The 70,308-nt window shown below is 50.7% G+C and overlaps 1 protein-coding gene across 2 annotated transcripts; it reads left to right on the plus strand.

The window, feature by feature from the left end:
* The first annotated feature begins 523 nt into the window (after nt 1-523).
* Nucleotides 524-52,151, plus strand: Kcnq4 (potassium voltage-gated channel subfamily Q member 4). Of its 2 annotated transcripts, XM_042675909.1 has the most exons (14): nt 524-1,068; nt 31,284-31,374; nt 32,361-32,487; nt 32,717-32,892; nt 33,877-34,002; nt 34,347-34,457; nt 34,587-34,682; nt 36,902-36,990; nt 38,586-38,747; nt 45,863-46,083; nt 47,248-47,347; nt 50,069-50,200; nt 50,664-50,793; nt 51,255-52,151. In XM_042675909.1, exons 1-14 carry the CDS (start codon nt 755-757, stop codon nt 51,468-51,470), a joined length of 2,091 nt encoding a protein of 696 aa, XP_042531843.1. In that variant the 5' UTR covers nt 524-754; the 3' UTR covers nt 51,471-52,151. The 2 variants fall into 2 exon arrangements, with proteins under 2 accessions (XP_042531843.1, XP_042531852.1); XM_042675918.1 differs by lacking the exon at nt 38,586-38,747 and having other exon boundaries at nt 755-1,068; nt 51,255-52,094.
* Nucleotides 52,152-70,308: the final 18,157 nt, after the last annotated feature.

Below are 70,308 nucleotides of genomic sequence, written 5' to 3' on the forward strand. Positions count from 1 at the left end.
ACGGCCACCACCAGCCCGCAGCGCAGCCCCGACTTCTCACACCTGGCTTCCCACGCGCGCGCGCGCCATCCCCACCCACGCCGGCGCTGCACACGCAGTAGCCACTCGTGCACCACGCACACCTGAACCCCACCGGACACCGTGTCCCGTGCACGGTGGCGGCCACCACCACCCACGACACGCGGTCCCACCCCTGAGGCCGACGTTCAAGGCCACGGGGCGCCCCCTCCCGCAGTCGTGCACACCGCTTGCACACGCCCAGCCTCGCGGTCCCACGCGCTGTCCCTGCCACGCGGTCCGGCCCGGGCGCTCCCAGCTCCGCCGCCCCGGCGCGCGTCCCCTCCCTCCGCTCGCTCGCTCGCTCGCTCCCTCCCGATTTGGGAAGGCGGCCGCGGGGCGGGCGGGGGCGGGCGGGGGAGGGGCGGGGCGGGGGAGGGTGACATGTGAGCGGCGCGCCGGCGGCAGGTGGAAAGGCGAGCGGCATGGAGCGCGTAATAAGAGAGTTGGAGTCGGAAAGAGCCGCCCCAGTCGCCGGGGAAGCGGGCGGTCAGTACGGGCTCCGGCCGTTCCAAGGCTCCGAGCGCCCGCCCCCGGCCCCGGCGCGGCCCCAGCCCGGCCCCTAGCCCCCGCTGCCCACGAGCGCCCCGGATCGCCCCCACCGATCCCGGGTCCGAGCCATGTGCCGCTGAGCGCCCCGAGCGCGCCCCCGCCCCGGATCCGAGCGGCTTCGCCCCCCCTCCCACCGGCGCCGCCCATGGCCGAGGCCCCCCCGCGCCGCCTCGGCTTGGGCCCCCCGCCCGGGGACGCCCCTCGCGCCGAGCTGGTGGCGCTCACGGCCGTGCAGAGCGAGCAGGGCGAGGCGGGCGGGGGCGGCTCCCCGCGCCGCCACGGCCTCCTGGGCAGCCCCCTGCCGCCGGGCGCGCCCCTCCCTGGGCCGGGCTCCGGCTCGGGCTCCGCCTGCGGCCAGCGCTCGTCCACGGCGCACAAGCGCTACCGCCGCCTGCAGAACTGGGTCTACAACGTGCTGGAGCGGCCCCGCGGCTGGGCCTTCGTCTACCACGTCTTCATGTGAGTTCGCGACCCCGCGCCCCTCCGGGCGCCTCCTGGCGGCCCCAGCGCCTACCGGCCCCCGGGGGATCGCCGCCCCGCCCCGACTCCACCCCCGTCCCCGACCCCACGCACCCCCCCCCCCAGCCCCGCGGCCGACCCTCACCGCCCTCCTGATCGGGCCTCAGGTATCATCCCCTTCCCGACCCTAGCGCCTGGCCTCCCGGTCCTGACCCCACTCCCTTTGCTCTGACCTCCTCCTTCACCGCTTCTACCTAGCTCCCTCCGCGTCCCCAGCCCCTGCGCCTCTCTCCCAGGTACTTGTTCCCTCCACTTGGCAAAGTCTGCGGCCACCGCGTGCGGCTCCCTTTTCCTCTTCCCGACTGTCTCCCTGGGCCCCAGACCCAAAGATGATCTTTTGGGCCTCACACTCTCTGCCACCGTCTTCCCAGCTCTGTAGCTAGGATGGAATCCTGCCTGGACTCCCCTGAGAGTTGCCCCTATCCAGAGACACGCTAAACCCCAGCTCACGACTCTCTTCTGGTTGGAGATGTTTAGGAGTCCTGTTTAGGGACAGTGTGCTGTTTCCAAATTTACAAGTGTCTTTATTAGCCTTGCCTTTTTACCTCCAACTTTTCGGCAAGCAGAAGCAGTGGGCTGCCTTGCCTGTGTTGCCCAGCTCTGCCCTGCAGGCAGGACCCAGTTTGCCTGTCTTTGCTGGCTGGCTATACTAGGCCTGGCTCTGGACATGGGGAAAAAGAAAGAGGAGAGGGGTATGTCTGGAAACATTGACACTGCCAGCCCCTCCTTTCCCTCACCAGGCTTCTACAACTTTCAAAAACACTGACCCCTCTTGGATGTAAAGAGCGAATTTTGGCAGCTAAGAGCTCAGTCTTGAGGGACAGCCTGGCCAGGCCAGGAACATGAGAGGCCCCGTCGATATCAGTTAAAAGGCTGGGCCTGGTGCTGGGACACTGGGAGATGCCTTAGAGACACAATGCGTGACTACTACTCCCTTCTTGTCACCATCAGAGTGGGGTCCTCTGATATTAGGCTCCCTGGGAGACCACCTTGACTGTCCACCTGACTGTCCCCCAGCTCTGACTGGCTGACCCTCTGCCAGGCTGCGTTTCCACCTGTACATGAGTTAGCCTGTCCATGTGCACCTAACTGTTCTTTCTACCGGCCTGTTTCATTCTTTCATGGGCTGGGCTGGTAAGCTGTGTGTCTCTGTGTCCATCTGTCTATCCACCTGTCCATCTAATGGCTAGTCTTCTACCTGTCTTTTGCCACCTGCTTTTAGTCTAGCTGTTTCTCTTTCTGTTGCCTGCTTATTTGCCTCTACCCCCAACCAGGCTCATAGAACTTCAGAGGTGAAGGGAGAAAGATAGTACCTGGAAGGGCAAAGAAAGAGAACTCTCTTGGCCATTGAGTGCCTAGGGGTGGCAGCCTTGACTTTGTTCAGACAGCCAGCAGACTTGGACATGTACAGGATATGAAGTCTGGCTTTGGGTCCAGGTCAACAGTGAGCAGTAGTCCATCTACCAGAGCCCCTTGGAGGCCTGAGATGACCATCTGAATAGTGAAATTCAGTGTTAGGGGTCTAAGGGAGAGGCAAGGGCTGCTCAATGAGAATGGCTGTAAGAGGGCTGGAGGCCCAGCACTTGCTTTGTGTGCTTGAGGCCTTGGGTTCCAGACCCAGCACTCTGCCAAACAAAGAAAAAGAATGATTACATGGCAGCCCCCCTGCTGTCCATGGAGGCTGAGACTTTGACAGGGCATACCTGTGCCCTCCATGAGCTTGGAGGTGATTTTTTTCCCCCCAAGGCATGTCTGGGTCCAGGGAAGAGAAGTCAATCCAGCTGGCTTCCTTAGTCCCCAGATCTGGTCTCCTAGTCCCTTAACAGTTAACTGGAGGTGAAGGACCCAATTCCTAACCCCAACTAGCTCCCGTTGCCACCTTCTAGGGGATGGCCTCTTCTTCCTCTCTAGGAGCTAAATCTGCTGACACCTTTGCCCCACATCCTGCTCTCTCCGGATGCCAGGAATGCCCTGGCCAGGGGCACGGTTGTCCTGACCACTTGTCAGCAGGAACCCAGGGCTAAAGTATCTCTTAGAGCTTTATGGGAGGAAATATGGTGTGAAAATGTCCAGATATTTGGGAATCTCAGGAAACTGCTCATCCATCTCAGAGGTCAAGGGGGCCAAGGAGCTAAGAGCCCCACCAATTGAGTGCTCTGTGATCATGTGTTGCTAGCTGGGCCTCTCTGAGCCTTGCATCTATAGGTGGCCAAAGTGGGCAGGCCTCCATTGTGAGCTGGCTCAGACCAAGGGGGATGGATCTTATTATTGGAGCTGTTGTTGTACCTGTTCTTTTTTTTGGGGGGGGGTCTGGTCATGGGACCTGAACTCTGGGCCTGGGCACTGTCCCCCAGCTCTTCAGCTCAAGGCTAGCACTCTACCACTTGAGCCACAGCGCCACTTCCGGCTTTTTTCTTTTTGCTTATGTGGTGCTGAGGAATCAAACCCAGGGCCTCAGGCATGCAAGGCAAGCGCTCTACCACTGAGCCACCTTCCCAGCCCCTGTACCTATTCTTTTCTTTCTTTCTTTCTTTTTTTGTCAGTCGTGGGACCTGAACTCTGGGGCTGGGCACTGTCTCTCAGCTCTTCATCTCACAGCTAGCACTCTACCACTTGAGCCACAGAACCACTTCTGACTTTTTCTGCTTATGTGGTGCTGAGGAATGGAACCCAGGGCCTCATGCATGCTAGGCAAGCACTCTACCACTGAGCACCTTCCCAGCCCTGGACCTGTTCTTGAGGAGCTCCAGATGTGGGGCTTCTCAGCCATTCACTGCAGCTGCAAGAAGTGCTTCTTGAGCTCCATACATCTCCCTCAAAGGCAAATCAAATGAGGGACATCCAGTGTTAGGACCCCCTTCCCAGAGATGTAGCTTGTGCCAGGAGGGCCCCTAAAGAAGGATCTTTAAGAGAAAATTTAGGAGAGTGGTGGGACACTTCTCTCACACCTGTCAGTTGTACCTATGGGCCCTTCACAGAATCTGCATCTTTTCCAGGCACCTAGGGCTGCGGGAGGGGGGGAAGTGGGGGGGGGGGGAGTGGGCAGAGATAATCCCCAAGTCATCCTCTCCTGCCAGCAGCTGCGCCTCCAGGAAATGAGTAGTGCCAACTCCTGTCTTCTCCTTTTGAACTGTAGATCAAGGGGCCTCTCGATCTCTTCCTGCCTCTTTAGGCCCTTGGTCCTCCTTCCAAGTCCTTTTCCACCCTACCCCACCCCCACCTCTGTGCCCCAGGCCCTGGTGTTTGGCATCCTTCAACCCTTTCCAGATCCTGCCTCTCTGAGTTGTGCTAAGTACCCATCACTACCCATTCTGCTTCCTGAGTCCTTTCAGGGAAGGCTCACCCCCATGTTGCTCCTTCTCGAAGGCCACACTAGCCTCCCTGGAGGCCCAGGGCTGGAAGGGGGTAGTACAGAGTGAAGCCCTTTGGCTCTCTCTGCTTCCCAAACCACTGTGATATGGCTTGCCTGCTGCTCCCAGCCCCCCACCCCCCTCACTGCCCAGCAGACTTTCTCTATGTGAAGGTTTAAGACTCTGTAAACATCCTCTCTCAGCCTTGTCCCTGGGGTCAGAAGCTGTGGGAATGAGGAGGAGAGGAGGTGGCAGCCATTCCTGGGGCCTTCAGACTCCTAATCCCAGACCCCTCTCCTGGAGCCTCCTACCCTGATGACCAACTGGGTTGGAAATCATTCAGGCAAAAGGAACCTGGAATGTTCAGGGGTCTCCACTTGGTTGGTCCTCACCATTTGACAGTTCCATTTGGAGAAAACTAAGGCCCTGGAGACCAAAGTCACGTGGTAAATTGGTGCACGTGGAAAGGACCAGACTGCAAGACTTCTGACTGTCCAGGATCATTCTCTTTGCTCCTTGTGGCCACCCAGCGTGGCCCTGAGAGTTTGATTTGGAATTCCTGACTGCATGCAGCTGTGTGCCAGGCACCATGCTAGTGCTCTTAGCCGCTCTCACGTTCTGCAGCAGCCTCCCCAGCCTCCTCTCTGTCTTACAGATAAGGAAACTGAGTCTGACTTAAAACTGTTCTGAGACTGTCAGGGCTGAAGGTCAAATTCAGCCACAGCTGGTACTCCAACCCCAGGCCCCTAGAGCAGCATCCTAGTGTCATTCATCCCCAGCACCCATGAACTTACTTTTTTTGTTTTTTGTTTTTTTGGTATTTTTTGTTGTTGTTGTTATGGGGCTTGAACTCAGGGCCTGGGCACTATCCCTGAGCTCTTTTGCTCAAGACTAGTGTTCTAACACTTTGAGCCACAGTGCCACTTCTGATTTACTGGTGGTTAAATTGGAGTTAATAGTCTCATGGATTTTCCTGCCCCGGCTGGCTTTGAACTATGATCCTCAGATCTCAGCCTCCTGAGTAGCTGGGATTACAGGTGTGACCCACTGACACCCAGCTTGTACTCACACTTTCTTTTCTTTTCCTGGTACATGCCCTCCTAAACATCCCTTGAACACACCATGGCCTCATGTACATACAGTATCCATCCAAGGAGAAGAAACTAATGCACAGCTTCTCCCACTTTTCCATTCGCTTCATGGCAATCTTGGCCTAGGGCTCCAAGGCAGACCCGAGCACAGATCCAAGCTGGCTCCCGTCCTCCAGTTTTTTCCCTTACCTATCCATGGCTGCAGGCTGACCTGAGACTGTTGTGTGTAGAGGAGGGTTGCAGGGAGGGAGACCTCCTTGCAGCATTACAACTATGGAAGAGCAGGATGGCTGGCCTTCTATAAGCTTGCACCCCTTTCCTTTCAGCTTTTTGTGGTCTTCCTTGTAGTGATGGCTATCTAGAAAGGGGTCCAGCTCCTCAAAGCTCACACGTAGCCAGGTAGTAACCAAGACCTCTGCCTCCCAGACCAGGCCTTCCCTCCTGCAGCCTTCTTCATCCTAACCATCAGGGAAGACTGAACTTTGTGTTGGGCTTGGGCAGCTGTCTGAGTGTGACCCACATTCCTTGTCTGCTGTTTTTGAGCCCCCGACCTTTCATTTGTTCTTTGTAAAGAGTGGAAGCGTAGAGAAACCATCTCGTTTCTAAATCACCTGCCTCCCTCTCCTTCTGCTCGCTCAGCTCCCCTTTTCTTCTTCCTTCTTGTGGTCCCCTTTGGGGTCAGGTTAGACCTCTCATCGTCTGCCTACCCCTCCCCAGTTCTATAGTGAATTCCTTCTACTCATTGAGGAAGCCCTGCTGGAAGTCTGACTTCAATCCCAGGCGAAATATGGGAGCCAGGAGTGCTTCAGGAGGTGATTATTCTTGGGCAGATGGCAGCACTTTGAGCGGGTGATTAATTTAAGGTTCTCTGAGCCATCAAAGTTGCTCGAGCTGCCTGGGAACAGGCTGGGGAGGCATTACAGCCTGGGCCTGGCCCGAAGAAGTGGGCAGTGGCCTGAGATTTTTCTCACCCCTCATCCTTTGGCCCATCCACCCCCTCCCCAGCCTCCTCTTTGCATCTAGTGGCTGGGGCTCAGCAGGGAATTCTGTCTGAGTGTCATTCCCAGGAGCAGTACCCTGTGCTGGAATTGAGGGGCCTAGGGAGATTAAGGGGGGCTTTGTATATCCTCAGAGCTGTTCCACAGGAAGTGGGGACCACAGGTACATGACTCCCCACCTCCACTGAGCCTCTTGCATTCTCTCACTTTACCCTCACAGCCATTGTGTCTGTGAGTCCATCATCATCCTCATTTCATCCCAGAGGAGAGGGAGGCTGGGAGAGCGGATGGCACCCAGGGCCTTGGGATGTGCATGGACTAGGGTCTTCCTTCACTCTACAATTGTAGTCAATGAACAGCAACACTGGGCCAGGCTTGAGGTGTCGGAGTCCTTTCGAGGAGGCTGGCCAGCCTGTAGGCCCGCCGGGCTCCATTGTCTCCCACAACCGTGGCTCCCAATGTCTGTGTGGACTTAAGTGTGCTGTGTGCCACAGGGAGCAGCTATTTGGCTCTAGGGTTGTGGTGCTCAGAGCGGTAGCTGGAGTCCGTGGGAGGGGAGGGAAATGCCCTTCTCTTCCAAGCAGGTCTCTGGAATGAGGGAAGAGTCCAAATGTGTTTTTACTCTTTCTGAAGGTAGCATCCCCCATTCCATCTTTATCCTGAGCCTCAGCATCCTCCTCTGTAAAATGGGTTGAAGACACTCAGTGTTGCCTACACAGAGAAGAATGGAGGAGGGAGAGGAGCTTCCGTCTTAGGACCTAGGATTTGAAGGGGGGAGGTGCTTATGTTCTAGAAGAGAAGGGAGCCTAGGAGCCCGCTTGCCCAAAGGGAAGTTGCAGGCTGGAGGAGGGTACTGATTGGGGCTCAAGTCTCCATAGAGACTCTCAGGACTCCTGGTTCTCTGGGTAACTATGGCCAGGGCAAGATCTTTGTGCCCTGGGGATTGGCACCTGGAAGGTGTTGGTAGGAGAGGCAGCCCCGGACAAGAGACTGGGAATCTGTGGGCAGTGCCCAAGGGAGGAAGGAAAAGGAGCAGGGAGATCAGGGGTTCCACTCCCTTCTCTCCCACCTAGAGTAGGTAGAGCAGGGAGCTGGAGGGAAATCTTGGGGTCCACTCTTCTGGTTTCTCAAACACCTAAGCCAAGTGAGTAGGACTGGGGGAGGCTTGCTAAAGGTTAATGGAGCAGAGGAGCTGGAGGTCAAACAGCAGGAGGAACTGCCCGATAAATAGGAGGGAGTCTCTGAAGTACTCTTTTTTTTTTTCTTTTCTCTTTCATTCTTTTTTTCTTTTGCTATTCTTGGGGCTTGAACTCAGGGCCTCGGTACTGTCCCTGAGCTTTGGTTGCTCAGCGCTAGCACTCTACCACTTGAGCTACAGTGGCACTTCTGGTTTTTCCTGTTTATGTGGTACTGAGGAATCTAACACAGCTCCCAGCCCTGAGGTACTCTTTTTAAGACTGTATACCCCCATCCAGAAAGACTAGACAAGGTTTAATTGTCCTCATCAAGCCCAAGATTGGAATTCTTCTACAGCACGGGAAAAATTGAGGACAACGTTGGAAAGGGGATCAGATGGGGACCTGCTGGGAATTGGGGTCACAGGCTGCATCTTCACCCTTCTGGGGAGCCTCAGGCTTGTCCTGGTCACCGTCTTTGGGTTTATTTTTTGCTGGGCTCTGGCTGTCGGCGGAGGGGAGGGGTGAAAAGTGAGCAGAGGGTTAGGTAGTGATGGTGGGAGAAGGATCAGCCTTGTCAGCACAATCTGGATACCTCTGCTCCTGCCTCAAGACTAGCATCCTCCGCGGAGGGACCAGCCCCGGTACAATGGGAATCTGGTCCCTGGGAACTGCCTCCCCTGCGGATAGGACCAACAGGTCAGATCCAGAACAGGCCTTGCTACCCTTGCCCATCTTGTTACCCACCAGCAGAGCTGGAGCCCACAGAGCTCCAACAGATCCACAACTTTGTTGTATAGATGGGGAAACTGAGGCTAGGAGAAGGGACCTAATTGCCTGAGGATACAGCTCAGTGGAAGGGAATTGTTGGAAAGTAGTGCGGGAAGAAGGCTGCCTCCCAGGAGCTCCCATCCTCAGGGAAGGGAGAAGCCTCTGAGTCCATTCCCCTTGTCTCCTTCCAACCTTGGGATTGGTGGCAGCTTGGTGGGAGACACTGGGATGGGGAACAGAGGGTGGAGTCATGTCCAGCAGGGGACCGAGGTACAACCTGGGGTAGGAGAAGGCTGAGCCCCTCCCATGCCTTTTATGTTGTGTTTTGTTTTTCCCAGTGATGGAGGTGGAGCCCAGGGTTTTACACGTGCTAGGCAAATGTGTTACCACCAAGCCACACCCTCAGCCTCTCCCCTGGGTTTCTTTTTTTAAAAGTGAGACAAGGTAGCTCAGGATGTGAGGGTAGCTCAGGATGACCTCCATCTCTCCATCTCAATCCTCCAGCCTTAGCCGCCTCAAGTGCTGCAACTACAGGCATGCACCACCAAGCCCACTGCTTTTTATCTTGACACATAGGCTTCCTCCTTGCCTCTTGAGTTCCTCCAGTCCCTCTGCTTCTTCACTCTGCCTTTGAGTATTGCAGTCTTGTTTGGGGTCCTCCCCCCTGTATAGCTTCATGGGTGATCTCCCGTGACGTCAAGGGATACCTCCTTGGGAATGGCCTTTCCCTCTTTCCCCAGTTTCATCCCTGACCTTCCTGCGAGGTACACATCCCCTGCGCATCTCACTCGCAGCTCGTCCCACCAAACCCCCCACCCTACTCCCAGTGTCCAAATCATAAAGCCCTCCTCCCAGGCACTCTCTGCTTCTTCCCCCGGAAATGACCTGCAGAACCCCCAACTGTTCTGTTTATTGCTCCCTGGGCTTTTTTTTTTTCCCCTTGCTTTATTTCCCTCCCCTATTCTGTCTACCATGGCCTCTGACTAACTCCTATACATCCTTCAAAGCCCAGTTCTTCAAAGGACCATTGCTTCTTTGACCCACCCTGGGAGTCAGCTGGGGGAGTCATTCAATACCCTCAGAGCTCAGTTTCTCTCACCCTCAGGTACTCTTGGTTCTTGCCAATTGGGTGATGAGATCAGAGTGTGTAGGCTGTGAGCCCTGAGCAGGGCATGGGGTTAGAAATGAGTGGATGTAGATGGGCGAGGAAATAAAGGTGGTCTTGGGGCCTGGTCATGAGGAGGAGAAAGGTTTTGCCAACTGGAGACAAGTAGAGAAAGCACTCAGTCCTGTCTTCAGTAAGCCTTGGTGGTTCTTTTCCTTGTGCATGTCCCAGATGGCTGGAACAGCTAGAGTGAAGGCTTGGAGGTGGGGCTCTTGAGTTCTGCTGTCTGCAGTCTGAGATGCCAAGGACCCGAGGGCCAGGTCTTGATCACTGAGCTATAGAGACGGCCTTATCCTAAGGACCGTGTGGAGCTAGAGGCCCAGGAGAGGAACCACTGATCTGTTCCTGAGTGAGCACTGGCAAACCCCAGGCCAGCTGATTCTTCTCATCCCTGTTACATGGCTGACCCTGCTATTGTTCTAGTTCTATAGACAAGAGAAGGGAAATCAGGCACACCAAATTGCACAGCTTATTTGTGGCAGAGGCAGGATTTGAAACTATGACGCTGACTTCCAAGGCCAGATTTTCAAATGGTTTGTTTAACACATCAGCAGACCCAAGGTGGTTTTCCGTGGCCTAAGGCAAAATCCAAGGAAATAAGGACAACTTGGTGACTTTTTCATGAAGCTAAATTTATTCCATTTAAAGGAGTGAGATTATGTCCTTTCTTTTATAAAAACGATGGACTGAGAATTTTTTTAAATGCCCTTACTTGGCAAAATAAAAACTTGACAACCTTATGAAGTTCCCAAAGTGTTTTGGGCAGCATCCTACCTCCTCCAGCTGATCGGTGGGGCCAGCAAAGGAGGAGTCTGGGGAGCAGATGGAGAGAGGAATTAGGGGAACAGAGGAGCCTCAGGCCCTGCTCTCCAGGACCAGCCCAGGGCTCTTGCCCAAAATTGGACTGGGCCAGCCAGACTCAGTAGCAGTGTACTCAGAGTTGCCAGGTTGGATTTGGCTCCTGCCTTTGTTTTCTAGAGACTGTGTGATACCAGGCAGGTGACTGAACCTCTCTGAGGCACCAGCTTCCTTCCACATAGTATGACAATACCATCTCCAGCTCCCCACCTCACAGAGCTCACAAAGTAATCTGAAGAATGGCGTGTTGCGTTTAAAAAATATTTTTATCTTCCCATCCCGGGCATTCACTTTCCTTGGGGGGCTGGGCTCCTGTCCTCCCTCACCTGCACTGAGTTGAGCCCTGTGGAAAAGACAGTGAAGAGGCAGGTGGGTCCTATAATAGCAGGTTGGCCCGACTGGCAGTTCTTTCCCTCAGGATCCCCGGATGGCAGCTCAGAGATGTACCAGCTGAGGCCCAGGGAACCATGGGAAAATAATGTCCTCACACGAGCCAGGCTCAGAGTCCTCAACATAGCGCTTGGCATAAGATGCTTGGTCTGACTGGTAGCACGTATGTTAAGTGCTTTTCACAGAGAACTGAGTCCCGCAGGAACCCTAAGAGGTAGGGATTGGTGTTGACTAGAAAAATACACAGTGACGATGGCCTCAAGCTAAGCACACACCCTTTCCACCCAGGCATAAGTGGCAGCAGGTGCTCAGGGCCTGAGCTCTCTGGGCTCAGTGCACACAGCAGAGTGCCAGCAGAGCCTGCGTGTGCAGGGTCCCTGGCTGTGCTCAGCGACTGCAGGGCTACAGTGGACCTGGGCGCCCACAGTGCACTGCAGGCCAGGCCTTGCTGGACAGTGGCCAGCAGTCATTCCTTGCCCTAAGGCTCAGCTTCCCCAGTGCTCTGGCTCCCAGTAACAATAAAGATACTAATAGTGGGTGTTTATTGAGCATGCATGGCCTGCCGGGTGCTGCTCCGAGAACTTTTCTCTGTCTCATGTGGTCCCCTCCACAGTTCTGTGATGCAGGCCCATTTTTTGGATGAGGAGGCTGAGGCACAAAGAGGTTAGATAAGCAACCCACCTGGATTCAAACCCCAGAGATCTGGCTCTAGAGGCAAGGATCTTTTTTAAGTCCAAGATCCTGCTCTTACCCACCTCCACATGGGGACTCACTCCCTCTCCTTTGGAAAGCTTCCCTTGCAGTCCCTCAGGGGAGGTGGGTGCTGGGGACAGAGCAGTGAATCAGACCCTCCCCCCGTCCCTGGGGGGCTGGGCTCCCAGGATAACAGTTATTAAGTGCCATTGTTCCTGAGCTGTACAATTCTGCAGGAGCACAGATTGGCCAAGACCAGCCATCAATGAAGGTTTCTCAGAGGAAGAGGCTTACATTGAGATACACAAGGCAAATGGGAGTGAGAGCCAGCGAGGAAAAGAGGAGCAAGAAACAAGGTTCCCCGGGAGAGGGACTAGCGCAGGTGAAGATTCAGAAGGCCCAGGGTGGCATTCTCAAGGGACAGCAAGAAAAGAGTGGGAGCCCTGAAGAGGCCAGAGGTGACCAAAGAAGAGGCTGGATCTGCTAAGGGGCAGGCTGGGGAGAGCACCAGGCTGATGAGTAGCAACTTCCTGGAGAAGGTGACAGGAACTGAACATGGCCATGACAAGCAGGTTCCTGTTTAAAACCTCCTTTCTGGGACTGGCTAGGATAAAAGTAAAGGGAGACTTCTGACAGGGACCCCTTGAGTGTGCCAATTCACATGGCCTCCTCATTTTCTGCCTCCTTGCAGGGCCCAAGACTCCTGAGTGCCTGCTCCACAGCTACCCACGAACCCTGCCCAGGTCCTGCCTGCCCCAAGCTGGCCTAGAGCCCTAGGACTTTGCCTGTAGGGAAAATTACACAGTGTATGCAAACCTTGGCCTGGGGCAGGCATATGCTGAGCTGGGGGTGCTGTGGAAGCAAGGAGGGTGAGGGAAGCCCCAAGTGTGTCTGATCAGGTCCTGAGAATATGAGGTGTGTGGTTGGGGGGGGTATCTCTAGAACAGTGGCTTAGAAGAGGACTGGCTGAGATGATGGTGGGGAGTCTGGAGAGGGGAACCCAGGCAGCTCTGCTCTTCCAACAGGACCCAGCTCTTGTATTTTCCTGATGGGAAAACTGAGGCTCCAAACTGGGCAGGGACTACACTCAGATCAGATGGAGTCCAGGCTCAGTCCAAGAGGCTTACTTGTCCACAAGTGATAGAAAACAACCACCTTTCTGTGGAGTCTCACTGAGACTGGCCTGGGCTCAAATGCCTTCTGGGTGGTCCCCAGCAGGTTCCTTAACCTCCTGGAGCCTTAGACTCTGAGTCTAAAATGCTATCTTTTACTGGGAAGGAGGTCCCATCTCTTACTTGCTGCTCTACAAATCACTTTAAAGTATACCTGGCCCCTTGTAAGCATTCATCTTTCATGCTTAACAAGTCCTACTGAGTTCTCCAGTCAGCCCTGGAGGAGATAGTATTGTATTGAGGCTCAGAGAAGAATGACTTGCCCAAGGTCATTGGGCTGAGATGGGGCTAGAGCCCAAGGCTCTGTCTGCCCAGGACCTCTGATAGACACAGCACATAGAGCCAATCAGCTGGCATCCCAAGAAAGACCCATGAAGTAGGTAGGCAGAGCCGTGGGTATGAATGGTAGACTTGGCTGGCCCCCACTGGCTGGCACTCAGCTTGTACGAATCCTGTGTCCCATGCTTGGAGCCTGGTATAGCTGCTACCCTTGGTTTGCCTTGCCTGTGGCATGAAGGCATTTGCTAGACTTTCCCATGATTGGGTCTCGCCATCTAATGCCCAGTACATGACAGGCATGAGATGGGCCTGGTCTGGGGAGAGGTATTTGTATTCTCTTGTTCTAGGGGCTACAGCCCTCCCTCTGTCTTGGCCAGGGCCGTGGGAGAGGTTTGTCCCTGCCCCATGCCCAGTGGCCCAAGCTCAGATGCTGGCACACATCCAAATTTCTGCTTGGGGCCTTCTCTTCCCTTCTCATACTCCCCATCCTCCCACCATTTGGGCAGATCTAGGACTTGTGGGGCAAATGGCTGGGCATTTAGGACTGAAAGAGTTTCAGTGCTGGCCAGCCTTTGAGGCTGAAGGATTTGGGAAATGCCTAGGGTTGTGTTTAGGGCAGACAATTGTAGGGCCTATGTTGGGGCAGACAATTGGTTAGGGTACAGAGTTGGAGTGTTTGGGGCTAATCCTGGGCCACCCTTTCCTGGAGAAATTTGGCTACAAGTCAGGGAGGCAAATGTGTGGGCCATGCCCCCCCCTTGCTGGGGCAGTAAACACAGCTGTCGCCTGGGAGATAGGCCCAAACATCCCGGCCCCCCACTGTTATTTATACCAGGACTCTCTCTCTCTCCTTCTCTGGCCTGGGCTGGCTGTTCAATCCACCCTGAGCTGGGTGATCTGAGTTGAGGGTCCAGCTCCACTGTCAAACCTATGGTGACTGGGCATTACCACCTTGGAGGAACTGTCGCATTGGAGACCCTGTGTAGCTCCTGGAAGCTAAAGTCCAGAAGGGAGACAAGAGTGTCAGGGATCATACCCTGGGTTTGCTGAAGCTCGCTGCATGATTGTGGTCACAGCAGCCTGGTAACCTTGGCTTCCCCACGTTTGGCCAGACAAGGGAATGGTTTGTCCAGACTACAGCATTTTGACCTGTTTTAAGCAGAAGATATAGTTGTCAAAAATGAAACCTGACATAAAACCATGGACACATTACAGAATGGATCAAAACAGTGCTCTTCTCCCATCTAGAGTGGGGGTCCAGAATTCTGGCCACTCAGCCTATTTGTCCTTGCATACCTGGAGCCTATAGGTCGTCCTCAGTTCTTGCTCTTGAACACATTCCAAGTAATCCTGGATTTCAGAGCCACTGGTATGTGAACCCAAGGAGAGGCAGCTGATTTACAGTGTAGAAGGAACCTGGCCCAGCTCCACAGGAACCTGCCCATGCTCGCTCTCAGTGAGATAGGCTCAATGTGGGAAGAGAATGGAGGTATACTGTGGGCTGAAGATCAGAGGGCATCAGGACCTGGCTGTCCTCTCTCTGCCAGATTCCAGCATAGGACTCCAAGGAGCCCCCAAACTTAAATTCAAACATGGTTTTCCAGATCATTATGAAGGTGTATGTGTCAGGATGGATAGAATGTGTTTTATTTAATAGCAGGTTAGCTTGGTTTAAACCTTACAGTATATAGATTTCCATTTGTACTTTCTCCTCCCCCCCAGCATTAGGTGAGTGCTTGCATCAGCCCTCTCTCTCCCTTTCCCTCAGGCTTCACAGGACCCAGCAGAAGTCACAGGTCACTGAGGCTCAAGTGCTTGGCAACCTGGGTCTTCCTGTTCGCTTTCTGGGCATTCCTGGTCAGTCTGAGCATCCACTTGGGCCAGTCAGACTGGCCCTGCTGTAGAGGAAGGGTCTCCAGGAAGAGGTAGCATGGAAGCAGGCAGAGGAAGGAACAGCCCCCAGCACAGACTGTCAGAAAAGAAAGTGACAAAGGCCAGGGGCTAGAGCAAGTCTTTCCAAAACAGAACAGGGTTCTTGTTGTGGAAGAGGGTTTCAAGGAGAGGAGAGAGCACAAAAGTCTTCATGGTGCAATGGGTGCCAGAGGCTTATGCCCGTAATCTAAGGTACTCAGGAGGCTGAGATCTGAGGATCACAGTTCCAAGCCAGCCCAGGCAGGAAAGTCTGTGAAGTTAACCATCAAAAGCTGGAAGTGGAGCTGTGGTTCAAGTGGTAGAGTGTTGGCCTTGATCAAAAAAGCTAAAGGACAGTGTCTAGGCCCTGAATTCAAGCCTGTAATAGTACCAGCACACACATACACTCACAAAAAGTCTCTAAGGTGGAAATGGGCCAGCCACAGGGAAGTAGAGTGTGTCTGATGTTTGGTTTGTGGACAGCCTCTGTCACTGTCTAAGGAGCTTGGTTTTCATTGCTGAACTGAAGCCGTAATAGGATTGTCAGTGAGGGAGGGGCACTAGACTGGAGTGGGGCTGAGGGCTGGACTACTGGTGGTCGCTGGGGCAGGAGAATGGGGCTGAGTTCTAGAGAGGTCAGGATTCCTAAGCTGGAAAGCTGGGTGGGGGTGGGGGTGGCTAGGAAAAAGGAGTGATCTTTACTCTGCCTTCTGGGACCATGCTGAAGTTCTCCTCTGTCTCTCTACTTGTCTCCTCCTACTTGTCTCCTCCTCCAACTACCTTGGGCACCTCATGTTAACCCCTACCCCCAAAGTCAACCCTTTCACACAAGGGAATGACACACTGCTCCTGCTCTTTTTTTTTTTTTTTTTTTTTTGGCCAGTCCTGGGGCTTGAACTCAGGGTCCAAGCACTGTCCCTGAGCTTCTTTTACTCAAGGCTAGCCCTCTACCACTTGAGCCACAGTGCTACTTCTGGCTTTTTTTGTGTGTATGTGGTACTGATGAATTGAACCCAGGGCTTCATGCATGCGAGACAAGCACTCTACCACTGAGCCACCTTCCAGCCCCCAGTCGTGCTCTTTCATACATTTATTCACTCAGTAAGCACTCACTTAGAACCTCCATCCTTGCCAGTTTGTTTCAGGTTGGAGAAAGAACACTGAGCAACCAAAAGTCTCTGTATCCACAGAGCTTGTGTTATGTGGAAAGGACCTGAAACTATCTTGTGTCCAGCCCCTGGCTCTCTCTGTCTGTTCCTGGGACCTTGGGTGCCTGGAAGCAGGGACCCTGCTCATTACTACTTACTGGCACCTGCCTCTCAGGACATAGAGCAAACAACTAAGACAGGACCATGCTTTCTATACCAGGGACCTGGTTCAAGGGGTCAGGACCCAGTTCTTTGCACTCATTGTTGTGGAACTTTGAGCTCCTTACAAGGACCTTTCCGGTCTCAGTTTCTTTTATCCATCAATCAGGGCCTGCTTTAGGAGGGGAATGCAAAGCATGAACCCCATTAGTGGGCAGCTCACTTGGCTATGGTAATAGGTAGTGGAATGCCAAGGATTCAGCATCATTAACAACACAATTAATAGTTACTATTGTGTTGGGCCACCAGCCAACTTCATGTATTTTCGGTTTCTTCCTCTCATGCCTGCTCAGCTTGGTGGGTGTATGGGAAGGTTGTGTGTGTGTGTGTGTGTGTGTGTGTGTGTGTGTGTGTCTTTTTCTCCCCATTTTCCAGATGAGGATACTGAGTCCCAGTACAGTGAAATGACTTCATTTCTTAAGGTCACACGGGAAACGATCTGACACTGGGAGCCCTCAAGGATGGTGCTCTGAGGTGCTGCCTGGCACCTGCCCCTCCTGGGCGCTCGGCCCGGGAGTGGAAACCCAGCCCTGGCACCCCTCCCCCACTTCGTCCCCTCGGGAACTGGCACCACCCGGAGCCTGGCACTGGGTCCTGGGACTCTAGCCTGGGTAGTGCCAGGGACCGGATCCGGTCAGGACTCGACTCAGGAGCTTGGAGCTGTGGGGTACTGGGGTGCCCAGCGCGCCCCCCCCCATCCGGCCTTGTACGGTGGACGGTCCGGGTGTTTCGTTCTCCCTCTTCGTCCCAGGTCTCGGGGACGCCACGGCACCTTCACACTTTCCGCTTGGCCCGCTGCTCGCCTTTCAGGCCGCCGTGTTTTCAATTGTTAATTTGGAAACGGAAAAAGAAGCCGGTGGGGCGGGGAGGAAACCCGAGACCTCGCCGTCCTCGCCCCTCGCGCGCCTGGGCCTGGCGTCCCCGAAGCCCCGCCCACGCCCCGCCCACAGCAGTGGCCACGCCCCCTACAGCTCTCACGCCCACGCCCTGACCGCGGGGGGCCGGAAGCTGGACTCAACCTCTGCGGTAGAGAAAGGGTCTCCTGTAACCGACAGGGGCAGAGGACCCCTGGAGGGGGGGAGGAGTCCCCAGGAGCCCCTCCCTCTTCCCCCGCCTGCTGTCAGCCTCCTTGTCCCGGGGTGAACCCAAGCTTGTCAGACCCCTGCCTCCACAGAGCCTTGATCCCAGAGAGCATTGATCCCGTCAGACAGACTAAGGAACTGAGTCTCGAGAGGAATAGTTGACTCGGCCAAGGTCCCACAGCCAAGGCAGAGTTGCGTCAAGCCTTGCTCTGACGGTGATCCGTTCAGGGTATACCTTCCTCAGAAAAAGAGGGAGCATCAGGACCAGATACTGTAGGATTTGTCCCCTTCTCGTGATCTGCACGGTTTCTGTGGTTAATGGGCTATTGCAAGTTCTGTTTTGGTCTAGCCTACCTCCTTTTTTCCGTATCATTCTTCAACTGTGGGAGAGTTCTGTAGACAGAAGAAAGTCCCATCTAGACTTCCCATGCAAATGAAATGTAAAAGGCCCTCTCCAGAGACTCCACAACATTCAAGTACTCCCCCCTCCCCGGACTAACAGCTTCAGAAGTTACCCAGGATGTCACTTCCCATTCGGGAAGCCTGAGTGAGACCCCATTCTCAGCGGAACCAGCCAGAAGTAGGTCCCTCCGACCCCCTTCCTCCACCCTTCTGCAGAGAAGTACACCAAGACTGCTTCCCAACTCTTCGGTAGACTGGCAACAGAGCTGGGTCCTCTAGGGCTAGAGGACCTGTCGCCCTAGATTCCCAGCTCTTTTCTATTCCCTAATACTTACTTCTCTCTCAGAGCCACCAGGCAGGCTTCTGCCTTTTAGAGGACTTGGTCTGCTGGGACTGCAAGCTGGGCAACTTGAAGGGCTGTTTCCTAACCCAAGGCTGCAGCCAGCCTTTCTCAGCTTGCAGGGCTCCATTGGGTTTAGTCTGGCTGGTTCTGGGTTTGAGATTCTCACCAGGTGCCTGGCCCTCAGCAGCTGTAACCAACTACCCTAGGTGTGACCTGTATGTTTGCATGCTGCTTTGCTTATTGGTAGCAAAGGCATTGCAACTCTCCTCCCCCACCCCCTTATGCCCGCAAACCTCCCACTGGGTGGGGTTCTCAGTGGCTGAGTGTGCAGAACTCCTTGGCTGGGCTCAGTCTTGGCGCCTGAGCTCCCTTGGGGGCTCTGCCCTCCCCAAAGCTCCTGTTCCACCCTGTCAGCTCTTGGGGCTCTCTGTTCTGGGAGTACTGAAAACCAAGTGGCAGGACTAAGCTCTCCCTCCTTCCCCTCTCCCCCTGGCACAAGTCTGCTGATTCAGAGAACAGAAACCTCCTTAGAGGTGACTCTGACCCCCACCAGGCTCAAGTAGCTAGGGAACTAGGAAATACTCAGAGCCAGTGCCACCCTGGCACATGCAGGAAGGGCAGGAATAGGGCCATTCTTGGTCCCAGGATAAGATTTTTGGAAGTAAGGGTAGACACCATAAAAGAGGAGAAATCAAAAGAATAGCTATTATCAACTGCATGAGCCAGGCCCCTCTCTGGGACTCAGTTTTCCTATCTATAAGCCAGAGGATTAATGGATCTCTGAAGGATCTTTCAGTGCCAAAATATAGCCAGTATCTGATCACATCTTGCCACCTCCACTTCCCCTTGAAGCAAGTTGCAGGCATATCTTGCAAGGATTATACCATTAGCTTCCCAACTAGAGGTGTGGCAAATTCCCCCCTCCCCAAGTTGGTCCTCTCCCTGCAGCCTGGGGATCTTTTGCGTGCATAAATGAGATCCTGCTGTTCCTGCTCACAGTTCCTTAGCTTGTCTTACCTGGAGTACAAGCCCAAATCCACTGCCGTCAGCAGAGGTCTACTTCTGCTGGCACTGTCTCTGCCCTCCTTTCCTCCCAGGCTCCCCTTGTCTGCTCTGCTTGGGAACTATTCCTTCCTAGTGGTGGAGTTTGAATGGAGGGTCTCATGTGATACACTGCTGAGCCATGCCTACAGCCAAGGGACAACTCCTTTCTTGAGTGTTCTGAAACACACTAGGCACCCTCTCAGTTTTGTTTTGTTTTTTTCTTTCTTTCTGGTCCTGGGGCTTGAACTCAGGGCTTGGGCACTGTCCCTAAGCTTCTTTTGCTCAAGGCTAGCGCTCTACCACTTAAACCACAGTGCCACTTTGGCTTTTCCTGTTTTATGTGGTACTGAGGAATCAAACCCAGGGCTTCATGCATGCTAGGCAAGCACTCTACCACTGAGCCACCTTCCCAGCCCATTCTTCCAGCTTTCTTGCATAGTTTATTGGAGATAAGAGTCTCACTGACTTTCCTGCCCCAGCTGGCTTCAAATCATGATCTTAAGATCCCAGCCTCCTGATAAAGATGACAGACGTGTGTCCAGCTCACTCAGTTCTTTTGTTCTGGCTTTTCCTTCTCAAAGCTGCTTCCTTGGCCCACTTGTTCCTGCACCAGTATTCCATGTCTCCCTTTCCCAGTTAATTTTTTTTTTCCTATCAGCATCTGACAACTTGAACCTTTACTCCTTTATTATTGATCCCACCCCCTAAGAATGTAAGCTTCCTGAAGGCAGGGTCTCCTGTATCTTTTTTTTTTTGGTCCGGTCGTGGGGCCTGAACTCTGGGCCTGGGCGCTGTCCCTCAGCTCTTCAGCTCAAGGCTAGCGCTCTACCACTTGAGCCACAGCGCCACTTCCGGCTTTTTTCTTTTTGCTTATGTGGTGCTAAAGAATCGAACCCAGGGCCTTGAGCATGCAAGGCAAGCGCTCTACCACTGAGCCACCTTCCCAGCCCCTCCTGTATCTTTATTCCTGGCCCACAATGAGTGCTCAGTCAGTGGTTAATGATGATTGAATAAATGAATGAATGAGTACTCCGGGGCTATGGGCTGTGTGGAGTCCTCAGAATCTTTCCTATATCAGGAAAGTTTGAGGTATGGAAGTAAGAGGGGGGCAGTACGGCATTCTGAAGAAGGGGTGATACCAAGTGTGGGGTATGTTCTCTCTCAATAAACACCCAGCATCCATGCGTGCCAGACACAGGGTGTGCAGCGTGAAAGGACATGACCTCCGGGTCTTTGGAAGGCAGTAACCGAAATTACTCCATCTGGAGGTGAGTAAGTGGAGTTTTGGGAAAGTAACAGCAGAAGGTGAAGCCTAACAGAGAAGACAAAGATAGGACCAGGAACAAAAGGTAAGGAAGGAAAATAAAAGCTCTGTCGGTTGTGGTGGGGGCAGAATTATGCTAATGGAGTATCCAGTGCCAGCTAGTCACTTGGGAGCAGAGAATAAAGTGGCCTGGTGGGTAGGGTCTTCCTTGTAACCATGCTAAGGAGCTTGGATCTGAGTTTGCAAGTTGATGATTTCATGCTTGATGAAAAAAGCAAAGCTCTTCATTCAAACAAAATCTTAGGCCAAACCCAGCATGTAGAATTAGGCCGCCTGACTGTAGGTGGAGTTGCTTTACGGAACCAGTAGAAGGTTTCCGCTGACCATCGTCTTTCAGTTTCATAAATCATGACTGCCTATATTCTAGTCCTTAGTTCCCCTTCATTTTGATCATCTTTGTCTTAGGAGGATCACAGCTCCCCAGTAGAGAAGTCAGTGCTGCCTGGCCAGCCCCCAATGAATGGACATCTGTGCGTCCTCCTTCTTCTATCCCTAGCTTGTGTAGACATCTCCCTCAGCTCACTTAGCTGGTGCGGTAGGTAATGTGGCTGGCCTGGCAGAAGGAAGCAGAGAGGACAATTCAGAGGCTTTGGGGATGGTTCAGGTGGGAGAGGATAAGGCTACTTACCATATTAGTCTGTTTTCTGTTACCTGAGATCAAGTATTTTATAAAGTGGAGTTTTGTTTTTTGTTTTTTTTTTTTGTGGCAGAGGAGAGGAACAAACTCAGGGCCTTGCACTTGCTATGCAAGTGCTCTTCCACTTAGCTAAATCCTCATCCCCCCTCGTGTGTGTGTGTGTTCATAGTTCTAGAGGCTCATAGGCTGTTACCAGCATTGACTCAGCTTTGGTGAAGGCCTCAATCCTGGCAGCCTGTGAGACCTGAAGCCAAAGACTGGAGCTAAAGCCTTCTGAGATCACACCTGAAATGACCCCCTACTCCCCCAGGCTGTACCTCTTAAAGATCCTGTCACTTCCTAATGGCCCTTCACTAAGGACCAAGCTCCCAACCCACAGAATCTTGGAGGATAAATCACATTCAAACGATAGTACTCATCAAATGTCATGTCTAGAAAACTCTGCCTCTCATGTCCTGTGGGTATCAGGCCATTTGAACTAACTCTAGAAAGACTGGTATGTGGAGGTGTAGAGGAAAGTAGATTCTGTCACAGAGGTTTTGTATCAAGAGATAAGCACATTTGGGGGTCACAGAATAGAGACCAGGAGATGATCTCCTGCCAACTTATTTTGTATGGCTCCTAGTTCCATCCCAAGAAAGAATCTGATTGGCTCAGCAGAACCTGAAGGCGGATCCTTCTTGCCTCAAACTCCCACCCTGGATTGACCAGTAGCAGATAGAAGAGGGGTATGGAGCCATTCACAGGCTACTACTCTGGGCTGTACAGCTTGTATACCACAAAGGAGATCCAGTGGCACTAAAATCTAGCCTTTGCTCAGAGGTGGGACAGTCCCCAGCAAGGAATGCTGTTTCTTTTTTTGTTGTTTTATTTTTGAGCCAGTGCTGGGGCTTGACCTCAGGGCCTAAGTGCTAACCCTTAGCTTGTTCTCTCAAGGCCAGTGCTCTGCCACTTGACCCACAGCTCCACTTCCATATTTTTTGGTGGTTAATTGGAGTTAAGAGTCTCATAGACTTAACTGCCTGAGCTGGCTTCAATCCGCAATCCTCAAATCTGAATCTCCTGAGTAGTTATGATTACAGGTACTGAACCATTGGCCCAGGTTAAGGGATGCTGTTTCTAGTAGGGCCAGCTAGAGGGGTCAAGCTTCTGCAACTTGTCCAGCTAAAGAAATGTGTTTTCTAATTGTTCCTCCAAGAAGGGATGTTTTTCTCATCGTTCGCACTATGTGCTGGCTGCTGTTGTTCCTCTAGGGACATCCTCAGAGAACATAGAACTGAATTGAGGGCCAACTCTGCCTCCCAGCCCTGCAGCTGGTGTTAAGGCTGAAAGGACCTTAGCTGTCGTGAGGTGTCCCCTACCTTCATGTTGAGGGCAGAGAAACTGAAGTTCCATCTAGATCTCATCCCAGCCCTGAGCCCCAACACAGGCCTCTGCCCAGAGAGGCGGCCACACAGCAGCGGCCCTGGTGTGGGGCCCTGGATCACGTGCTCCTGCTGCCTTTGCCATATTTAGAATCGCTGGATCAGGGGAAATTTCTCCTCCCAGCCCCTGAGGATTCTTGGAAAGAGCCTCACTCTGAAGCCTGCTTACTGCCCCTCCCCTCATCCCCCCTGCAAGAGTAAGTGCCATTCCCCCTAGAGAACCATGGGATCCTCTAGACCAGGCTGTGTGTACCCTTTTGTCAGGAAGTTCCTGTCAAGTCTAGCTAAAGTTCTTTTTTCGGTATCAGCTCTGGTTTGTGGTTTAAGAAGTCCCTTTCTAGCCAGGCACTGATGGCTCACGCCTGTAATCCTAGCTACTCAGGAGGCTGAGATCTGAGGGTCACGGTTCAAAGCCAGCCTAGGCAGGAAAGTCCCTGAGACTCTTATCTCCAGTAAACCACCAGAAAACGGGAAGTGGTGCTGTGGCTCAAGTGGTAGAGCACTAGCTTTGAGCTGAAGAGCTGAGGGGCAGCACCCAGGCTCAGAGTTCAAGCCCCATGACCAAAAAAAGAAAAAAAAAAAAAAGAAGCCCCTTTTCAACAAGCCAGATGTGGTGGTACACACCTGTAGTCTCAGCACTCAGAAGGCTGAGGCAGGCTGATCTTGAGTTTGAGCCCGGTTTAGAAATACATAATCTCTCACCCTAAACAAATAACCCCCCAAAGTGCTTTCTTGCCTGCAAGTGGGGGGCGGGGTTATGACCTCAGTCCTATAGGACCCATGGCTGAGTAGGACAGACTGGCCCTAAGGTCCCTGAAAGCTGAGGGAAGATAAGGCCCTGCCTCTGGGACCCTGGTCTGGAGAGCGAGGAAGGAATCAGACTCTCCAGTCCAGTGACAGAAATCAGGCCAGCTGGAGCCAGGGCAGGCTCCAGACACTGGCAAGGCTCAGTCTTGGGGGGGAGGGGCCCTGGTGAGTGGGAGGCAAGAAGGTCCTAGAGGAAGGAAGGGCCAGAGCTTTAGTGTACCTAAACTGACCTTGAGATGGGGGCTTGTATCCCCTTTCCCCCATATATCCGCTTTCTCATTAGAGAATCATGCCTTAAAACCATAAGAACTAAAAAAAAATCCCCAAATGCTTGCATTGAGTTCGTGGAATGTTCTAGGGCTTAACCCCCATTCTTGCTGGTAGGGATAATGGCCCTGGGTTCCCATGGGGGCCCTCTCCAGGGCTGCCTCAGCTCTGGCATCCTGCCTTGCTCCACCTGAGACAGCTTTGCCTCCTCACAGAACCCTCTACCCCACGCACCCCCATGCAAGAGCTTATCCTCCAGCCCCAGCCCAGTCTCCTACCTACCTCTCTCCTCCATCTCACCTACCTGATTGATGGCAGTGGGTGGGACTTCCTGCTCAGCATTAGCCCTGGCTGCCCTGGATCCCAGCCTCCCAGTTTCCCTGGGGACTTCATACCATTGCTCACTCCTTTCCCTCCATCCTCAGCTTTCCAGCAATATACACTCATGCTTTCATCTTGTGTGTATTTTTTTTTTTTTATATTGGAGCTTGAACTCAGGGCCTCACACTTGCTAAGCAGGCACCATTCTACCACTTGAAGCACTCCCTCCATCTTTTTTGCTTTAGTTATTTTGGGGATAAGGTCTTATGCCTCTGCCTGGACCAGCCTGGACTGTGATCCTCCTATTTTATACTTCCTGTGTAAATAGGAAGATGGGTGTCATCTTTTATTGATTGAGATGGGGGTCTCACTCACTTTTTCCCCAGGCTGGCCTTGAACCACAACTTTTCCAATTTCTGCCTGCTGAGTGGCTGGGATTATAGGCACGAGCTGCCATATCTGACTTATGACTCATCTTAAAAAGAATACTCCTTTCCAACTCACCTGCCTCTGTCCTTTGTAGTTTCTTGCTTCATTTGGGCCTATTCTGGTCCCTAATCCCGCTAAGGCTTCCTTGGCCAAGGTCCCCAGTGACAAAGCTCACTGGACAGCCTCCGCTGCCCCCAGGCTTTAATCTCCACACTGGCTCTCCCCACTTACCTCTGTTCTTCCCTAGTATCCTCTCCCCCGAATGTCCACAGCGCATCTCCCTCATCGTTTGCACCTCTTCCCAGGTCTCCCATGAGCTCATTCCTCTTGCTTTATCAATTCAATGTCCTAACCAGAAATAAAGGAGTTTCTTATTTTTTCTTTCTTTTCTTTTTTTTTTTTTTTGCCGGTCTTGAGGCTTGAACTCAAGGCCTGAACTCTGGGCCTGGGTGCTGTCCCTGAGCTTCTTTTGCTCAAGGCTAGCACTCTACCACGTGAGCCACAATGCCACTTCCAGATTTTTCTGAGTGGTTTATTGGAGATAGGAGTCTCACAGACTTTCCTGCCCAGGCTAGCTTTGAACTTTGATTCTCAGATCTCAGCCTCCTGAGTATCCAGGACTATAGGCATGAGCCACTAGCACCCAGCAGGAGTTTCTAATTAATCACTAAGTCCTACTTCACATAGCGTCCTGAAAGCCATTTACTTCTTCTCTCTGTTCCTGCTGGTACCCTGTCCCCTGTTAGGAAACTGAGTCATGAAGGTATTAGAACAAAGAAAGAGCAGAAAATGCTTCAACAGACTAGATCAACTTTATGAAGAGTTGAATAGAAACACCGTGATGACCTGAGGAGAGTCAGGAGACATTAGGTGGGCACGGGAGCGGGGGTGGAAGGGACTTAAGTGGGTGGGGTCCTGGGTAAAGGTGGTTGGAGTACAAAAAGTTTCGGGAGGGGACTTTGCAAGTTTGTGGTTTCAGCCTGAAGTAATTAATGTGGCCTGGTTCCGGGAGCCTGTTGTGCAAACCCACTGAGAAGGTCCAGGTTCAGCCAGAAGTGGCCTGCTTTGGGAAATTCAGGCACCTGTTACCTGGGGAGGGTGTGTGTGTTGGGATGATGGACTTTCTCATTTTGGGGATTGCAGATTCCCATCATCCCCTGTCCAGGCCACCATCACCTCTCAGCAGAATTACTGTGGAGCCTCTTTCTGTCTTCCTAATCAGTCTCTCCACTCTAGTTCATGTTCCATACTACCCCAGTGGTAGTCCTGAAACACAAACACAAACAAATGTTATTCTCTGTCTTCAAACTCTTCCATGGCTCCCATTGCCTTTGGGATAATGTTCAAGTGCCTGAAGGTACCACTCAAGGATCTGTCCCTCCAGGTTTCTCTGTTGTCCCCTTCGCTTTAGGCCCCCACCATGCAGAACTGCCAGCCATTCTTGGCTCCTTCCCTACACACCTGCGTCACTGCTGCTTGCATATCCTGCTGCCTCTGCCCGGGGAATCCCAACTCTGTCTAGACACCTCCTCCAAGAAGTTTCCCTGTGGCTACCGAGAGTTACTGAGGTGACTGCCTTCGTACACTGTACCATCTTGTCTATTATGTCACTGCTGCGATGTTAATTTCTTGGGACTGTTTATCTCTGGCTTCACACAATAAGCCTGGATGATTGTAGCTAAACGAGGTTTCCTAGGTGGCTGTAGCTCATAAAAGAGGTGACAGCTTCTTTTCTGCTCTGATATTCCCTGCCAGACCCACCCATCACATCCCTATCTCTCTAGCATCCCAGTATCTGTCCTAGGGACATACTCTCTGAGCTTCCACTTCTCTGCTGAGACTTTAGTCATCATTGAATCATCCACCCTTATGTTGTGGACAGAGAAACAGAGACCTAGTGATCCAGATGGTCTTGAGTTCAGATTTTGCCTTACTACGTTGAAGAAGTAAGGTTGATATAGCTCCTTCTGTTTCATTTCTTTCCTTCTTTCTTTCCTTCCTAATTTTTTTGGTAGTATTGGGGATTGAACTCAAGACCTTAGGCTTGCTAGATAGCAACTCAATCACCCGAGCCACTCCTCTAGCTTTTTCTTTTAAGTAACAACTTCATTGAGATATATAATTTATAAGCCATAAAGTCCCTTCCTTGCTATGTACATATGCTCTTTTGTGTAGATGTCACACTGAGCCCTCTGACCCCTACCTGTATACTCATAGTCCTGGCCTTGCTGCCATGGGGGCTCAAGAAGTGGACACATGTGTGTGGAGTATCCAGCCAATGGGAAGTCCTTGGTCAGCAGGAGCAGCTACTGTGATGACTTCAGGTCCCTCAGTGAATTCAGGGTGAAGCCAATATTGGCATAATACCTCCCCAGCATCCCCATCTCCCACTTCCTGAAGGCCATGTCTGGGCAGTAATATGAACTAGGTGTGGATGGGATGATGGCAGTAACTATAGTTGTTTAAAAAGCTCTGAACTGGATAGTAACTGACTCCGTGAGCCAGTTGGTCTTAGCTCCCACACAGAACAGCAGCACTGTTCATTGGAGCACTTTGTAGAAATGCAAGTAGCTAAGCATTGTAATCTCAGCACTGGGTAGGCTGAGGAGAAAAGGGTGGAGTGGGGGATAAGCACCTTGAGTAACCAGGAAAACAAACCTTTAAGTCTCCTTTGGACTCTGCCCTCATTCCAGAGATCTGCTCAGGAGAGAAGGGCATTTCCCCCCTCTCCCAGGGTCTCCCCTCTCTGGAGCACCACCACCCTGGAGCCAGCTCACAGGATCCTTCTGCCTGTCTCCTTTATCCTTAGACCCCAGACATTGACCTTCTATCTGCTGCCCCAAGAGATTGTATGTGTGTGAGGGCAAAGACCAAGGCCAAGGTCAGCACCGCTGAGCCTCAAGTTAGTTTTGGGACATCCCTAGCTTTGCTGTTGAGTCATTGTGTGATCCTGAGCAGGTCTCTGGGTCCTGGGTCTCCTATTCTCATCTGGAAGATGAGAATCATTCATCAGGAATGCAGGATGTCCTTTCAAATGAGTTGCGCAGTAGAGGGTAACAATACTCCCTGCCAGCCAGGCACCAATGGCTTACACCTATATTCGTAGATACTTCAGAAGTTGAGGACTGAGAATAATGGTTTGGAGCTAGCCCAGGCAAAGAAATCTGAAAGATTCTGATCTTCAATTAACCAGCAAAAAAAAAAGCTGGAACTAGAGGTATGCCTCAAGTGGTAAGGTGCTATTCTTGGGGGGTGGGGGGGGAACTGAATGAAAAAGAAAGAAAAAAATATTGACACTATTAATTCAAGCTCTGGTACTGGGAAAAACAAACCTAAAAACCTCAACCCTGGGCTGGGAATGTGGCCTAGTGGTAGAGTGCTTGCCTAGCATGCATGAAGCCTGGGTTCGATTCCTCAGTACCGCATACACAGAAAAAAGCCAGAGGTAGTGGTGTAGCTCAAGTGGTAGAGCGCTAGCCTTGAGCTGAAGAGCTCAGGGACAGTGCCTAGGCCCAGAGTTCAAGCCCTACAACTGACCAAGGGGGAAAAAAAATAACTTCAACCCCCCTTAAAGTTCATGTTTTCTTAGGAAGGATGCTGGGGACCCCAAATCAGCAATGGATATTCTTAGAGCTCTAAGAACTTCCACAGTGGGTCCTAGTTTGGTGACTTTGATGTTTATTTATGTGAATTCCTGCTGGTCGTTTTCTCAGCCTTTTTAGCCTTGCTGTGAAGTCAGTCAATCAATCAATCAGGGTGAGGAGAGTGAGAGGAGATGAGGCCCTTTTGTTAAAGAGGATGGCTGAGGAAGGCCTCTACAAGGAAGTGATATTTGAGCAGTGACCTGGATTAGTAAGGAGCAACAGGTAGAAGAAGCAGCAAAGCAAGATGAAGCCTGGAGATGGAAATATGTTAGATGTGTCTCAGGAATGTTCAGGAAGCCAGAAGGATGGAAGTGAGGTAACAGGGACTAGGGAAAGGTGGGCTGGAGGCCAGACCTTGCAGGGCCTTGCTGGCTGTGCTCAGGAGCTTGACCTTCACTCTCCATGTGTGATGGAAAGTCAGTGGAGCGTTCCAAGCAGAGTGATATTTTTCAGCTTTACATGGTAGGAAGATCACCCTGGCTGCTTTGAAGAGTAGGTAGTGTGAAGTGAGAGGAAAGGCAGGAAGATCCATCAGGGGCCAGATGATGGGGGCTTGTTTATGGACAATGAGAACTGGTCCGTGAGAACTGGTCCGTTCATGGGTATGTTCTGCAAAATTTCCTTCCTTCCTTCCTTTTCTTTTTTTTCTTTCCTCAGAACTCAAGGCCTGGGCACTGTCCCCGAGCTTCTTTTGCTCAGGGCTAGCACTTTACCACTAAGCCACATTCCCAGTCCCTGCAGAATATTCTATAGAGCAAGATGTGGAGGACAAAGACAAGAAGAGCCACGGGTGGCTTGGTTATCCTGGATGTCTGTAACCAGCTGGTAGGCTAGAGAGGGGACAAGTTCAGTTTGGAAGGCTACCAGACATCCAAGAAGAGATGCTGATAGGCAGATGGACATGTGAGCTGGTCTTCTAGGAGGAGTTGTTACCACCCCTCACACCTGCTAATGGTAAAACCTGTCTGTGTTGTTAAGAAAATGCATTTAAAACAAAAAGAAGGGGCTGGGAAGGTGGCTCAGTGGTAGAGCGCTTGCCTTGCATGCATGAGGCCCTGGGTTCGATTACTCAGTACCACATAGGCAAAAAAGAAAAAAGCCAGAAGTGGCGCTATGGCTCAAGTGGTAGAGTGCTAGCCTTGAGCTGAAGATCTGAGGGACAGCGCCCAGGTCCAGAGTTCAAGGCCCCACGACCAGACCCAAAATAAATAAATAAATAAATAAAACAAAAAGAAAAAGAAGAAAAAGAAAATTCATTTATGTATTAGAGGCATGGCTCAGTTGGTTGAGTGCTAGTCAGTGAGCAAAATGTCAAGTGCTGAGTTCGAGTCCTGGTGTTGGACCTAAAAAGAAAATGCATTATATACATACATACATATATACATTTATATATATATATATATATATATATATATATATATATATATATATATATATATATATATATATATATATATATTGGGGGGGGGGGAGGCTGGGCGCCAGTGGCTCATGCTAAAAATCCTAGCTACTCAGGAAGCTGAGATCTGAGGGTCCCAGTTTGAAGCCAGTTTGGGCAGTAAAATCTGTGAGACTCTAATCTCCAATTAACCACAAAAAAAAAAAAAAAAAGAAAGAAAGAAATGGAGTTGTGGCTCAAGTGGTTGAGCTTTATCTAGCTTTGAGCAAAAATGCTCAGGGACAGTGACCAGGCCCTGAGTTTAAGCCCTACCACCCACACCAAAAGGGGAAAAACAAAGACACGGGAGTGGGTGAGGAGTGGAACAGCTCCTCCACTCCTCAGATTCAGTCCTAAAATACAGTAGTAGCAGCAGCAGCCGGGCCACTGAGGAGAGGGCTATGCATGGGGTTGTGGTGTGAAGAGACCTCCTTGAAGCCATTTCATCCAGTGCCCTCCTGTGGGAAGGCCTGTGCTGAGCTTTCGTGGTCCTTTTTCCAGGCCCTTGGCAGAAATTCTTCATCGCCTTTGTCAGCTGTCCATAGACCTTAGGCAGCAGTGGGCACATGGATCTCTTTGTTGGGAATTATTTTCCTCAGTATTTTTCTTGCCACATCAGAAGTTAGCACATCTATTAAATGCCTGCTTCATAACCAGTTAAGTGAAAACAGCAGATTATAAAACCTCAGGGGCAACATGACCTCAGTGTTTAAAATGCAGGAGCTTCTTACATATGTACCAAGAGTCATCAGGGTGCAGAATTAAGGGTTTTGACTTTTCTTTTGCTCTTTTGCTTATAATTTCTAATATTTCTTGAATATGGTTTGCTTGGATAATAACAAACCAACATATGTAGTGCCAGTCCTAAGCCAGGGTGCTGTCCCTGAACTTTTTTTTTATTGTTTTTTTTTATTGTGAAAATACTGTACAGAGGGGTTACAATTACATGTGCAAGGTAATGAGTACATTTCTTATCAAGCATTGTTGCCTCCTCCTTTGTTTCCCCTTACCATCCCTGCCCTCCCATCTCCCCCCTCTCCCTCCCCCCTCCCTGAGACTTCTTGCTTAAGGCTAGAGCTCAGCCACTTGAGCCACAACTCCACTTCTGGCTTTTTTGGTGGCTAATTGGAGGTATGAGTTTCACAAATGTTTCTTTTCCTCTCTTGATGAAGTTTCTTCCTGTGTGTTGAGGATGAGGGAAGTGTTGGATGAGTTAAGTTCTGAAGTTTCTTCCTGAACGCCTGGTTCTGAGCTACTTGCTAGCCCCCAGCTGCCCAGAGGGGACTTCTTGGTCTCAATGGCCCAGCTCTGCCTGATCTCTCTCCTCTGTTCCCTTCCATTCCCTGATTCCCCTGTCACTGGGTCACTGTCTCATGGTGAATTCCAAGAGATCCCACAAAGGCAGTGCAGCCATCCTCACTCTGCAGAGGGGATGCACAGGAGTGATGGCCCCTCCCTCAGTCAATGAGCTTCCTCAAGCCCTGGCTGACCTCTGGGATACTTCTCTCAGACAACCTTGGAGTGGCTGGGACAGAAATGCCCCTCACAGCAAGTAACTTCCTCTCTGAGCCACAGCTGTGTCAGGGTGTGATGGAAGAGGGTTGGGAGCTTGGAGGCTGCTGCTTTTTGTACCCACCTCAGAGCCATGACTCCATGGAACTCTGATGCCAATTCCCATTTCTAAAGTCTTCCCAAATTGTGCTTCCTTCCCTACCAGGGAACCTATCCCATCCTCCCAGCCATCTAACCACTTCCTTCATGCTGCAATTGTAGATTTTTGCTGGTCTTCAGCTGCCTGGTGCTGTCCGTGTTGTCCACTATCCAGGAGCATCAGGAATTTGCCAACGAGTGTCTCCTCATCTTGGTGAGCACAGGGGTCCTTGCCACTCTTTCTGAGAGAGGCTGTGTGAGGCAGTCCATTGGGACCAAGGGCCAAAGGTAGAGAGAGACTCTCACTCTGTGGGTCAGAGAACAGATTGCTGTGCTGTATTTCCTGTGCTGGTGGCTGACCCTTTCTGGGCATCATTTCCAACTTTATAGTTAGTGTAGAAGGCTCTACCTCAGTGTGAGGCCTTAGGATGGGCCACGTATAATGGGGGGGGGGGGATATTAGCAAAGTCTATTATATACATCATGGAAATATCACAATAAACCTTCACATTGTATAATTAATAAGTGCTCATAAAACCGTGGAAAAGGCTGAGCATAGGGGCCCACACTTATCCCAGCTCCTTCAGAAGCAGAGACCGAAAGGAGTGCAGTTAGCCCAAGAAAATGTTAGCAAGACCCCATCTCAACCAATAAAGCTGGTTGAGGTGGTGTGCACATGATACCCCAGCCAAGCAGAAGGCTTCTGACCCAGGCCTGAGCAAAAACTCTAAATATAACAAAAGGGAATGGAGGTACAGCTCAGGTGGAAAAAACATGGGGAAAAAAAAAAGAAATATATGCAACATAAAAAAATTGATGGGCCCAGCAAACAGGATGAATAGGCACCACCCTGTCCCAAGAAAAAAATGTCTCCACCCCTGACTAAACAGAACACCAAAACAGAAGCTCCTTGGAGACAGCCACCTCTTTATGTCACCCAGTCAGAGCTGGGGAGCCTCACATGGCTGTGGGTAAAGGCCAGGTTGAGGAAAAACCCAGGCAGCCAACCGGGAGGACAGATGTGCAAGGCATCACTTCCTTTCTGGAATCCTAATCCTTCTAGGAGTAGAACCCCCCAGAGACCAATCCGAGGGTTGCTGGTCCCCCTAACCCAGTGTTCTGGCTGCGCCAGGTTCTGTCTGCCCTGGGCCCTGGCCCCTGAGAGTGGGGACCAGAGCTCACCCCACCCCGTCCCCACAGGAATTCGTTATGATCGTGGTGTTTGGCCTGGAGTACATCATCCGCGTGTGGTCCGCTGGCTGCTGCTGCCGCTACCGAGGATGGCAGGGCCGCTTCCGCTTCGCCAGGAAACCCTTCTGTGTCATCGGTACAGGGCCTTTCCCACTGGGCCTGGCTCCTGACTCCAAACCCCAGGGTTGGCCCCCTGACCCTCTCCTGGACTCCCCACCCTGACTTCTGACAAACTCAGTGGATACTCCCAATCCTTCCCTCCACTCCACCCCAGGAACCCTCTCCCCCAATTCTCCTCCCCCGCACCCCTGCCCGGTGTCCAGAGGCAGGGGTGCGCCTGTGACCTGGTCCCCCGTGCCTTGCAGACTTCATTGTGTTCGTGGCCTCGGTGGCCGTCATCGCCGCGGGCACACAGGGCAACATCTTTGCCACATCTGCGTTGCGCAGCATGCGCTTCCTGCAGATCCTGCGCATGGTGCGCATGGACCGGCGCGGAGGCACCTGGAAGCTGCTGGGCTCCGTGGTCTATGCGCACAGCAAGGTGAGCTCCGCTAGGGAGGCGACTGAGTGGGGAGGGGCGAGGAGGCTGGATGGACAAGCCGGGGCCCCCAGGGCTACAGGCAGCTGTCTTGGATATCAGAAAGGAGCGGGTTGGGAAAGAGCATAGAACCAGGGCCCACCGCCTGTACAAGAGGTGGAATCAACACCTAGCATGCATGAAGCCCTGGGTTTGCTTCCTCATAAAAAGCAGCAGGTGATGCTGTGGCTCATGTGGTAGAGTGCTAGCCTTGAGCAAAGGAAGCTCAGGGACAGTGCCCAGGCCCTGAGTTCAAGCCCAAGGACCGGCACAAAAGAAAAAATAAAAAAGTTTTTAAAAAGAGTTGGGGGGGGGGGGAAGCTGGGAAGGGATGTGAATGGTAAACAAAGGAGGAGGCTGCAATGCTTGATAAGAAATGTACTCATTATCTTGCCCATGTAATTGTAACCCCTCTGTACAGTATGTTCACAAAAAATAAAAATTAAAATTAAAAAAAAATAAAAAGGAGTTCCACATTAAAAAAAAAAAAAGAGGTGGTGGATACTATGGGTGGGCAGGGACCCCGGCAACCAGGCTGGCTTTGAGCAGGAGGCTTGGACTGAGGTGTCTTGCTCATGGAAACTTCTAGATTTTCAGGGACTTCTCTCATACTGCCAAATGGGAAGCTGGCAGTTTCTGGGGAGGGCCTGATTGAAGTCTAAAAGTTAGACCAGGAGACATGGCAAGGCAGACATGGGGTGAAGGCCTGAGCCTGGAACCTGATGGGTCATGGACAGGCGGGGACCCCTGCTGGTATTTCTGTGTGTGTGTGTGTGTGTGTGTGTGTGTGTGTGTGTGTGTGTGTGTGTCACTCTGCTTTGTCACTGCTCTCTATCACTTGAACCACACATACCAAGTTCTCTTCCAGACCTTGGCCCAGAGGCCATCTTGGGAGGTGCCCACCTCGCCAGGGGGCCTGGCTCCTCACACTCCTCAACTTGTCCCCAGGAACTGATCACCGCCTGGTACATTGGGTTCCTGGTGCTCATCTTCGCCTCCTTCCTCGTGTATCTGGCTGAGAAGGATGCCAACTCGGACTTCTCCTCCTACGCTGACTCGCTCTGGTGGGGGACGGTGCGTGAGGGTCTGTAACGGGCCGCCCTTCCCCCTGGGACCCTCCCTGGAAACTTCCTGAGGTCTGTCCCTTATGACCTTCCAACTCAGAGCTGGTCTGTTACTATCCTGGACCCCCAGCTCACCCCCCTCCCCCGGCCCATCTAGCCCCTTAATGAAACCTTGTGACCTATCCTGCTTTTCCCTGACCAGCCTGGTGACAAGTTGTGACCATCCCCTATGAGGGATCAAGGGGAGGGGGGTGAGGGGAAGCCCTCCCCTTGTGATCAATCTCCCACCTACCTGTGTACCCAGTAAACTCTTAGATGTGTCCAGTGCTGTGGGTAACCTGCTTGTATCCCCAGATTACACTGACCACCATCGGCTATGGTGACAAGACACCACATACCTGGCTGGGCAGGGTCCTGGCTGCTGGCTTCGCCTTACTGGGCATCTCCTTCTTTGCCCTGCCTGCTGTGAGTTTCCCTCTGCTGGGTTGGTGAGGAAGGCTGGGCAGACTGGGGTGGGGAGGGTGGGGGGCCACCATCACAGCCTCTTGCAGTCCCCCTTTCCATGTTCCCCCCACCAATGCAACGTTTTCCTAGGGCATCCTCGGCTCTGGCTTCGCCCTGAAAGTACAGGAGCAACATCGGCAGAAGCACTTTGAAAAGAGGAGGATGCCAGCAGCCAACCTCATCCAGGTACACAACCCCCAGCAGGCCCTGTGGCAGCGAAACCCACCTGCTGAGTCAGCACCCAGACACACAACTAGGACTTTGTTTTGAAGTTGAGAGGGATGAGCTGGGATGCTGACTGAGATTTCAGAAATGGTCCCCTGCAGCAAATGTCTACTTTGGAGGTTGCTAAAGCTGCTGCATAGCTAACTCTGCCCCCGACTTTCCATGGTCTGGGGTAGGGTGGAGTCTGGGAAGAGGCTGGATGTGGAGATGATTCAGGTCTGCCAGCCTCCCACTGGACAGCTGTCTGTCATCCCACTGGACAGCTGTCTGTCATCCCAGTCCACTCCCAGCACCTGGATTCATGAATGCTTCAAGCATTTGCACAAACAAAGAGAAAATAGCCCAGAAATAGACTTTTAGGAACTCCAACACTTGGTGGCCATGTGGGAATTAGCCGAAGAGACAGTAAGGAGCAGCCAGAGGAGTAGATGGAAGGCCAGGAACACATGGCCTCAGTGTCCCTTGGATTGATGGCTGATCTGAGTGGGCATTGGATGAGGCTAGAGCCCTGATTTTCTGTGACCCTCTCTCTAGGTCTTGGACAAGAGACCTCCCTGCAGGAAGTGCTTTGAGGGCTACTGTCACAGCCCACCTCTGCCTGCCCTCCAGCGTGCCTCCCTTTGATCCTTAAACCCAAGCCTGACTCAGCCCCTCTTACTTTCTCTCCCCAGGGTGGACCCTCCTTCCCCTCCCTGCTATCTCCAGCCACCAGCCCAGCCTTTTCTTCTTAACGTCCCTTGGGGCACAATGGCCACTGTCCTTTGGGAGTTAGCTTTTCAAGGGGCATTGTAGGGCCAGGCGGCTGGCACTGTCCATGCTGAGAGACAGCTGGTATTGTGGTACTCATAATTAATGAGACAGCTCTGGCAGCTGCTCCCCAGCCCATGCCAGGGGCCTAGGCAAGCAGGAAGTAAAAATATTTCTGTCTTAGGAAGATGCCTGGTTGGTGAGGTCAGCAATGGCAGCCCCTTGAGGACAAGAGTCACCCAAAGAAGTGGGGGAGGGGCCATCGAGAGCCCAGTTCTGCTTTGTCCTGCCCAGCAGCTACCACATCTCTCTGCCCTGGATGAATCACCCACTCACACTGGCACCTGGAGAGAAAAGGATAGTCCTTCCTTATCTGACTTTTATTCTCCCTACTGCTAAAGCCCTGCAAGTCCACGGATACTGAGGGATTGGAGCGTGATGGTCTTCCCTCTCCTCCTCAGTCTCTAGTATTCCCAAATAGTCTTTGACTGACAGCTGGGAAGGATGGAAGGGAGTTTAGCGATAGAGTGCTTGCCTACCGAGTAGGGGGCCTTGGGTTTAATTCCAGGTAACACACACACACACACATATGCACAGGCACGGACACACATATACACACACACACAGACAAGCACATACACACACAGAGTTGGATACACACAGTCACATTCAGATACTAATAAGTTAGTTACCCAGTCACATTCACTCTTCAAACCACTACAGAGAACTGTAACTGGCCCACTGAGGGTACAGTAGTGACTAAGATGTTGCTTATGGGCTAGGAGAAGGACTTTAACCAGATGCCCAGTGAATGGATATTTATTGGATGTGATAAGAGAGTCAATGGAAGTGTATGCTAGGGGCATCTGACATTAAATGCTGACTGTATACCAGGCACCAAGCTTTGCATTGCACAGACATCAGTTCATTTGATCATCACAACATCCCACTAGGTAAAAAGGGCCCAATCCACTCTGTAGGTGAAGAAACTAAGGTTCTGGCCAGGTATGGTGCTGCATGGCAGTAATCCCAGCAGTTAGGAGGCTGTGACAGAAGTATACAGAGTTCAGGGCCAGCCTGGGCAATAAAATGAGACACTATCTAAACAACCAAAAGTCTGTCAAGGCTTCCTTAGTCTAACCAATTTGTAAGGACAGAGCTGGGACTGGAAATCCACACCCATCTAACAACAAAACCCTCAGCAGTACCCCTTGTGCTCTGAGGGATTTGGCTCTCGTTATGGTCTTCTGTGTCACCTTGGGAAAGTCATACTTCTTTAGGTCTTGGCTGGCCCCTCAGTGGCTATGGAGCCAGAACTGGCTGCTGGCTCTACATAATCCTCCTCTGGCTAAGTCCTAAGTTCCTTCAGGGGTAGAGGACTGGAGGAGGGGTGAGAAACTGATGTCCATTGCTCTGTATCTCCATACCTCTAGGCTGCATGGCGCCTGTATTCCACTGATACCAGCCGGGCCTACTTGACAGCTACCTGGTACTATTATGACAGCATCCTCCCATCCTTCAGGTAGGTCCTACTGGAGTGGGTGTGGGAGGGGGTTGGCAGTAATGTCCCTCTAGCACCAATGGCCCCAACTTAGCCCTGGCAAAAGGGAGGGGTGACAGCTCCCAAGGGAGCATCCAGGTTGGTTTCACAGGTCTCTAGATCACTCAGAGCCTGGGGGACTTTTCCCCCTTCCCTACTGTGCCTGGGAAGAGGCGAGCATAGGACACAGGGTCATGGTATAGCTCTGCTCCTCAGGCTGAGTCCTGGCTCCTGACATGCTGGCAGTGGCATATTCACCCACAGGTGATTCCACAGGACAGCCAGGTCCAGCCAGGTCATCTTATCTTAAGTGGGAGCAGTCTTAGCCTGTACCAACCTGGCAGATTCTAGCTGGTTAGAATGGACAGAAACGTATGTGTCAAGGCCAGATGCCCCATGTATGACTATATGCCCATTGTTACTGTGCCAGGCAGCAGCCTCAGTGCCTGGAAGTGAGCCTGCTCCACTGGTCCTAGGCCAGGCTAAGGATGTATGGGGTAGCTCCATGCAGGGAGTTATTAATAGCATCTCCAAGGTACATGGAGCCAGGTGCCTGACCAGGCCCTGGGACGGTAATAAAGACTGCAGAGCTGGCTCTGGCTTGGTCCTGCAAGTATGGGGGCACAGAGTATGCGGCTGGGCCTGACTGCTGTGGTCAGCGATTCTGCGAGCCTTCTTCTCCTCATTAGTTCTCCAAGAGCAGCTGTTGGGTGAGCCCACTGGCTGCGCCTAGCCTCTCCTATTCCTTCCCTTCCCTCCCCACCCCTGGTCTTCCCATGAGAGGAAGAGGAGCAAGGAGCAAGTGCTAGGAAGGGGCTCCCATGCCCCACCTGGTAGAGCCAACTGCACACCTCAGATAGGGCCTCTTTTACAGGAGCTGCCCTGAGAACACACAGCCCAGGCAGAAGAGTGGGGCAGGGGCTGGAGGGGAGAGGGAACTTGGAATAGGGTGGTCTGGGTCCCCTGATAGAAGGAACAGAGCCTGGTCTGGAGGTTCTGGGCCTACTTGTCCTTTTGCTTCTTTGGATCTCAGTGTTCTCATAGGAAGGTGGGCGGGGGAGGTGTGCCCTCCTGGCGAGGGCACGAAGAAGTGGCCTAGAGAGTTAAGGAGCAGCTATATATAGCTCCAAATCTAGTCTCCAAATGCCACAGGGAGCAGAAGCTGGACTGGTTACCCTACCAGATCTCTGTCTTCGGTCTCAGTCTCCCCCTAAAATCCAGAGTTAGATTAGGAACCTAGGGATTTCAGGGTTTTCACTGACCTTCTGGTCGGCACAATTCCACCTCCAGACAGTGAGCTTAATGAGCAGAATCAGCTGGATTTGAGCTCCCACTTACTGCCTCATGTGAGGTTCTTGAGTTGTGCCATCCTGCACAACCATGCCTGGCATCCAGAAACCAGCATAGAAAAGGAGGAACAAAGCCAGTCTTTCCTACCTTCCCCTTTGCCTATTCTGGCCAGGAGTATTTGATCCACTCTGGAGGGTGGATTAGGACCTGGCAGGAGCTCAGAGCCCAATAGATAAGAGGGGTGGTACTGGGGTTCAAGCTGTGGCTGATGGCGCCCTCTCCTGCAGAGAGCTGGCCCTCTTGTTTGAGCACGTGCAACGGGCCCGCAATGGGGGCCTACGGCCCCTGGAGGTGCGGCGGGCGCCAGTACCCGACGGAGCGCCCTCCCGCTACCCACCCGTTGCCACCTGCCACCGACCAGGCAGCACCTCCTTCTGCCCTGGGGAAAGGTAGGGGCCCCGTGTGGCCGCCACCTCCTCTTGCTTCTCTTGTTCTTTTCTTCCATTCTCTGTTTCGCCCTCTCTTAGATCTGCCTCCAGCCACCATGTGGGTGTCTGACCCTGTTTGGGGGACTCCCAGGCGGTTGTTGGATGGCCAGACAGGTGCAGACTGAAGCCTTCTCTGGAGAGGCTGGACTCATCTTTTTGACTCCAAGGGTCTGAGAGGGAGAGCTGTCCTCACCATCCTTTCCTATCGTCTCCTCCATTCATGCCATTGTCCTCTTCTTTCTCTGTTTCCACGTCTCCCTCACTCTTCCATCCCCGCACCCCCATCCCTCCTGGGAAGCTGGAGAGAGGAGGAGGCCGCTGGCCCCAGGTGCTTACGGCTCAGGTAATTGCGGGCAGCATTCTGGGGTGTGAGGGCAGGGAACCCCCTCCCCTGACATGTTGCTGTAGGAGGGCTTGACACTGAATCTGCCTCCCGCTTGGGAGCCAGGTGCCAGCTGGAAAGAGAACTCTGTGCCTAAGACTGCTGTAGGACCTCTGTAAGCTCAGCCAACAACTAATGCTCTTGTCCCATGCAACCCTTGACCTCAGCTTTGCTAGTGCACAGCAGAGAGGCCTCCTGGGAGTCTCTTCTTCCACAGCGAGGTACTCTTTTCACCATCTGCAACCGTCTCTTTCCCCTTGACCTGTCTCTTCTGGAGCTTTTGCATCTTGAAAGAAGAGCCAAGAAAGGGCAGTCAGTGTTTGTCCCGTGCATGTTCATTAGGAGGAATTACAAGCATATTGGGTTGGGGGGAAAGCTTCCATAGAGACTTAGCTTAGAGGCCAAGGATTCAGTTCAGTTCATATCTCCTCTTTCAGCTTTGTTGTGTTTCATCGTCACCCATCATCCCTGAACCAGCCCAAGTGAACATTATGACCTTGAACTTTTAGGTGTAATTCTGAGCTCCAGGCTCAGAACAAGAAATGAAAGAAGAGCTTGAGCCCCCTCAGTGACCAGGAGGAGGGCCAGCAGAAGCTTGCCTGCCACCTGATGCTATGTATGTCTTTAAGAAAAGTCTTCAAGTCACTCAGCTCCTGACAGAAAAGAAGCAGTGTTTAGGCTGACCAGGGGCTCTGGATTCTCTGGGATTTGGGCTGAAAAGGCTTGGAGAATAGGGTGATAGAGATGTTTTGGTGTAAAGGATGTAGGGGACAGCATCTTTTCCCTCTTCTTATGAGGACACTTCTGGGCAAGAGCTGAACAGGAAGTAGATGGAGAGACAGAGCCCCCACCTAGGGCTGGAGCTGGAGGGAGGAGAAGCCTGATTGGCCAGGCCAGGCTGGGAGCTTCCTGGAAGAGAAGGCCATGATATGGCTCCACTTGGATTCCCCATCACTGCCTGAAGGCCCTTTAGGGTTCTCCCCATCCCTGCCAAACCACAGTATATAGGCAGAAACTCAAAAGGCTTGGCATTCTGGCAGCTCAAGGTAAGACCTGAGCATGGACTCTCTGAGGCTTCACTTCACCCTTGTCTCCCCTTCCTGAGCAGAGATGCACTGAGAATGGAAGTTATCCTGTAGCCTGGAACCTGTGCCACAGCATCTCCAGTCCCTGAGTCCCCTGAGGCCCAGGAACAGACTACTGCTCAAGGCCAGGCCATTACTGACACCATCTGTGTCCAAGACTACTACTGAGGGCTTGGCCATTACTATCTTCTGTGTCTATCTTCCCTGGAGTGTCAACATGGCTGGTGTCATGATAATGGTGAAGGAGTGTCCTTTCTTCCCAGGGACTCCAGGGGCTGAGCTGGGACTTTTAATTCAGTTACCAGGCTCAAGGCCAAGTGGCCCTATGGCCCTGTGGTCCATCCCCCTCAAATGCATGTGTGAGTGTATACACACACACATCCATACACCCCCACCTGCTGGCCACATCCCCAGTGGAGCTTGAGCAAGTCTTTAGGAAGTCGAGCCCGAGGAGACTTTTGGGGGGCTGGTGATTCCAGCACCAGCATCCTCCTCTTAGGATTTTGTGATCAATTTCTCAAAAGCATGGCCTCCTGACTACCTGTATGAGCACCTCATGGTTTGTGTGTTTGAAATGCAAATGCCTAGAACTCTCCCTTAGAGTTGACTCTGGAGAAGAGGCCCAGACTTCTGTAGGTTCCACATGTTCTCAGGAGCTCCTTCTGCAGAGTGTGAGAACCCCTGCATTCTGGGGATGGGGCTGGAGGGTAACGGGTGGGGATCCTTCTCTCTCACCATCCACAGAAAGCCGGCCCCATCCTGGCAGCTCCCCATGCTCTACCCACCTGCCTCTGTCACTAACCTCTGTTCGTGTCTTGTTCTCAACTTTCCAGCCAGATGTTTAGTAATAAGCGGAGTTTCTTTCGGATCCACGCCAGCTGGAGACCGAGGTACCCCCTAACCTGCTCCTCCTGTTCCCACTCCTCTTTGTCCCCTCACTTCTGGGACTGGAGAGGGGGACAGGATGGGTCAAAGACAAGGTGCATGTGCCTGCTGCCTGTCATCTGCCTTGGCTCTAATGATCCCCTTGCCTTCTGGGGATGCCTTTGCCAGGTCTGGGGCATGGGCACAACGTGCCTGAAGGAACACTCACAGGAGCCTTGGGCATGTGTGCTGGCTCTGCTACAGAACCGTGTGTGATCTTGACCAAAATGCTTCTCTTCTCTGAATATCTGTGGAATGGGCAGATTGAACTAGAGGTTCTCTAAGGGCCCTTCCCCCTCTGATTTGTGCCAGGCCTTGAGTTTAGCTTCCTATCTCCTCACTGCTTATCTGAGAACCTTGCAGATGTCTGCAAAGATGGAGTCTGGACTTCCCTTGCTAACCAGAGACCCAACTTTTCCAGCTGCGTTACAGCTATATTCATGGTGGCTGCCCTGTGCCAGCTCGTGCTTTGTCCACTGAGGACATGAAGAATAAAACATGGTCTCCCAAGAGATGCAAAGGATAATTGTAATTTTGTGCCATGAACACACAAAATGAGGAAGCAGAGGGGCTGTGGAGCCCTGGTTGGGCACTTGATCCAGAGGCAGCCCTGAAAGGGGTAGCTGCTAGGGAGAGTACCCGGTCCGAGGGAAGCAGGCCAAGGCACGGAGGCAGCCATGAGCCAAGCCATGAGCCAAGCAGCCAGTGCAGGCCAGATTTGAAAGTATGTGTCAGAGCTGGGAGTAGGAGCAGGGCTGGGTCATGAAGAACCAAAGTCTATCCTGGGCTTTATCCTCTTGGCCTTGCATAGTGGCCAGTGGGGACAGAGCCGTTGTCTGTCTGTCTGGGCTTCAGTCAAGAATAGCCTTTCTTAGAAACATGGGGTTGGATCACTCTCTAGCCACCACTCATTTGTCACATAGCTCTCTGTGCCTCAGTTTTCTCAGATGGAAATGAAGATAATAGGCTGGGCTTCCTCTAAAACCCTGCCTGGCTCCTGTAAATGTGGACCTCGTGCAGTTTAGTATGTTTGCAGTTAATATATTACATTTATTTATTTATTATTTATTATTTATTTTGGGTCTGGTCATGGGGCCTGAACTCTGAGCCTGGGCACTGTCCCTCAGCTCTTCAGCTCAAGGCTAGCGCTCTACCACTTGAGCCACAACACCACTTCCGGCTTTTTTCTTTTTGCTTATGTGGTGCTGAGGAATCGAACCCAGGGCCTCATGCATGGAAGGCAAGCACTCTACCACTGAGCCACCTTCCCAGCCCCAATATTTTACTTTTAAAAAGTTGCTTGGGACCCATAACGGTGGGAGTGGGGCCACAGTGAAGAGAGAAGCTGAGGAGACTCTGGGTCAGACCTGCCCTTCTGCAGAAATGGCTAGGTGGGCAGGACAGACTGAAGGACAAGGGCAGGGCAGAGGGGCCTGCAGTGAGACTGTTTCCATGGTCCCTAAAGAAGGATCACAATAGAGGCAGGTGACCCTCGGTCCCTAGGTTGGCCTTTGACAAGGAGAGGATGGATACTAACAAAATTCCTGTGGAACTGTGTGAAAGGGGCTAGCTGGGTCCAGCAGAGCAGTCAGGGGCAGCCTGTGCTAGAGCTTGCCCTCCCCCACGCAGTTGCAACAAGACCCACCCCATTCTTCTCCCAGGTACCAGAAGCCCCTTAACCCAGTTTCTTGACCTAGGCACCACTGACATTTTGAGTGGGATAATTTTTTTTTGTCTTTTTTTTTTTTGGTCTTGGGGCCTGAACTCTGGGCTTGGGTGCTGTCCCTCAGCTCTTCAGCTCAAGACTAGTGCTCTATCACTTGAGCCATAGCACCACTTCCAGCTTTTTCTGCTTATGTGGTGCTGAGGAAACAAGCCCAGGGCCTCATGCATGCAAGGCAAGCACTCTACTACTGGGCCACCTTCCCAGCCCTGGGATAATAATTTTGCATGGGAGTCTTCACATACATTATGGGATGTTTAGCAGCATTCCTGGCCTCCAGCCATCAGATGCCAGGATCATCCCACACTGTGTAACCCCACCCAAGATGTCTTTAGGCTTTGCTAGACATCCCTTGGTGCTCAGTTAGCTCCCTACTCCCCACTTTGAGCACTTGTCCCCCCAAAAAGAGCACAGTCTCTAAAGTCCGAGATAAGGATCCCAGGCTTATTCTATGCCTCTGGGAGCTCTATGACTTTGGGCTTCATGCCCTCTTTTTCTGCAGATGTGAGATAGGGATGGTAGATTCTGAGTCCCCCACACAAAGAGGCTGAGGCTGGCAGTCAAGACTTGTGTGCTCCTAGGAGAAGGGAACGAGCTCTTTGGTGCCCATTTGTAAACAAGGTTTCTTTGAGCTTTTCGGTTCCAGAGAGGCTGATGTGAGCCTTTTTCTGGGCCCTACCCAAGGAGCTAGAATCCAGGACCACTCCTGGGAAAAGAGTGTCTTCTTGCATTAAAGAGGAGCCAAGGTCTCTGACTGGCTGGAAAGTTACAGAATTCCACAAACCAGGCCAGAAGCTCCCTCCTTATTACAGAATCAGAGCCCAAAAGGGACCTTTCAAGGCCTCTAGTGCAAGCCTCAGCCCTGTCCCTCCCCAAGTCTTGCAAAGTACAAGCATAGTCTTTTTTTTTTTTTGGTCTGGTCATGGGGCCTGAACTCTGGGCCTGGGCACTGTCCCTCAGCTCTTCAGCTCAAGGCTAGCGCTCTACCACTTGAGCCACAGCGCCACTTCCGGCTTTTTTCTTTTTGCTTATGGGGTGCTGAGGAATCGAACCCAGGGCCTCATGCATGCAAGGCAAGAGCTCTACCACTGAGCTACCTTCCCAGCTCTGCAAGCATAGTCTTATTACACACTTCTTGCTACAGGGAGGTCCTCCTTTCCCAGAATGCCATCGGAGCCGGATGTGCTGGATGCATTGATCCAGAGTTCTGGGTCCTTGGCTGAAGTGCCAAGGCCTTCTTCAGCCTTCTCCTTCTCTCCCACATGGAGGAATGGAGGACAGGGTGGGGTTGCACGGATGGATGGGTGGGGGTGCTTGCCGGCATGAGAGCCTGCAGGAATGGCTCTGCATAGGCAAGTTTGGGAAAGCTGCCCTCAAACTTCAGTTGGAGTCTTTGGATGTGTTTGAGGGATCCTGGGTCAGCAAAGGGCATGCTAGATTTCAGAAGCCATCCCTCTGCTTTCTTCAGGGCCCCGATCCTTACCTATAACCTCTCCCCTCTGGACAGAGGCCCCTGCCCCCAAGGATGGTCCCACATCCGGGCCGCCTTCCTGAAGGTGCCCCTGGTTTCGAGATCTCCCTCACCTCAGCACCTTGACTCTTCACCCCTCTCCCATGCTTCCCACCCAGCACCGAAACCAGAATCTGTCTTCTGTGCGACCCTTGATCCGAAAGTCCCTGAGAACAGAGAACATGGCTTATCTCACCTTTGCCACGCCTCAGGCCTCCTCAAAGACTGACTGTGCTCTTCTGAGCTGGAATCCCAGACATTTTGGGAAGGGACTTCCCCCCAAACCTGTCCACAGGGAGTCCTTCCGCGACAAACTACAGGGGAGGCAGCAGTGACGCCTCAGGGCATGGAGTAAAGGGCGTTTGCATAGGTCCTACCCAAATGGCTAGAGTGGTTCTTGAAGCTCTTGGACACAGAGTTACTCTACCAGGTATCAGTTAACCAGGGCCTGTTCAGAGACAACCAAGGCATCCCCTACCTGTCTACCTCCAAAGTTTGGGGATGTGGTAGGGAGCCAGGTACAAGAAAAGAAGTCAGAATGCATACCCAGACATGTACATGTGTTTGAATGCACACAGATGTGTAGGGTGAGCTGGGTGCTTAGGGGGTAGGATGGGTGAGTGGTCTTCACAGGGGGTTCCAAGATCACATGGGACATCAGCCCCAGTGAGCAAGGGAAGGGAGGGAAGATGATAGAATAACAGGTTGCCAAACACAGACTCTTCACCAGGGAAGTGGGCACTGGGCATGTCCTGGGCATTCATTTGGGCCCAGCAATCAGATTCTGGGGCCTACTGTACAGCGGGCCTTCACCTTGCAAGCGGCCATGGGTACCATCATATGAAAGTCTGTGTAATTGAGACCTTATTTTGCAGTGTACTACTTGCACATCTGTACCAGGTCCTAGAGCCCTGACTTGACCAATGCGTGTGTGCACACGTGTGCACACGTATACACACACCCACACACCATGTATATCCATACTGTGCATGTGTACACATACCTCCTCAACCCCATCCAGCCAGCTCCTGTGTACAATGAGGACTCAAGGCCTCCTAAATGTGTATGAGGCCAGGTAAGCTCCGTTCCTCAGCAGCCAGTCTGTGCCCAAAGGGGTTGCCACCTCCACTTTCCACCACTCACCTGGGACTTGGCCCAGATCCTCTGTCCTCCTGTCTGTCTCTGACTTCCTTTTGGACTTCTCTCACACCTTCCACTCTGACATCTGTCTCCTGTGAACCCCTTATCTGTCTGAGAAGTGTGGGGTATAGGGGGGAGGTAGGGTTGGGGATGGGATGTGTTCCACTTGACTCTGATTCAGTTTCCAGTAGGAGTCAGGGTCCCCCTTTACTATGCCCCAATGGCCACCCCAAAGTCCTAAGTCAGCTTTGATCCCCTAGCCCCTTATTCCATCCCTGGCTAACTTGGTTCTCTTCCCAACTGCCCTGCCAGCAGCCGGATGGGTATCAAAGACCGCATCCGTATGGGCAGCTCCCAACGGCGGACAGGTCCTTCCAAGCAGCACCTGGCACCTCCACCAATGCCTACCTCCCCGGGCAGCGAGCAGGTAGGCGAGGCCACCAGCCCCACCAAGGTACAGAAGAGCTGGAGCTTCAATGACCGCACTCGCTTCCGGGCTTCTCTGAGACTCAAGCCCCGCACCTCTGCGGAGGGTGAGCCCTTGGAGGTCTAGGGCCCTGGACCAGCTGAGAGGGAGGGGGGAGGGTAGGGCCTGGGTACTATCTCTTAGCTTTATGTTCCACATTCAAGTCTGTTGCTCTACCACTTGATCCACATCTCCATTTCCAGCTTTTTTTAGTGATAAATTGAGATAAGAAATCTCATGGACTTTCAAGGTTGGCTTCAAACTGTGATCTTCAGATCTCAGCCTCTTGAGTAGGATTACAGGTGTGAGCCACAGGTGCCCAGTGGGAGGTTGTTTCTTGATATCTGCATGCAACTTGGATGATGATGTAGGCAAAGGCTGCTTCTTTCTGCACCTGGCAGCCACTTCTGGAAAGTGCCAGGGCTGGACCAGATTTCCTGGAAGATCCCTCCTAGTTGCAAGACATGTTCCAGGCTGGGGAAAGAGGATTGTGAGTAGAAAAGATGGAGGATGGAGATAGCCAGTCTCTTTGATTGCCTGTGTTGTGTCAAGATGTCCAGGCTGACAGCTCAAGAGAGCTTTTATCCTGGCAGGTTATAGAACCCCCAAACCAGTCTTTGGGAGGTGCTGACTCATGGAGGCCTGGGAATGGTTGATGCCACTGGACTTCCCTCTCTCTCTCCCTTCCTTCTGCTGGGGAGGGGGCCAGTGTCATCTCTTTTGCAGTGCAGGGCACCAGCCCCACAGGAGCTGTTTCTTATCTTTGCTTTAAGGGCCTTCCCTGGTAGCAGGGAACCAGCTATGTGGGAGGCTGTGGAGGAACTAGCCCTGAGCCTCCTCCCTTCTCACAAGAGAATAAGCACCACATGGATATGTGCAGAGCACCAAAGCCCTTTCCCCAGAGCCCCCGTCTTGCATTTGGGGTGAGGACTAGCAGGGTTTTCTCCAAGGCCGTGTGTATCCTCTCTGCCCAGAACAGAACAGATGTTCCATTCACCTGGCATCAGGCAGATGTTTTCCCTGCCTAACCACAGAGACCTTTGGGCCTGAGTGCCCTAGGGTTTTTGGACCTGGATAGGGCAATGACAGGCAGTAGCCAGGGAAATAGAAGCCTCGGCTGCTTGGTGCCCCAGGATGGTGCTGGGCCTTTGTCTATTGATCCATGTAATACAGGGTATGATTCCTTCTGCTGCTGACTCTTGGACTATGTAGGCCATTCTTGTCTTTTCAGAGGTCCCCTCAGAGGAAGTAGCAGAGGAGAAGAGCTACCAGTGTGAGCTCACGGTGGATGATGTCATGCCTGCAGTGAAGACAGTCATCCGCTCCGTCAGGTGAGGCTGAAAGCTGAGGTGAGCACTCCTTCCACCTGTTACCTGCTGCTGCTCCCCATCTGGGCTGCCCTCTTGGCCAGGCCTGGCCTGGCTCCCAGTGTGCCAGCTGCTGCCCTCCTGGAGTGCAGGAGAGGTAGGCAGGTGACAGGCAGCTCCTAGCAGGGCTTGCTTCTCTGCATCATGTCCAGACGGCCTGGCTCCAGGGGCTGGCGGCGTGGCCACTCTATGCTCCCTGTCCACACAGGCACCATCCTTCAAGCTCCTCCTGATCTGCTTCTCTGCTTCTCTCTCCTTTCTCCATCTCCCAGTTCATGTCAGGCCCTTTCCTTCTTCTCCTCATTCATGTCAGCACCTGTCTGTCTCTCCTGGGATCTCTGTCTATGCGGCCTTCCCAGCTTCTCTGTGTTCAGTCCCAGGCTCCTTTTCTCTCTGCATCTCATCTCAACTCTCTCTCTCCTTGGGTGTCTTGGTCTCTTTCTCTCCAGACTTCCTATAGAGCAGCACTTTTCAAACTACAGGTCGAGATGTTTTGAAATCAACTTAGTGAAACCAAATTAGTGGGGCTATGGTAAGCATTAAAAAAAAAAAATGGGGCTGGGAAGGTGGCTCAGTGGTAGAGTGCTTGCCTTGCATGCATGAGGCCCTGGGTTTGATTCCTCAGCACCACATAAGCAGGAAACGCTGGAAGTGGGACTGAGGCTCAAGTGGTAGAGCGCTAGTCTACAGCTGAAGAGCTGAGGGACAGCGCCCAGGCCCAGAGTTCAGGCCCCACGACTGACAAAAAAAAAAAGCCATGAGAATGCATCTGTCATACTGAGGGGAGGGTAAATAATGTTTATGAAATTTGTTTTTCAGTTACGTGTGTGTGTGCATGTATATGTACGTGTGAGCTGGCTTGCAATATAAAATACATTTTTATGGTAGGGTTGGCTTAAAAAGTTTGAAAGCCTCTGCTACATCAGCTGCCATGACAATGGGGACCCATCTGTGTGTGCTATAGCCAGGGCCCGGGTGGATCTAGCCCTAGATACTTGGCCAGGAGTCCTGGCTCTGTCTCCATTTCCAGCCTGCAGTTCTAGCCCCAGAGGCCCCTGAGTTCCAAACCTTGTGGACTCAGTTCCTTTCTTTCCTCGCTCAGACATCTGCTTGTAAGCCTCTTGCCCTTGTGTTTGTTTTGAAATCAGAGTCAGCAGGATCTTTTCCCACAGTCTGAGATCTCTCCTCACCCCCTTTCCTCTTCCTGCCATGTTCCCTGTGGTCATTATCTAGAACATAGTGCCTGAGCTGCGAGGACTGTTATTTCTTTAGCCACCACAGCACAGACCCTTCACACTCAGCATGCCCTAAACCTACTCCTTCTTCTGGTCCTGCATTTCAGGCAGTGACACCACCACTACCCACCCTGTGGCTTCAGTCATCCTGGACCGGGAAGCCTTTCCGTCCCATCTCCTGAATTGCTCGTAGCTGCCCCTTAGCTCTATTCCACTGCTCCTTTGCAGCTCAGCTCTGTCCCCTGAATCTTCCCATCTATGACCCTGGCTCTGGGCACTCATGCTAAAGCAGAAAGAACCCCCACCCCACCCTAGTGCCCACTCTGCCAGACTCTTGAGACTGCAGTCTTCTTCATCTTCCAAATAGCTCATCTGTATCCTCACACTGTCCCCTGCTTGGGGACAGACCCTGGACAATCATGTACCTGTTGCTGCCTCTCAGAACTAACATACCCCCATGCCTGTTTCCAGAAAGCTTCCTTCATCCCCCACCTCTTGCCCTGGGGCCAGAAAAATGCTACTCTCAAAGCTTGCCCTCTTAACTCCCAAGGCAAGCCCGTCCCTTCTCATTACTCCCAGCCCTCTTTCTCCATTATTTGATCATGTATCCTGTCACTCCATAATTGCCTGTGCCCTCTCAGTCTCCCACCTTGGACCTAGGCTCCTTGAAGCCTAGACCCTGGGGTCCAGGGTCTCACAGCAGTGCCAAGTATTTGTGGGATGAATGTAATATTTCTTGTGGCCCATCTAGCTGAGGGACACCAGACTCACACCCTACCTCCCCAGGTTACCAAGACTACAGATTCAGGCATATGAAAAAAAAAAGAAACTTTAAAAAAACAAAAAAAAACTTATTGAGCCAGCCACTGGTAGCTCAAACTCAGGAGGCTGAGATCTGATGATTGTGGTTCAAAGTCAGCCCAGGCAGGAAAGTGTCTGTGAGACTCTTATCTACAATTAACCACTAGAAAACTGGAAGTGGAGCTGTGGTTCAAAGTGGTAGAGCAGTAGCCCGGAGCAAAAAAGAACTCAAGGTCCTGAGTTCAAGCCCCATACACACAAAATTATTGTTATTATAGAAGTGACATTACATTTATAATTTACAGGGGTTACAATTACATAAGTCAGATAATGATACATTTCTTTTTAAACAGTGTCACCCCTTCCCTCACTCCTAGTTTTTCCCTCTCATCCCCACCCACAACTTGTATAGTTCATTTTCAACATAGCATCTAGTGAGTAGGGGGGGGGGGGATCAACTTTTGAGGGCAGGACAAAGGGGAGCATGGTGGAGGGTGGGGCATCCAGCTGAGGTTGCTTGCAGTGGCCTAAGCAGGACTGGAGCTGGACAAATGGGTGGCAAAGGGGCAAAAGGAACTGAGAATGAATCCCTTACTAGAACTAGGCCCTTCCTCTGAAACTCCCTTTCTCCTCCCACCCCTCACACCAGGATTCTGAAGTTCCTGGTAGCCAAAAGGAAATTCAAGGAGACACTGCGACCATACGATGTGAAGGACGTCATTGAGCAGTATTCAGCAGGACATCTGGACATGCTGGGCAGGATCAAGAGCCTACAGACTCGGTGGGTTCACCAGCCCCTCCTACCCTGAACGGGCCAGGGCTGGACCTCCGGGCGGCAGGCAGGGGTGGGGGTGGGGGTGGGGGCTGGGGGCTGGGAGGGCGGGCGGTGCGCACCGCCTAGGGGTAGATGCTGGACCAGAGTTTCTGGGCTGAGTAAAGTCACTGCCTCACAGCACGCGGCTATTTTAAGGCTTAAGTAAAACTTAACCATAGGTCCTCTGTATGGGCCCTATAGAACTGCACTCCTGGGCGGGGGTGGGGGGAGAGGGGGATGGAGGAATCTTTACATCGACTGTTTCCTGGCACTAACTCAATGGGCCTAAAATAATCACCAACCTCCCATCTCCCAAATGGAAAGGCAGATTGTCCTCCGTGGCCACCTCTTGCCTCAGGAGTCGCATATCTCTTTTCTAGGCTTAGAGTTCTTGTGGAAGGGCTCCTTTCATGGTTCCTTTTTCCTACAGGGTGGACCAGATTGTGGGTCGGGGACCCGGGGACCGGAAGACTCGGGAGAAGAGCGACAAGGGGCCCTCCGAGGCGGAGGCAGTGGATGAAATCAGCATGATGGGACGCGTGGTCAAGGTGGAGAAGCAGGTGGGTGTAGGATGGCGGAGCTAGTCGACTTGGGTAGGCTTCAGGAAGGAAGTGAGGGGAGGAGGGAGAGGTTCTCAGAAGCGCGGCCTAGAGGCACTGCTGGCTACTGCTGCGCCCCAGCTGGAAGCCTGTCCCCTCCTGAGCCCGGCCCACAGGAGGCCAAAAGCCCTCTAACTCTGTCTCTCAGTTGTCTGCCCTGGAGTGTCTCAAACAATTTCAGCTCAACTCCCCGCGCGCCCCGCCCCCGTACCCCCTACTCCCCCCCCTACCCCCATCCCCTCGGCCCAAGCTTTGGGCAAACTGCTATTGCAAGCCCCTCAGCTCTCCATTAGCCCCGCCCACCACCGAGCCCCGCCCACCACCGAGGCCCACCGCCTATCAGCCCCGCTCTCCCTTCGCTCTGCACCGCCCACGGCCGTCGCCCCGCCCCCGCCCGCCTCCCAGCTGTGCCCTGCCCCCAGGTGCAGTCCATCGAGCACAAGCTGGACCTGCTGCTGGGCTTCTACTCGCGCTGCCTGCGCTCCTCCGGCACCTCAGCCAGCCTGGGCACCATGCAAGTGCCGCTCTTTGATCCCGACATCACCTCCGACTACCACAGCCCCGTGGACCACGAGGACATCTCCGTCTCCGCACAGACGCTCAGCATCTCCCGCTCGGTCAGCACCAACATGGACTGAGAGGCTTCTCCGGGACGGGACGGCACTCGGCCGGCCCCTCGGCCAGGAGGCCACGCCCGCCCTCTGAGGCCTCGGGCCTCCTCTCTTACTTGAACTCGCTCCCTCGCGGGGAGAGAGGCCACACGCAGTATTGAGCTGCCTGGGCGGGCGGCGTATCTGCCGCCGGTGGCAGGCCCCCCAGGAGCATGAGATGCCAGGCCATGTGGAGGGCTATAGCAGCGGCTGCCCCATGGCCTCTGGGCTCCCCAGTACCCTGCCTGCTCCATCAAGGCTTGACCTGGCCTGTCTGGCAGGGCTTTGTGCTGAGAGTGGGAGTGGGCCCTGGGCCCTGGGCCCTGACACAGCTTCCAGCTATGCAAGGCGAGGTCTCTGACCTGCCCTTCGGGCAGAGCAGGGAAGCCCTCCTGCCAAGTCCCCACCCCTCTTGGGGATGGGCCCAAGGTGCCCAACAGGTACCCACAAAGCACAGGACCCAGCCACAAGGCAGATGGGCACCACATATGCAAACTATGTTAAATATGCAACTTGGGGACCCCCATGGGGTCCCCTCTGCCTCTCCTCCATTGGGAGATGGGCTCCAGAAGTAGCTGGTCTCAGGCTGCTCGGCCCTGACCCCATCCCTATTCTTTGGCTTATCACTCCATCCTCCCTCAGCATGGGGCCTGGTTCTCCCCTGCCCTCCCATGTTCAGGTATCACCTCACAGAGACTTCCATTTTCTGCTGGATGTCCACTCCCCTCCTTGGCCCTCCTTTGACACTCAGCACAACTTTCTGTATTCTCCCAAACCTCCCTAACAGTGCTCCAAGATTAGTCACACAAAAATGGTCCTTTAGTTTTCCAGACATAAAGAAAGCCTCACACCGACTCACACAGCCATCCATACTTGGAGACACGAGCACAGAGCCACCTGCTCTTTCCTGGGCCTCTGTAGTAGATATAGGTGTGCAGGCCTTGCAGGGAGAGGTATACTAATAGGTAGGTAGCTTCTCAGTCTTTTTGGGCAGGATAGGGAGCTTTATTTACAGTGACCCCAGGTCTCTTCAGGGCTACCCAGAGCTTTACCGACTCCTTTTCCTCAAGAAGATAGACTCCTCACTGGTCCAGGAACCTTGATTGCTGTCTCTGCCTGCTCCTGAGGGCCTCCTAGGTATCCATACAGCAAAACTCAGGCCCAAGTCTCTGGAGCCTGCACTCTACTTGGTGAGACCCCTGGCCTACCCCCTTTCCTAGTCACTCTAATTCTTAGAACAATAATCCATCTAGAAATGACACCAACTGTGCACCTGGTTGGCCCCATCCCACTTCTTCAATTCAGTTGACAGCCCTGCATCCTGGCATTAGTGCCCAGCTGCTGCAGGACCCCAGAACCACTTTCCTTACCCTTTTGTTTATCTTCTGCAAAGCCAATACAGGTGGCAGGAGGGCTAGGGGTAGTGGACCAAACCCAGCCTTCTGTGGGAGGCCAGGCAACAAGAGGCTAACACCAGGCTGCATCTCATACTGGGGACCTGCATGCACCAGCACCAAAGCTTGGGTTGGAACTTGCTCAGCCTCATGGGGGCCCAGCCTCTGCCCTTCGTGCCCTCTGCATGTACCATCATGCCCTAGATGGAGTCTATCTTGGCTTGCCATACCTGCACTGCACTGTTCCCAGAGAGCCATTCCTCTACCTTGCTCAGAGAAAGAACTGCAGAGAGGGGCAGGAGAATAGGACTATTACCCTGTGACCAAAGGAGATATGGGAGAAGCATCCCTTCCTTCCATGATCCAGGTTCCCCCTCCTAACCCGGTTCTCAGATATGCAAGTACCTCACTTTGTTAACTTATTAACTTATTGGTTTCATTAAAGTTTTCAGCAGGAGATGGTCTTTGTTTTATTCAGTGTGTATGGGATGAGGCTCCTGGTTTGGGGATGGGGACAGTTGAACTCTGTTGTCAATAATAAGAACTCACCCCCAAGTCTAGGGGGAAAGATTTGGTTTCATGAACAACTAGACTAGGTGCTTAAACATATGAGAAATCTTTCATGTGAGGAATCTCGCAGGCAAGTCGATCTATTATGATGACCAGTAAACATGGTACCATTTTTTCTAAGAGTTTGGCCAATCAGGAAAATAAAAAAAATGTTAAGTTTTACAACAAAGAGAGTTTACTATGGGGAGTGGATATCCCTGTTGTAAGAACAAATGGAACCAGAAATAGCCAAGAGAAAGTGGTTGTGGGAGCAGTGACCCCTTCTTGGGCTGTAGGAAGAGGCCAGGGGATATCAGAACCCACAACCTTAAGGTTGGAGGTGTAGCCCAGAGGTGGAGCACTTGCCTCATATGCCCAAGGCTCTTGGTTTAATAACTAGAACCACACACACAAAAAGTACTCATAAGCTTGCTGAGGGGGTTCCCCATAGTGCTGACACGGAGGTCTGAAGAGGAGGGACTCTGACTGGTCTTGTACTAGATATAGTGCAGCTCCTCTGGGAGGGCAGAAAAAAGCTGAATGGTGGAATCATCTGGGCCACCTGGCTGTTGCTGATAAGGCTGAGAGACAATGGTATAAGGAAGTCTCCAGGCCCTCTGGTCTCTCTTCTTCTTATCAAAGCCATAGTATCACACGATGCTTGGAACTTAAAACGGCTTTTGGACACTCGGTTCCATACACATCAACCCACAGATTTTCCATATTATAATAGAAACTCTCATCTAATAAGATGAAACTATGCATCATACAAATGAGGACACTACTCCTCCCCCTAAATGAAAATAACACAAAGTCCAGTAATGGTGTTCATCTCCAGGATTAGTCACCAAATCCATATTTTGATGATGTTAATTGTTCTCTAATTCAGTCACAATCCTACCTGTAAATAAACTCAAATTAGGAATCACTTACATTTTTTTGTGTGCCAGTCCCAGGGCTTGAACTCAGGACCTGGGTGCTGTCCCTCAACCTTTTTCTCAAGGCTAGTGTTCTACTACTTGAGCCACAGCTCTACTTCCAGCTTTTTGGTGGTTAATTGGAGATAAGAGTCTCATGGACTTTCCTGCCTAGGCTGGCTTCAAACCATGATCTTCAAATCTCAGCCTCCTGAGTAGCTAGGATTATAGGCATGAGCCACTAGCATCCAGCCATCACTTAAGATTGTTATAGGAAACAATAAAAGAAGGAGTTGGAGGTTTGCCTCAAGTGGTAGAGTACCTGTCAATGAGTTCAACTTCCAGTCTCAGACAAAAAGTAATATGAGAAAAGGAGGAGGGAAAAGTTAATATATACATGATACACAAGCAAGGAAGAAAATATGCATAGCTGGGGCTGGGAAGTTAGCTTAGTGGTAGAGTGCTTGCCTTGCATGCATGAGGCCCTGGGTTCGATTCCTCAGCACCATATAAGCAGAAAAAAGCCAGAAGTGATGCTGTGGCTCAACTGGTAGAGCGCTAGCCTTGAGCTGAAGAGCTGAGGGACAGCGCCCAGGCCCAGAGTTCAGGCCCACGACCGACAAAAAAAAAAAAAAGACAAAAAAAAGAAAGAAGAAAGAAAGAAAGAAAGGAAAAAGAAAATATGCATAGCTGCAGTAGATCTTTTTGTGGTAATTGGTCACATGCCATGGTTTGTGTGTATAATTTTCTTCTCTGTTCCTTTGCCCTCAGCCAATACCTCATTGGTTAGGCTCTGAGTGAAGTGACCCAAACGATTATTCCCAAAAGTCTGACTCCTTAGTGGTTCGCAGCATTTCATTAATTTTTACTATTGTGCATGGAATTATACTCAGCTCTTAGTTTTCATGGGGGAATTGGTCTATGCTTAACCCATTGCAGATACCAAAATCTGTGGGTACTCAAGTCCTTGTGCAAAAAGATATATTATGCACATCTTCCTACACTTCTACTTTCCTTATACAATGATGATGTATTACTATATGCTATTTTCTTAACAGATTTTTACTGTATTGTTTAAACAAGACAAGATCCGTATGTGTCCAGTAAAATGCTATCTATCATCTATCTATAATATCCAGTGCATATATAAGCTGCATTTAAATTGGAATTATATTTCAACCCACAGTAGGTTGAATCTGTACATGCAGAGCCCACAGATATGGAAGACAAGATTGACTGTACTAAGTTGGGCCATGGCACATCCCCTGTACTGTAGACATAGTCTACCTTTGCCCTTGTTGTACAGCAACAACTTAGCTGCTTAGTAATGAGGAATGACCATGCACCCTTGACTGTTGATTTAGTGGCAATGAGAAGCTAAAACTGAAATGGAAACTCTGTTATCTCCCTTCCCTTTGAGATGAAGACCTTCAAACTAGTAGAGCCAGTGTCTCAGAGCAGAGGCAAAAGTTTTGTTTTGTTTTGTTTTGGTCGTGGGGCTTGAACTCTGGGCCTGGGCGCTGTTCCTCAGCTCTTCAGCTCAAGGCAAGTGCCCTACCGCTTGAACCACAGCGCCACTTCTGGTTTTCTAGTGGTATATTGGAGATAAGAGTCTCATGGACTTTCTTGACTGCGTTGGCTTTGAACCCGGATCCTGATCTCAGCCTCCTGAGTAGCTAGGATTACAGGTGTGAGCCACTGGCGCCTGGCAAGGCAAAAGTTTTTGTGAGTAATAGCAGCTTTAATAATGGCCATCAAAGAGACCATGTCCTAATCTTTGGAACTTGTAAATGTCAACTTATAAAGACAAAGGGTCTTTGAAGAGTTGATTAAGTTTAGAATCTTGATCCAGGGAGATCTAGATTGTAGAATGGGCTTTAAATCCCAATAAGTTAAGTTTAGGGCCTCACACATGCTAGGCAATCGTTCTTCTACTGAGCTACAGCTCAGTTCCACAAATGCCTTTATTAATTAATTAATTTATTTATTTATTCGTCAGTCATGAGGCTTGAACTGAGCTCTTCAGCCCAAGGCTAGTGCTCTACCACTTGAGCCATAGTGCCACTTCCGGTTTTCTGGTGGTTAATTAGAGATAAGGGTGTCATGGCCTTTCCTGTCCCAGGCTGGCTTTCAACTGCGATCCTCAGATCTCAGCCTCCTGAATAGCTAGGATTACAGGCATGAGCCACCAGTGCCAGGCTCACAAATGCCTTTTTAAAGAGAGAGATAGAGGGAAACTGCACACACAGGAGAGAAAGCAATGTGACCAGAAGCAAGGATGGATGTGATGCAGCCATAAGCAAAGGAATGCTAGCAGCCACCAGAAGCTGGAAGAGTCAAAAAAGTGGATCTTCCCCTGGAGCTCTGGTGAGAATGTAGCTCCCCAGATACCTTGGCAAAATCCCAGTACAACCTACATTGAACTTCTGGCTTCCAGAACTGTTAAGAGGATATTTTTTATTGTTTTAAACCACCAAGTTGAAAGTCATTTATTACAATAGCCATAGATCATCAATAAATCTTTGTAAGAGAGCTCACTCTCATGATCTCCTTGGATTCCTGAAACTTTATATTCTAGTTCGGTGGATGAAAATAAACCATGCCCCCTCTATGATTAGAAGTGTCCAAGATTATTAACCTAGCACTAGGTGACTAGGTGGGCCCTGTGGAGAGGTGACACATCAGGCATTATGCATTTGTATCTGCTGATAACAGATGAGATAATCAGCAGTGGCACCTGCCAGCACCCTGATGAGATTCATCAGCCCATGCTGTAGAATCTGTAGACTTCCTTCTGGCCACCATGTCCACATTGTACATGAGTATACTGAGAGGGCATTGAAGGGACTGGAGGAAAGTTAGCTGATGTCTACAGAGTATGCCATCTTGTCTATCTGATTACCAAGAGCCTCCTCTGCCTTTTAGTAAGCTTTTATTTGGAATATAAGTATCTTCACATTTTGTTCCATTGTCAAAGATCGTTCCATTTTTTTTTTTATTGCCAGTCTCCCATTGCTTTCTGAGTCCTGGGCCATTCAGCCAAATTATTAGCCACTGCCCATAAAGCAGTATAGATCCATGTCTTGTCATCTTGCAATCGAGACAAAATAATGAACAATCCAATGCACTGGATGGTGAGTAGGATTTTGTCCAGCCATGAAGTAGAGAGTTGGTGTTGGCAGTGAGTGCTTCATCAAGAAGGCACAGCATCTATAAAGACAGGTACAGAGACACCAGAACTCCCTGTGACTAGGCTCAGAGTCTAAGGGAGAAAGTGGTCCAAGATGGGAGTTTAGGATTAGGTGATCCTGGCACTGGGCAAGTGGAGGTAGGAAGATCTTTAAGTTCAAGGCCAGACTGAGTTACATAGCAACACTCTCAGAAAAACTAAGAGCTGGGGATGCAGCTCGGGGTAGAGCAATTTCCTAGCATGTGCAAAAGCTCTGGGTTCAATCCCCAACAAAGCCCCCTCTCCCCTGCAATTTCTTTTGCAAGAGTTCATAGATCATTCCAAAGAAATGGGACTTTTCACAGTAAAAGAAGTGGAGATCCAATCACAGCTTCAGATTTGGGACTGATACGGGGATAGCTTGGTGTTTTAGAAAGTTTCCTGCCTAAGATAGCAGATGGGTTTGAGGGAGCAAGCCTGGGTGCAGAAAGATGGGGGAGACTGGTTAGGAGATTGCTGTCCTTATCTGAGCAACCTGAACAAGTCCCATGGCATTTCCCTAATTGAGTAAATGTCTATTGAGCACCTGCTGTATGCCGAGGCCTGGCTCAGCACAATACCCAGGATGAATAGGTGCGGGAGAATGAATTACTGCCCTAAGGTCATCCAGTCCCAGGGGGAGACAGATGCACAATTAACTAATGCGCAAGTTATTGTTTGTCTGGCTCAGCAAGGAGTTTGCAGGTGGCTTTGGGAGTCCCTGAACTATCATCAGATGTGGCAGACAGGATTTTTAGCTTGGTGTGTCATTTATCTATTGCTACGTAACAACTCACCTTGAAATTGGGTGGCTTCAAAACAATAACCGCTTTATTTATTCTTAATTCTGGGCATCAGCAATTTGGGCTGAGCTTGGCTGAGCAGTTCTGTGGTTAGATTCATCTGACGGAGCCTCGAGAGTTGCTATGGTCTGCCTCCCTATCCAAAAGTTCATGTGCTAGAAGCTTGATCCCCACTGGCAATGTTGAAGGGGTAGAATAGTCAAGAGGTGGGACTTAGTTCAAAAGTAATTAGGTCACCACCCCCAGAAGGGATTAATGAAAGTATTGTAGAACTGGATTAGTTCCCTCAAAATCTAATTATGATTAATTGGGTTGTTATAAGGGAACAGGACATCTCCCCTTAATCCTTTCACATGGGGATCTCGTCATTCTCATACACATTCCCACTATCATGATGCCATCCCCAGAGAGACCCTCATTAGAGCTGAGTAGATAGATGCTAGTGCTATGCTCTTGCACCTCCAGAACTATGAGTGAAATAAACCTCTTTTCTTTATAAAGTATCCAGTACCAGACACTTTGCTACTGCAATACAGAATGGACTAAGACATGTCCTAAGATGGTTGGTTATGTCTCTAGTCTTCGGTGCACTCTAGTTGGTCCACAGGCAGGATGGCTTATCCCTGTTCCATATGGCTTCTCAGCTTCCGGTAGATTAGACTGGCCTTCTTCAATGGCCGGAAGGCACAAGCAAAATTCTCTCCAGGCCCAGAATCAGCAGCTATATCACATAGGCTTGGACTAGAGTGTTGCCTAGGCTTGGCTCACCTGCATGGCTGTTCTGAATGTGTGGCCATTTTTACCTTCTTGCAGCTCAAGCAAGCTGTGTTGTATATTCCTCAAGTTAGATACATATTTCATGTGTTTGACAAGTCCAGTTGTTAAAACAAGGTCTTTGCTTGCCCTCTGAGAAGCCAAAGGGTACATCTTCCCTTGCCACCAACTCTGTGGACGTCAGGATTGTGACAGCTGTCACCTTGGTGCATTAGTCAGCCTGGGCTGCCATAAGGAATATCGCAGACTGGGCAGCCACACAACAGACATTTGTTTCCTCACACTTCCAGAGGCTGGATGGCTATGCAAGGCATCGGCAGAGTTGTTTTCATTCTCAGACCTTTCTCTTTGCCTTTAGATGACCACCATCGTCCAGTGTCTTCATGATTGTCTCCATGCTCCTAGGTGCCTGCCCTCTCTAAGTTCTTCTTATAAAGACATCGGCCATACTGGATTAGAGCAATGAGCCGAAGGTGTGTATTGACTATCACACCACCATTTTAACTTAACTACCACTTTGAAAGCCCTATCTCCAAATATTGTCACATTTTGAAATTATGAATGTCGAAAGGCCAGGGTTCAGTCCATAACAGTGGTGTTGAACTCACCCTCTGCTCAAGGCTGAGGATTGTTCTGGGACTTGCTCCATTCCAGTGGGCAGAGGTGGACCTGTGCAGACATGGAACAGCACTTTGGAAACCCTATTTGTTTAGCCCCAGAACCTTTGCTATCGCATAGCCTATTTGAAACCCCAGTGTTTCTAATATGGTCAATGCAATCACAAAGCAGCGATCTGCCAGAGGCAGCCTCAGTGCCCACCCTCTGTCCACATTTGAACACATGCCCAGAGTTTTGCTGTAGCCAAAATAAATCAGATCTGTCTCCAGGATGCATTCTGGAGTAATTTATAGCCATTTGTATTCCGAAAAATAGGAAAGTGTGTTCGTCTGAAAGTCTTCCTCACTCATGCCATGGCTACCCTTGCCTGTCTTAGCATAGTTTCCTGAGAAGATTCTGGAAGAACCAAGAGTGTGTATTAGGGGTTGCCTTCAGAATATTCAACATCTGGAAGGCCCAGAGCAGATGGGGAGGGTCAAGGGGAGAAGTTCATCTTCTACGCAACAGCAGTGGAGGCACCTGCTGACCCTCAGGAACTCTGGAGGTCAGTCAGCCCTCAGACAGTTGGGCCACATTGAGGGATGGCTGGGGGATGGGTAGCTTTGTCTCTGGGCTTGACTTTGAGTGATGTGGCCCAGGGCAATTCCAGTGAGTGACTGAGCCATGAACAGCTGCAGCAGTCATTCCAGCAACTGAGGAATGGGTAGGTGGGATTTAAGTGAAGCATCCCATTATCCGCTCCACCACCAGGTTGACCTTGGGTTTGTCCATGGCATTTATTCTGGCTAATCAAAGAAGAGAAGAGGACCTTGTGCTTGTGCGTAAGAGGCAGGCTGAGTGCTGCCAGATCTCATGGTGACTCCCTCCCCAATAGAGACAGCTCTGTGCTTGATTGTTGCTTTGTGCAGCAGACCTGACTTGTTCATCAGTCCAGCCTGACCCAGTCAGCACCAACTGGAGACTTGGGGATGTGAAATGACAGTTGTTTTGTAGGTCACTGAGATTTCAGGTTGGTTTGTTTTACAGCATTATCACAAGACCTGACTAATACAGTTCATAAGATGGATTTTATTGGAAGCAATGAGGTGGAAGATTTTACATTTTACATCAGGAGAATTTTCTTAAATCCTCTTTGGTTTTATTCCAAATGGTTTCTGTGGACACTAGATATTCCCTCTTCTTGTTCATTCTTTTCTACAACCCCAAATAACTTCTAAATGGATGGGGGATTCAGAAGATTTTTCTGGGAGAGGTGGGCAGTTTGTTGGGAGCAGACATGTTTGGGAAAGGATCCTGATGTTCAAGACCCAGGCTGTCTGCTTGCTTAGTCCTGGGGTGGGTCTGCCTTTACTTCTCCCTTACTCCTGTCAGCGTCTCCTTTAGCTCCTCTCTCAGACATCACCCTTTCCTCAGGCACAACTTTAGCTCTAGGTGGGAAAAGAGTGTCAACTTCTCATGGGTGGCCATCACCAATCCTGGGCACAGAGATAGTTGACAAATGCTGGCTGAACTGACCACCTCCTACCTCCTAAGACTCCTCCCAGACCCTGTTATGTGTCCCCATGGCCACAAGAGGTCAGTAAGGACCTTGGTTTGGTGTTACTGAACATGCCCTGAGCCTGGAAACAGGGTGGCCTTTTTCACATGCCACCTCCCCATACCCACACCCCACCAAGGCCCTTCAGTTAGCCTCATTATGTCTAGGACAGGAGAGGTGTTGGTGATGAGCGCAGAGACGAGAAGTGGGAACCTGAACACTTGCCTCAGAGAGCATGGAACTGTTTTCTGTCCTTTGTTCCCTTAATTGTACAGTTGTTTGTTCATCTCTCCTATGTGCCAAGTACTGTCCTGGGTGCCAAAGTCATAGGGCTCTCCCAAACCCCCAATGTCCCTCTTTCATGGAGGGGACAGAAGACTACTGTCTAGGCAGACAATAAACAACAATAAAACCTAAGTGCTGGGAAGACTATAAAATGGAAAGGAGGTCACAACAGAGGGGTGGGCTTGTGGGGCAAGTGGGGAAAGTGATCAGAAAAACTCAAGGGAGGGCAAAAAAGGGCTCCCTGGGCCTCCAGGATTGACTGGAGCTAGCAGCCTCATTTTGCAAATGGGGAAATTGAGGCCCAGAAAGTTCAAGTCAGAGCCCAGAGCTGTTCCAAGGTCTTTTGACTCACAAGCCTGTCCTGGAATGGTCCTTAATCTTTGTCCAGTGTCATCTTGCTGGGAGGAAGCATGTGAGGGTGTGATCTGAGAATGTGGAAGTTAACAGAGACTGTCTGTGTGTGTGTGTGTGTGTGTGTGTGTGTGTGTGTGTAAACCCTCCAGAAAGCCTCAGTTCAAAAACAACACAAAAAAAACTACACAGTAATATTGCACATCAATTTATCACACATCAAATTATTTCCTCCCCAAAATTATACATCAATTTATTACACATCAAATATTTCTGACCTCAATATTACACATCAAGTCATTCCCCAAATTTTAGATTCGGTGCCTCTGCTTTGTCTGTTGGAGGGTGTGACCCTGAAAAGTCATTTCCCCTCCTTTCTTCTAGATTTTTAAATTATCTTTAAGTAGTTGTACAAAGGGGCTCCAATTCAACATATCAGCTTATAAATACAATGCATCTATTATCTCCCCCCCATCTCTCCCAATCCCATGCATCCCCTTAAGTAACCTGGTCATTTCTCTCTCTCTTCAGTTTTCCTGTCTGCAAAATTAGAACCCAACTTTCCTGATCCAAGTCACTGCTCTGTGGTTTCTTTAGAGACCACCTCTGTGGTTAGACTCTGGGCTAAATCCTTCCTGCTTTTGAGCCTAACTTCCCTGCTTACCCCAGCCTCAAGTCTGTCTACAGGAAGGTCAGACAAGACCATATTGTGTAGAGACTTCCAATGACCTGTGACATAGCTTGGATATGTTGAGGTTTCCTCTGCCAGACAGGAAGCAGGCCCTACGAGTGAGAGGATTATTTAAGGTCACCCAATCAGGAAGTGACAGAGCCAGGATTTGGGCAGAAACTTCTATTCTGTTTCAACTACTCAAGCTCCTAAAATGTTGGTGTTTGGGAGAACTCATCATTTCTGGGAGAATTCATGCCTGTGCCACACGTGGAGTCTAGATAGCTTCACTTAGCGAAGTACTGCCCTCTGTAGAACAAGGGGAGTATTGTATCCTACTTCAAGCCATTGGACCAAAGGGAGGGGTAGGGCTTTTCAAATGCTTTGGGGTCCAGTGAAAATCCCTGTAAGGAGGCTGGAGGTGACACTCAATAGTAGAGTGCATGTTTGTGCTCAGCATGGGTTTGATTCCTAGCATCACCAGAGAACCTCCAAGCAAACAAAAACAGTTAAGAAACCTCAGACGTGGGTCATTTGATGCATGCAAGCATTGCAGTCCTAAAAAAAAAAAAAAAACAACTTGGTTTGTTCATCTTCCTGTTCCCCACTTACACATGGCAGCCTGACTCCCACCTCTCTATTTCTCTAAAATCTTTCTAGCACCCATTTTAATTTCCTGGTTGCCAGGTTGAAGGGCCTCTTTTCAGCTTAGGTGCTGCTGCCCACACGCTGGGAAACAACTCCCTGGCCATCGTGGTTCTCCTCTGCTGCTTCTACCTCCTTCACTGCTCCTTTACCGTCTCTGGCCTTTCCTTTTCTCCCAAGTAAGTCTGTGTTTTCCCAGGTTGGACCCTTGGCCACTTTATTTGATACTCTCTCTCTCTCTTTTTCTTTCTTTCTCTCTTTCTGTCTTTCTCTCTTTCTTTTTTTTTCCTTCTTATGACAACCATGGCTGTGCTAATAACCCCAAAACACACTTATTGCCAGTCTAGACCTCTGCTTTCAGCCATGGTTGATCCAACACAACCCCTTTGCTCTCAGCCTTGCTCTTTCCCTTTCGCCTAGATTTCACTGCAAGGAAGAGCCACTCTGTCCCCTGAGCCACCCTCTTGCAATCATTTTTAGGCTCTCTTTCCCATAGCCTATAGTGAGAATGCAGGATCCATTTTCATCTTCTTCCTTAGTACCAAAATCCTCCAAATTCTTCTTAGACACCTGACCACAAAGAATAAAGGATGTATTGCATTTTTTTTTTTTTTTTGGCAGCACTAGGAACTGAACTCAGAATGTTGGAGTTGCCAGGCAGGTGCTTTACTGCTTGAGTCATGTCTCCAGCCTCCTTTTATGTTGGTTATTTTCAAGGCAAGGTCTCACTTTATGCCGTGGCTGGCTGGGCTGTGGCTCTCCTCCTTGAGCTTTCTATGTAGCTGGGGATGACAGGAATGTGCCACTGTACCCGGCCTTTGTGCTTCCCTTGTAGCTGGGATAACAGATGTGTGTCTGCATCCAGTCATTGATTTAAGATTGGAGTTTCACAGACTTTTATATTTGGGCTGCCCTTGAGCCACATTTCTTCAACCTCTGCCTGCTAAGTAGCTAGGATTACAGGCTTGAGGTACCATGCCTGGCTTAAAGGCTGCTTCTGAGACCAGAGCGTGTGTGTGTGTGTGTGTGTGTGTGTGTGTGTGTGTGTGTGTGTGTGTGTGTGTGATTAGGAGATTAGGAGGTCTGGCAACTCCTAGAGAGTGTCTCTCCTTTACTTCTGGCTGGATGTTGATATGGTGGTTGGAGCAGCCTTTTTAGGTCTAAATGGAGGAATCTAGATGTTGATATGATAGATACAGCACTACTCCTTGAATATCTACCTAGTTCCTTGCATTCAAGAAATCACACTCAGGGGCTGGGAAGTTGGCTCAGTGGTAGAGCGCTTGCCTTGCATGCCTGAGGCCCTGGGTTCCATTCCTCAGCATCACATAAGAAAAAAGAAAAAAAGCTGGAAGTGGCGCTGTGGCTCAAGTGGTAGAGCACTAACCTTGAGCTGAAGAGCTGAGGGACAGCGCTCAGACACAGAGTTCAGGCCCCACAACCGGACCCAAAAAAAAAAAAAAAAGAAATCACACTCAGAGTCACACACGTAATCTTTCAGGACATTCTCCTATCTACCCTACCTTGTTCCCGCTTTCCCTAAGTCTTTCAATGTTACATAAAGCAGAATGACAATCTTCCTGGGGCTCCCATTTCTCCGTGTCCCTCTCAAATGTATGCCAACTGTGAGAGAGTGACCTTTCCCTTAACTTCCTCCTCCAGAAATTAAAAGCTTCTTTCCCCATGAGTGGGGAGCTGGTGGCTCATACTTGTAATCCTAGCTACTCAGGAGGCTGTGATCTGAGGATCATGGGTCAAAACAAGACAGACAGGGAAAAGCATGAAATTCTTATCTCCAGTTAATCACAAAAAAAGGCAGAAGTGGAGCTGTGGCTCAAATGGTAGAGTGCTAGCCTTGAGCAAAAAAAAGCTCAAGGACAGTGCCCATGCCCTGAGTTCAAGACCTAGAACTGACACAAAAAACAAAACTAAACCTCTTTTCCCACCCTATTTATATTCTCTGTGGCTCCACATTGCCAAGAGAGCATTGACTTCAAGCTCCTCAGCCTGACATTCAAGGGTCATTCCTTTTTGACCTTTGCTGACCCCAAATATATCCCTTTGCCTCTAACCATGTACCCTGCACACTACTACTCTAGACTTGGCCTTCCCTCATCAAGCCTTATTCTTTCATGCCACTTAGCTTTTGCACATGCTGTCACCTTCCTGCTCTCATGTGCTGAGTTCATAGAGAGTCTCCTTACAGATAAAGAAACAAAGAAATAAAATAAAGAGAACTACCCAAGGTGAGCATTTACAGTGATGACTGATACCAAATGTATGAAATCCCAACAGGTCATTTCATGCAGAACTCCAGACTCTGATATCTTCTCTACTTCACCATGAATCCTGGGGCATAATAGACTTGAATTCTAATTTCAACTAAGCCACTTAGTATTATCACTTTCTGTGCTGGAGTCTGCTGGTGGTCTAATGTCATGCTTCACTTCTTCCATAAGGCCTTTTTTACTGATCAACCTATGGTTTTGTCAGGTAGAAACCATATTTCCCAGCCTCCCTTGTAGCTATGTGATCATATGATTAGAATTGGTCATGTGATATGTGTTGCTGCTCCTTAAAATATTAGATGTGCTTACTTTCTTGCTCTCCTTTCCCTGAGAGACAGATATAGAGATGTCTGTGACCCCACTTCTTCTACTCTGTAGACAAAGATAAAAGAGAACTGGGGCTGGGAAGGTGGCTCAGTGGTAGAGTGCTTGCCTAGCATCCATGAAGCCCTGGGTTTGAATTCTCAGTACCATATAAACAGAAAAAGCCGGAAGTAGTGCTGTGGCTCAAGTGGTAGAACACTAGCCTTGAACACAAAGGCTCAGGGACAAAGCCCAAGCCCCAAGTTTAAGCCCCAGGACTGGCAAAAAGACAACCAACAAAACAAAACAAACAAGCAAGAAAAAAAACCAAGAGAACTGGACTCAGTGATTCTGCAATCCCAGCAACAGGAAGCAGAGACATGAAAATTTTGGCAAGTTTGAGACCAGCCTGCTCTACAAGGAAATCCTGTCTCAAAAATTGTATATAACACGATAACAATGAAATGAGCCATAAAAGGCTGACTTGGGCTTTGAGAAACCACTTTGGCTCATGAGGTTGGAAAGTAATGAATAACAGAGCAGGAAGGACAGAATCTGGGTATGAATGATGGGATGGAACTCAAAATAAACTTGTTGCGTTGTTGGTGGTCATGGGGGCTTGAACTCAAGGCTTGGGTGCTGTTTCTGAGCTCTTTTGTTCAAGGCTAGGACTCTACCACTTGGAACCACAACTCCACTTCCAGTTTTCTGGTGGTTAATTGGAGATAAGAGTCTTATGGACTTTTCTTTCCTTGCCTGGGCTGGATCTCAGCCTCTTGAGTAGTTAGGATTGCTGGCATGAGCTATCAGTGCCTGGCAAAAATAAATATTTTCTACTCTTTAAGCCACTTAATTTTTTCTTACTCTTTTTGTTATAACAGCTGCACTAACACTTAATTATTTCTCACTATGCTCATAGTGCTATCTTAAGTAAACGTTTTAACTTAGCAGATTACTAGCTGTGCAGCAGTGAGCAAGTTGTTTCACCTCCATGAACTTCAGTTTCCTCAGCTTTGTAAAGCCTGGAATAAGAATTTATTGAATTATATTACTGAGAGTTGGGTCAGGACTAAATGACCCAACAAGCAGATGGCACACATTTAGGACACTGAATACAAACCCGAAAGATTTTCATATGGAGAAGAAAAGGAGGGAAAGGAGAAGGTAAAACACTGTTATTTGAAACTAGTCATGGAAAAATAAAGAATTGAAGGCTTCTTTTATATTGCCTATAGGAAACTAGGCACTCTTGCTTCATAGTATGTAAATGAGAGAGATGTAAATTCCATAAAAGAAATCTGGAGGAGATGTTTTTCTGTGGGAAGGGGACAGAATCCTGGAGAGGCATAGACAGCATATAGTCGTATCTGCCTTCCACTGTCCTTTTGGTGAAGAGCCATTTGCATGAGACAGGCTTTAAAGTTACCCTTCCTGTCCCTGGGCTTCTCCTCTCGTGTAAACAGCTGCTGTTTACCCAGAACCTAGCATACAAAGGTGGAAACAGCTGTCACTAGCTGGAAACTTACCACATACTGGGCACTGTGCTGTGCACACCAGCCACTGTTGGGGTATATGTATTTGGAAGTATTTTATACTAAGAAGAAAAGGAAAAGATGAAGTGTAGAGTGACAAAGTGGCTTTTCCAAATGTTGGCATCAGAATTTAAATGTGGATCTATATGACACATAAAAACCTGGGTTTAGGGGCTGGGAAGGTGGCTCAGTGGTAGAGCACTTGCCTTGCATGCTCGAGGCCCTGGGTTCGAAAGTGGCGCTGTGGCTCAAGTGGTAGAGTGCTAGCCTTGAGCTGAAGAGCTGAGGGACAGCGCCCAGGCCCAGAGTTCAGGCCCCATGACCGGACCCCCCAAAAAAACAAAACAAAACAAAACAAAAAAACCTGGGTTTGTCTCAGCCCTGGCTGCTAATGCATCCTTGTTCCCTGAGCACAAAATCTGAGCAGAAGCACGAAGGTACAGATATCTATGGAGATCTATGGAGTGAACCAGGATCTCCATTCCCATCCTTCGCTTCAGGAAATACTTGAGGCAGGAATGATGATGAGTTAAGGTCATCCCCAGACTCTTACAGTCTGCTGGGGGAAAACCCACCATCAGCTCTGACATGTGATGACATAAGACTTTTGTGGGTGGAAAAAGTAGATGCATAGGCCATTCAGAAGGGCACAAAGAACTCATGTATCAGAAGCCTGAGGTGGCTGGAGTTGAGGATGGGAAGGTCCTGGAGGTGGCTGAGACAAAGCTCTCTCCCCCTTGCCTCTATGGCAGTTTCTGAGTAGTTCATGGGGACAGGCATGGAAAGTCTAGTTCACCCTCACAAGAAGCCTGTGGTGTCTCCATTTGACAGGCGAGGAGACTGAGCTCAGAATAGCTTCCTTTATTTGTTTCATCTGTCAGGGTATACTTTGTGCCTTGGCCTAGTCTCTTCATGTCACCCCAGACTGATCCCTTTTCACCCTCTCCACATTATCATGCCAGTACTGGGTCTTGAACTCAGGGTCTGGGCACTATCCCTTAGCTTTTCCACTCAAGGCTCTAACCAGTTGAGCCACAGTTCCATTTGTGGCTTTTTGGTAGTTAATTGGAGATGAGTCTCACGGACTTGTCCAGCCTGGCTTCAAATTGTGACCCTTAGATCTCAGCCTCATGACTAACAAGGATTACAGACACTCAGCCTCTCCTTACCTTTTATCACTGCAAACTCTCAGCCTTCCAGACCCTGATTTTTCTCAACAGTGCCTGTCCAAGTCATCTATTATGTGACTCTGTTGCATGCTTGCTTCAGGCTGGCTAGACCTCAAGCCCCAAAGTGTATGCAGAGCTCCTTGGTCCAGACTGGGTGCAAAATGGAGACAGTAGCTGTCTATCCCCATCCCCAACCCACCCTAACCAGGCAGCACTGCACCAGGCACAAGTCACTCTCAGTAACCAATCTCATTTGATTCCTTGCATACAACCTTGTGTTAGGCTTATTCTTCTCATTGTATGGGAAAAGAAACTGAGCCCCCAGGAGGGTCCATGACTTCCTCTGCATTTCATGACCACAGAGCAGTAGATGAAGGCTGAGATTTTGCTCTCGTTCTGTTTAGACTCAGGTCAGACTAAGCCTGGAGAAACAAAGGGTCCTAAGTAGACAGTATGTGCCTTCAAGTCGTTCAGTGTCCTGCCCATGTTTTCTGTTCTCTGGGATGGCCTAGCCCTTTACAGGGTAAGTGATGATTAAAGGAGAGGCCAGAAGAGAAAGGGCACTTAGTGGGTCCTTCTTGGTTTTGCATCACCACTAATCCTGACCCAGCACTTCTAATAGCAATGTGGCGTGAAGAGTTAGGCAAGCATGGATCGACGAGTTCAAGAGGATTACTTAGTAATCGGCTAAACCACTTAAGCTGCCTGGGAAAAGGCTACCCCATCCTGCCCATTAATTTATTCCACAAATGACTGTGAGCACTTAGCTGAGCTGGAAAGATGACGGGGATGCCAGTGCTCAGTTATTGAGAATATGCCATGGCCCATTAGCACAAGGTTGAAATACCTGGATCATCCTTACTTCTGGTTCTTTAACAGGGAAGGTGGTAGTGTGGGACAAAGGTGAGGCAAATGTGACCCCTGGAACACTTAATATGACTCTGAGGACATTGCTTCACCCTAGGCCCCACCCCTAGGAATTATGGGAAATTGTGCTGTGCTACCCAGAGCCTCCTTTCATACATTTGTTACTCTAGCTGCTGGAGGTGCTATTGGCAACAGCCTTCCCCTGGCAGCTCCTCTAAGACAGGGCTGAGCTGGGGAGGGCAGCTCTTCTTATGTTCATGCCACTTCCCTGGACAGCCCTTAATTGATGATTGACAGGCAGGGGAACATGAAAAAATATACATTAACCTTGAAGGGCCCAACTACCTTCCATGCTCCCTGTAAGGCTGGTCTCTGGCCCCAGCCCTTGCTTCTTTGGCTTCCTCCCCTCCTTCTGGAGTGCAGATAGTGTTGGCACTCCCAATAAATCTCTACAAGCTGAACCCCATGTCAGTGTTTGCTTCCTGCAGAATCAAATCTGCAACAGTGTTACTCCTGAAGAGGCCTCTTACCAACTGGTTAAAATGCAGCCTTCTTAAAGACTCTAAGACAAAAGTGTTCCCAAAAGCCAGGAGTCAGAGATAATAGAACTAGCTACAAATCCCACTATTCTAGACTATACCTCTATTAGCTCACTTAACCTCTGTAGCAACTCTATGGTGGTGATACTACTACATCCAGTTTTACCACTAGGTTCCAAGATGTTCTACTTTTCTCTAAAAAATGTAGAACATACAATTTAGTCAACCGATAATTCAAAAGAATGGCTGTCTGTGGAAACTTGCATATGAATGAGAATAAAAAGAAAGCTAAAGTATGTCTTATCTGTCATAATTCAGATCCTGATTGATATTATTTGTTTTGGGGCCAGACTTGGGGCTTGAACTCAGAGCTTTCT

This window comes from Dipodomys spectabilis, unplaced genomic scaffold (genome assembly GCF_019054845.1).
Source record: "Dipodomys spectabilis isolate Male_0828 unplaced genomic scaffold, ASM1905484v1 ptg000002l, whole genome shotgun sequence".
Taxonomy (NCBI): Eukaryota; Metazoa; Chordata; class Mammalia; order Rodentia; family Heteromyidae; genus Dipodomys; species Dipodomys spectabilis.

Coding starts and splice junctions, on each gene's coding strand:
- Kcnq4 (XM_042675909.1), top strand. CDS start 755: ATGGCCGAGGCCCCCCCGCGCCGCCTCGGCTTGGGCCCCCCGCCCGGG. Junction 34,683..36,901: donor CAGCAGCCAACCTCATCCAG/GTACACAACCCC, acceptor CCATACCTCTAG/GCTGCATGGCGCCTGTATTC. Junction 46,084..47,247: donor GCCCCGCACCTCTGCGGAGG/GTGAGCCCTTGG, acceptor TTGTCTTTTCAG/AGGTCCCCTCAGAGGAAGTA.